Source organism: Zea mays, chromosome 1, assembly GCF_902167145.1.
Source record: "Zea mays cultivar B73 chromosome 1, Zm-B73-REFERENCE-NAM-5.0, whole genome shotgun sequence".
NCBI lineage: Eukaryota > Viridiplantae > Streptophyta > Magnoliopsida > Poales > Poaceae > Zea > Zea mays.
The window spans coordinates 76312354-76384442 of NC_050096.1; the positions used below are offsets into that span (position 1 = coordinate 76312354).

The 72089-nt window shown below is 42.6% G+C and overlaps 2 protein-coding genes and 3 long non-coding RNA genes across 6 annotated transcripts in view; all 5 read left to right on the forward strand.

The window, feature by feature from the left end:
- Window positions 1–16675: 16675 nt before the first annotated feature.
- On the forward strand, window positions 16676–17894 carry LOC109943648 (uncharacterized). 2 transcript variants are annotated; one of them, XR_004855270.1, is made up of 3 exons: window positions 16676–16912; window positions 17377–17610; window positions 17817–17894. It is a non-coding gene; the product is annotated as an uncharacterized lncRNA (long non-coding RNA). The 2 variants fall into 2 exon arrangements; XR_002266693.1 differs by lacking the exon at window positions 16676–16912 and adding an exon at window positions 16972–17281.
- A 57-nt stretch (window positions 17895–17951) lies between these two features.
- Window positions 17952–19093, forward strand: LOC103636653 (uncharacterized). The gene is made up of 3 exons (XR_002266694.1): window positions 17952–18129; window positions 18591–18656; window positions 18983–19093. It is a non-coding gene; the product is annotated as an uncharacterized lncRNA (long non-coding RNA).
- Window positions 19094–20579: 1486 nt separating this feature from the next.
- LOC109943649 (uncharacterized) lies at window positions 20580–21337 on the forward strand. Its single transcript, XR_002266695.2, has 3 exons — window positions 20580–20648; window positions 20798–20883; window positions 21275–21337. It is a non-coding gene; the product is annotated as an uncharacterized lncRNA (long non-coding RNA).
- Window positions 21338–22739: 1402 nt separating this feature from the next.
- Window positions 22740–26608, forward strand: LOC103644728 (protein transport protein SEC31 homolog B). Its single transcript, XM_020541864.1, has 3 exons — window positions 22740–23250; window positions 23347–23491; window positions 26445–26608. Exons 1-3 carry the CDS (start codon window positions 22774–22776, stop codon window positions 26606–26608), a joined length of 786 nt encoding a protein of 261 aa, XP_020397453.1. The 5' UTR covers window positions 22740–22773.
- Window positions 26609–68599: 41991 nt separating this feature from the next.
- Window positions 68600–72089, forward strand: part of LOC100283616 (uncharacterized) — a 6307-nt gene continuing 2817 nt past the window's right edge. Inside the window, exons 1-2 of the mRNA NM_001156517.2 lie at window positions 68600–68918; window positions 70144–70432. Coding sequence (NP_001149989.1) covers window positions 70178–70432 — 255 coding nt within the window. The 5' untranslated portion in view covers window positions 68600–68918; window positions 70144–70177. The remainder of the gene's footprint in view (window positions 68919–70143; window positions 70433–72089) is intronic.

Here is a 72089-nt window from a genome sequence, read left to right on the forward strand (position 1 = left end):
CAGAATAGATCACGCTTCATTAAAACACAATTGCTGATTTCCGATCTGATGAGCTACAATACATAGCAGTTTAGTTAGAACAAAATAATAACATATCTAATATGTGTCGTGGGTTTTAGATCCAGCAACTCAGGATGAAAGATTCCCCTTCGACGTGGCTGATTTTCTAAAGAGCTCGTGTGTTCTTTAAAAAACTGTCACCCGCTCTAGTTTAAAGACTCTTACAATGAAGTCCAAATATTTTTAAATTGAACCTTGAGCTTTTAGGAAATAGAATATGTAGTCTAGAGTTTTCTGAATTTTATAATTTAATTCTAAGAAAATGATTTCTAGTATAAAAATAATTCCTAAAGTTTAGTTAATTCCTAACTTGTACATTTTAGCTCCAAATTTAGTGGTCGTTGAACCTACGAACTCGTCTCAACGTGTAGAATATTATTGCGTAGTTTGTTTCTCTATTTGGTGTACTACAATTTTTAATTATGATTTGCCTACATGCTTGTACTACTACGTTTAGACGGGTAAGTGTACGTGGATCTATAGATCAAGACTTTTAAAGAGACCTGAGAAATAGGTTATTGCAAGTAAAAGACAAGTGTGTCCTTGATCACATTATTTGACCTAATAATATTAACTGTTATGTCCTCACTCATGCATGCAGTGTTAGGTTAAACTGTTGGAAAAACTAGTAGGTTACCTGGTTTTATTTAACCTATGCCTTGTGTTACATGGTTATCTGTTATTGAGTAGAATTGTTATTGCTCTACTTGGTTTCAGAATTAATGATACATATGAATTGCAATCATGCATTTTTATTGTTGGCTTTGTTGTTATGCATGATAAGATTATCTTGTTTAATTGGAATATGGAGAACCACCCAGGAATATAGTGCTACCACAAGACTATTATGGCTATGGTCTTGGCTAATTAATTAGAAAAACTAGTGTCTAAGGACTTTACCCGAAAGGGGAAAGCAGGGAGGAGTTGTGCAAGTATAGTGTTGGCTTGAATTGCTACAATGGCATTTCAGACTTTGGAAAAGACCTATACCCCCTCTGCCTAAAACCGTAGCAGATTTTCTCATGCTAGTGGAACTTTGTAAAGGCCTCGTAGTGGATCCCTAGTCATTAACCTCGGAAGTGTCTAAGAACCTTGCAAACCCAGACTAGAAAGGGATACATGACTTGTGGGTAAATATGTGCCACGTCTGCATAGTGTAAAACTAAAATATTAGTCATGCTCACGGTTAAGAGCGGTTCAGACACCCACATGAGTAAATTATGGAATTAAATTAAATTGCACATGCATTGCAATGTGGGTATTTCATTTATGATCTCTTATTTAATTGGGTTTACTTTTACCTAGTGTTGGAGACTTATTCTCAAATGCTATGAGTTAAGAACAAGGCAACACAAATGTTAATGGTTGAAGGTCCTTCGTCCTTCGAAGCATTATTTCCTTTAGGATATAATGATCTTCGGACGAAGGTTATGAAGGACATACCTTCATCATCATAACATGTGTTAAATGAAAGAAGAAGCATATGAAATATAAGAGACAACATGAATAATCATATGACATCATTAATATCTTTTCTTTCCTATTATTATGAATAAACAGAAACAATATTGAATTACATTTATACCTTCGGCTTGACAGAAAGTACAAGCGTGACGCACAAATGAATACCAGTCAGCGTGAACAGTACAAGGGCACTGTTCATCTATTTATAGATACAGGCGCAGCCTGTGTAAATTTACATTCATGCCCTTCATATTTACTATTGACTTATGGACAACCCAATGGGGACTAGATAGCCTTTTCCCCTTTAAGTCGGTTCCTTTTTCCGCCATTGAGTTGAAGCTCCCTTGCGCGTAACTTTGGAGCAACACCAGCCTTCGTCACGACCATGCTTTCCACATCGTATATGCTTTTAACCCGAGTCCGACGGTACCTGCTCATACGTTACACTTGGAAAACATTATTAAATCATGTTTTTGAGGACCTTCGGAAGACGAAGGCCCCCAACACCTAGTAAGCACTAATAAAATTTTGACCAACTTAATTAAAAGCGGATGCTTAGCCTGAATAATATCATTGGTAAGTCTTACGCTACACTTTTTACGCCATAGTTGCTGAGCAATGGCCATATGAGAGCTCACCCTTGCTATAATCACTACCTAGGTCAAGAGCAGGTACTGTCGGGGGAGCTCTACTACAATGAGTTTGATGAGATCTAGGTCGTCATCTCCCAGTCAAATGTGCCTATGGAGAAGTTAATTTTATCTATTCTATTTTATTTAGTTACTTTATGTAAAGACATTTCGTTATGTAATAAAGATTGTGACATTGGTTTCTATACACTTAGTTATCATATGTGTGAAACTTCATCCTTACACACATATGAGGTGAATCTAGATTTATCCTTAAATCCAGGTGTTACAGAAGTGGTATCAGAGCCATGTTGATTGTACATGACACTTGTCTAGATAGACCTGGTCAAACCTATGCTACTCTAATTATTTCTAAACTTCCCTTAATTCTTTCTTATATCTTGTTGCTTTTCTTTGAAATCATTTTGTCTTGGAAGAAAACGTTAGGGATTTCACACCTTGGAATCCTGCCTAAGGTTTTCCCTAAGGATTAGGAACTCCAACTTAAAAGAACTATTTTTATAGAAATTGGTGCACTTAAATGTTTGTTCTTATGCTAAATGCTTGATTTGCCTCTTTGTTTGAGTGTGATGTATTGTGGAGTTATACCCACAACATCTTTATTAATATATGCATAAATATATATAAATAGATTAGTTGGATAGTTGGGACTCTAACTCTAAATTAACCATGAAATAATCTAATGTCAGTATCATTTTCCAAATCTATCTGCCCACCTTAGAGGAACAACCAAGGTCCAATCTAGTCTAATCAAATATGATCTAATCTAATATGAATCTCATATAATTTGACCTAATCTAATCTAATCTAATCTAAACGAATCATGATCTCTTATCTTATTTGATTCATTTTCTCCCAGTTATCTGAAGGTTAGGACTAGTTAACCCTGATTAGTTAATACTAGTAAGATAGATTGGTTAGCCAATTTGGACTTTACTCCTAAAAAATCCTACATAATTTACTCTATCCTAAATTGGTACCCTAGCCCAACTTGGTCATGAACAACATGGCCTGATTTACATGATGGGTTGCATAACCTATCTAGCCCAACCTAAAATCAAAGCAACCAAACCAGATTTTGCCTTATCTAATTTAGCTTGTGCTACCTACTAAGCTATTTGTTCCACCTACTGAGCTATTTGTTTTACCTACAAATCTATCTTAACTATGTGTCCCTAACACTAGATGGTAATACCAAGACAGGAGGAGGAATTGATCAACCTGCACAAATACATCCAGGAAGGTCAAGGGTTAGTTCAGAACCACAAATGAATCACACAAATCTCCCATCCACTAGGATGGAAGCGTTCCTCACTTCCCAGACTTAGTTGCTTCAAAATATGGCCAATACAAGGGCTAATATGCAGGCTCAACTCAATAATAATCATCAGCACCCCACCAGCCACCTCCTAGGAACAAGTAAAGGGGATTCATGAGTCACAAGCCTCCAAGATTCACTAGTTCTCTAGATCCCCTATAGGCTAATGAATGGTTGAAATTTGTTCAAAAGATGCTCAATATCATCAATACAATGATTGGGAGAAAGTCCTATATGCATCAGGTCACCTCACTGGCTCCGCTGCTGATTGGTGGAACACCTACTGTGCTGCCCACGCTGTCGCTCACAACATCACATGCATTGAGTTGACTACAAGTTTTAGGAGCTACCACATTCCAACTAGACTAGTGAAGATAAAGAAGAAGAAGTTTATCTCCCTTAAGCAGGGAGGTAGGTCTATGAGTGAGTATAGAGACAAGTTCATTCGGTTGTTTAGATATGCTCCTAAGGAAGTTACTAATGACGAGAAGCGAGAGTTGTTCCTGGAGGGTCTTATTGGGTCTTATTGGGCCACTCCAATATTAGATGATGTCTCACACCTTTTCATCTTTTTAGAGACTTCTAGACAAGGCCATAGCTCTAGAACACAAGCGTGTTCAGTTAGGCGAGATGAAGAGGAAAGCTATCAACCAAGGACATGAAGGTAGTAGTACCCGCCCTTGTCATGCTTCATCACAAGCCACTCTAATTCGTGGCAATTCTGAGCAACAGTCTTCTCAAAACCCAATAGATCCAACCCACAAAATCAAAGATGTGGGTCCTCACCAGGCAAGCATTCTGGTGGGACCAGTTGTCCCTAACACATCAACGAGCAAAGCCTATTTTAAATCTGGACAGGTTGGCCATTATGCCAACAACTGCCCCCCAACAAGGACGCATACACCACTCCAGGTCCAATAAAAAGCAGGGCCAATCCTCGGAAAATAAAAGCCAAGCTCTATCAGTCAATCAAGGACAACAAAACGTTACGTGTGGTAAGATTAACCATGTTGAAGAAGAAGTTGCTCCTGAAGACCCATAAGTTATACCTGAGGATAAAGAAGAAAATTGAGAAGAAGAAAATGAGCAATAAATCAGAGTTCTCTTATCTTTGCACTAATGTCGAGGTCAAGATTATTTTTAAGGGGGCAAGATTTGTAAACCCCAAAAGTTAGTTTAGTCAAGTTTTTATTTAGAGAGAGAGAGAGGTTTAGTGAAGTTTTCATGCTATTTCTTTTATTTGAATGAACTTTTTTTCTCTCATGCATATGAGAAATAAATTGTATTTTTGCATCATGCTGGTGTTCTGTTTGCCCATTTATATTTGAATTGCTAAACTTAGACATGAATTCTAGTTTGAGTTTGAAATTGAAACTAGAAAATAGGAAAATAAAAAATAAAAAAAAAGACAATAGAAAAGATAAAGAAAAAGGGAAGTCGAGTTGTTTGAGCCCATGCTGCTTCCTCGCGCCCGCGGGTACCACCACCGCGGACTCGTCTCAACGTGTAGAATATTATTGTGTAGTTTGTTTCTTTATTTGATATACTGCAATTTTAATTACTATTTGTCTGCATGTTTGTATTACTACGTTTATATGGATGAGTGTACGTGGATGTGCAGGTCAAGACTTTTAAAGAGATCTGAGCAACATGTTATCACAATGCAAAAGAAAAGTGTGTGTTGGAGACTTGTTCTCAAATGCTATGAGTTAAGAACAAGGCAACATAGAAAATGTTAATCGTTAAAGCCCTTCGTCCTTCGAAGCATTATTTCCTTTTAGGATATAATGGTTTCTGGACGAAGGTTATAAATGATATATTTCCATAAATTCATCATACAGTGATGAAGGATGAAATGTAAAGAATATAAAAGACAACATAAACAATTATCTATTATTATTAGGTATAAACAGGAATATCATTGAATTACAAGTGTACCTTCAACTGGAAGGAGATGATAGTACAAGCGTGACGCAAAAAGCGAATGCCAAGTCAGCGTGAACAGTACGGGAGTACTGTTCACCTATTTATAGGCGCGGGACACAACCCATACAAAATTACATTCATGCCCTTTACAGTTGATAATAATTCTATAGTAATTTGTCGAGGTCTAAATAGCCTTTTCATCTTTAAGTCGGTTTCACTTTCTGCTGTCACGCCGAAGCTTTCCTGCTCACACCTTCGGCGCTGTATCAACCTTCGTATTATTCTGGTCTACTGTGGTGCCGACTTGAGTCCGAAGATACCTGTTCACACATTATACTCCAGAAATACTGTTAAATCCTGTTTTTGAGGACCTTCGGATGCCGAAGGTCCCCAACAGTAGCCCCTCGCAATATTAATTTGTTTAAAATAATAAATTTAGATTGCGACATGGACGAAGGCTTTACGCCGAAGGTCCGAAAAAACACCTTCCCTTTGCTAGAATAGCAACATTCACTGACAAGCGGGGTCTTTCAATTTTCAACGCACTTGGCGTATAAATACGGTCATACCGCAAACTCATTTGACACGCTCTCTGGCCAACTGCTCCCGCTCACTCAATTTTTAGCTCTTGTGCACTAAGATTTGTTAAGCCTTTAGTTTTGAAGCTTCGGCTTTGAAAATAGTTTTTAGTGTCTCCGAAGATGTCTGAGGATAAGAAGACTGCTGCTGAGATGAAGCTGAGCCTGGACGAAGAGAAAAACTTGGGGTTTCTTATAGCGATGTCAAAGACCAATACAGAAAAAATCACCAAGGAGATTCTGGAAGGTTTGTCTGAAGATACTGGTGACAGTGACAGCTATGATATGGACAGTGGTGGTGAAGACTCCGAAGATCGTCCCTGGCGACCAAGCCATTCAGTTTATGGTAAATCAACTATCAAAGAGAATCATCTTGTCAACATGAGAGGAAGGTATTTCCGGGATTTATCCATTGTGAGGGCCGACGAAGGGGAAAAAACGTGCCCACACCCTGAAGAGAATGAAGTCGTAGTGTACCGAAGCTTTTTGAAAGCTGGACTGCGATTTCCCTTGAGCAGCTTCGTCGTGGAGGTGTTGAAAATCTTCGAAGTCTATCTTCACCAACTTACCCCCGAAGCAATCATAAGGCTGAATATCTTTGTGTGGGCCGTGAGAAGCCAAGGTCTGAAGCCTGATGCAAAAAGCTTCTGCAATATACACGAATTATCATACGAAACAAAACCTTGGGGTAAGGAACAGTATCACAATAATTTTGGCTGCTATAGTTTCGTTTCTCGGTCCGGGTCAAGCTGCCCCGTGCCAACCTTTCGGAAGAGATGGCCCGGCGACTGGATGACAGAATGGTTTTATGTGAAGAATGATCTGACAATACGAGAAGATATCAAAGGTATAATTATGCGCCCTATCTGGCAAAGCTTCGGCCTTCGGAGGCCGAAGGTTGAAATGAATGAAGCTGCCGAAGAATGCCAGAGGGCCTTCGGCGCAGTCTGCTCTTTCATTGGAACGAGAGACTTAGTACAAGAACATATTGCCTTCAGGGTATGGCCGCTCGCGGAGAAATGGGAAATGCCACAAGAAACCGTAAAAGAGGCCGACGAAGGTGGACTTATCAGGTTGAAGTACACTTTTAAATTTGGAGATAAATTCGTTGAGCCAGATGATGACTGGTTAAAAAGTATTGAAAATTTAAGTGACGAACTGCTTGGGGCTTATTCGAAGGCCGAAGATACTGCAATGTCAGCAGCTTTCGGAGGCCGAAAGAAGAAGATGCTGAATCGGGTATTTGATGCAATCGGGTTTGTCTACCCTGACTATTGCTATCCCATTCGAAGGCAGAAAAGAAAAAACACAACCTCTGCAAAAGAAGAAGCTGCAACTGCTCCTAGCGAGCCAGAACCGAAAAGAAAGAAGATAAAGGTCCTTACACATCGGCCGCGCTATATTGAACCAGCTTCGGTGCCTGAGTTTACCGGAGAAACTACTTCGGCCACCGAAGCTGAAAAACCAGCCGAGCCAACCTTGCTGCCAGAAGTCGCAGAAACGACCGAAGTGCCAACAAAGATAGAATTGGAGCAATCAAAGATTTTATTATCAGAAACGAAAGAGAAGGCCGAAGCGCCGTCCACAGAAAAAATGGAAGAGGTAAAAGAAGCAACTGAGGGATCCAAAACATCAGAAGTTTTGAGTCCTGCAGCAAACATTGAGACAGTAAAAAATCAAAAAGTGCCAGCAGTGACTCCAAAAAGAAAGAGAATGGCTAATGTGCTAGATGTACTGGAAACGATCAAATCTTCAAGCACACCTCCGAAGAGGGCTACTGTCATTCCTGAAACAACAACTGAAATTTCTGATTCTAAAGCTCCAGGGCAAGAGACTGAAACCGAAGCTGGGCCCTCAGAGCCTGCAAAGATAAAATCCTTGGAAAGTGAGGCAGAAAAAATAACAAAGCCAACTTTTGTTGAAGAAACCGGTGTCATTGCCCCCGAAGCATCCCCCAAAGTTCGTGATTATATTGTTCGTCATGCTTCGGGGAAAAAATTATCAGAAAAAGAAGAGCAAGAGGCGCAGCACTACGCCCAGAAACTGAAATATCCAAAGGGGGCGTTAATATTCAATGGCAGTGGAGAAGAAGACTTCTTGTATTGTCTCCCTGACAACAAGGAAATTTCTGTCTGTCGGGAGATGAGCAGGAGCTTCGGATTCCCAACCTTAGAAGATGGGCTTTCGGTGCTGTCGAAGAATGATCTGGCCGACAGCCTAGCTTACAACAGCTTAAAGGTGCGACAAATGAAATCCTTGTATTTTTTGTTGATTCCAAAATTTTTCGTTTGTTTAAACCTATTGACGCAGACATATTTCTCTTTGCAGGGCCTGATACTTAGCAATGCCCTCAGGGCACAGAAAGATGCTGAAGACGAAGGGTGTTCTATAGCCCTGAGCAACCTTCGTTCCGAAGTTATTGAACTGAGGAACGAGGGTCTCGAAAAAGATAAAATTTTGCACTCATTGATAAATAAAATAAAGGAGGACGAAGCTGCTTTCAAAGGTCAAGCTGAAACTCAGAAGCGGGAAATTGAAGATCTTCGGAAACAACTGGCCAGAGCTAAGGAAGAACGCATACTTGAAGAAACAAAGCGAGAACTCAGCGACCAATGGGCCGATCACCTAGAAATAACTGTTGAAGAGCTTCGTTCGTCCAGAAAGAGATGCTATAACAAATCTATAGAGTGTGTTAAGAAGTTAAAAGCTAGCTTCGCCAGGGTTGGCGCCTTCTCAAGCGAAGAAAACTTTACGAGAGGCAATCCCGAAGGTCCCATCGAATGGATCGACCACGAAGCTGAGGCCTTCGAAGAAATTTTAAATAGCCGAGGAGATATATGTGCCTTCTCTGGTGCCAGAGGGATTGCCACCATCTTAGAGAAGAAGGGCTGCGAACATGTAAAAATTTTAGCACAGTCCGAAGCTGCTTTGTCCTTTGAAGATGCAAGAGATCCTTCGGCCGAAGCTAGTATAATTGGTGGAAAGTTTTTTACCGATATCTGGGATAATGGTGGCCGAGAAATGGCCGGAGAGATTATTCGAAGAAGTGAAAAGGGCATTCACGATGCTAGAGAAGTAGCTGAGGCTGCTGAAAAGAGCGCAGAGGCCGAAGGTCAATTAGGTATTAACTAATAGTTTTTATTGTGTTGTAATCTTTAGGCTTTAAGATTTGTTTGCGATTTGTAATAGCAATGTAGCCGTATCCTGTCTTACTTCAGATCCCGCTAAAACGTCTTCGGGCCCTCAGCCGAAAGGAGACGACGAAATTAAAAAGATGGCTGAAGATATTATGGACGAAGTCGTCAATCGGCTCCTGAACGAGGCTGCAGAAGTCGTTTTGAGAGAAGATTAAGTATTTTTGTGAAAACTTCTGAAATGTAATATACTGTAACATTTTGTAACCCCAAATGTAATATACCTATTTTTGTTAGTCAACTCTTTACGATGCATGAAACTTTACACGTACCGCTTTTGAGTCTTTGACGAAAAAACACCTTCCCTTTTTTTCATGCTTCGTGAAGAAAAATTTATCTTTGTCACAACAATATCCAATGTTCTGATGAATAATATCCAGGCTTCGTGAAAATTTTTTTCCGAAGCTACACTTCCGAAGATCAATAATGTATCTTTTTGTGACTATGATTTCTCCCTTTTTTGAAAGCGTTCTTCTGTAGATTGATAATGTGTCCACCTCTTGTGCCATGTGCAAAATGATGTATGATGCTTATGCTATGCGAAATGATGCGATGATGTTATGTTATGTGCGATGATGTTTATTCCGAAGATACATACGCATCCCTGCAATAAAACACAATCTTTTATAAGCCTCCCTTAGGAGCTTCTTCGCCTTTTACTTCAGCGGAATCAGCGTTTATTTTTCGCTGTAAGCCTCCCTTAGGAGCTTCTTCGCCTTTTACTTTCAGCGGTATTCGCGTTGACTTTTCGCGCTTCGCCTTTTACTTAGGCGGTATCAGCGTTGACTTTTCGCTGTATGCTCTGCATTCCCTTTGGAACGACTTTGGAGCAGAAAACTTACACTGCGCTCCCTTTGGAACGACTTTTTTGTGACTTCGGCAAGCTTACTCTGCGTTCCTTAGAACGACTTTTTGTTGCTTCGAAGAATTTTCGATAGTTCGAAGGTCCTTTTTGTTATCACAAGTCTTTGAACTTTAATCAATATAAGCCTGTGAAGAAAATATATTTTCCTTGTAGGAATCAACGAAACTAATTACATGAAACCTAAACAATGTCCTTTATTACAGAAAATAAAACTGAATGAAAAAGATTGCTATTAAGGTAGGATATTTGTCAATAGATGTGCTTTGACTCTGGCACAGTGCTATTGACTGTACGAGCTTCGGACTGCTCCCTGAAGTCCCTCTGGTGTGGAGCATACTGGCTCCCTTCTGGCTGCTGGCCTTGTTGCAACGGAGGTGGAGGCGGAGGCTGTTGCCAAGAAGCTTGAGGCTGACTCGCCGAAGCAACAGAAACTGCAGGATGATTGCCCACATATTCTGGAATGTAGGGCGAATGATACGAAGTTGTATGCATGACCTGCTTCGGCTGAGCTTGTTGTGCTGCTGCTTCAGCTATTTCCTTTTGCTTCTGAATAGTAACATGTCACATCCTGGTAGTATGGCCTTTGTTCTCACCGCAGAATAAGCAAAAGATTCTTCTTGGTTGATCGCCAAATCTTCCTCCAAAGCCCCTGGCGCCTCTGCCTCTTGGAGCTGGTGGTCTGAAGGAGCTTTGCTGTTGCCCCGAAGCCTGTGAGGAACATTGTGGCCTTTGCTGTTGGCTTCCTCTATCATCATTTTGTGTAGAGTTATGAATTGATCTCACGTGCCTCGGGTAGAACCTCCCTCCGAAGCCCCTGGTCATTTCAGAGAACCTGAAAGCCTCCTCCCTTCTTTGGCGAAAATCATTATCGGCCCGAATGTACTCGTCCATCTTCTGGAGCAGCTTCTCCAAAGTTTGAGGAGGCTTCCGAGCGAAGTACTGAGCTGCCGGTCCTGGCCGAAGCCCCTTGATCATGGCCTCAATGACAATTTCATTGGGCACCGTTGGTGCCTGTGCCCTCAAACGCAAGAACCTTCGGACATACGCCTGAAGGTATTCTTCGTGATCTTGGGTGCACTGGAACAGAGCCTGAGCAGTGACCGGCTTCGTCTGAAATCCTTGGAAGCTAGTTAACAGCAAATCCTTCAGCTTCTGCCATGAAGTGATCGTTCCTGGTCGAAGGGAGGAATACCAGGTTTGAGCCACACTCCTGACAGCCATAACGAAAGATTTGGCCATGACTGCAGCATTGCCACCATACGAAGATACTGTTGCTTCATAGCTCATCAAAAACTGCTTCGGGTCTGAGTGGCCATCAAATACGGGAAGCTGAGGCGGCTTGTAGGACGGAGGCCAAGGTGTAGCCTGCAGCTCAGCGGACAGAGGAGAAGCATCATCAAAAACAAAATTCCCATGATGGAAATTGTCATACCAGTCATCTTCATTGAGAAAACCCTCCTGATGAAGGTCTTGGTGCTGAGGCCTTCGGTGTTGTTCATCCTGAGCAAGATGACGAACTTCTTCAGAGGCTTCGTCTATCTGCCTCTGCAGTTCAGCTAGCCTGGCCATCTTTTCTTTCTTCCTCTGTACTTGTTGATGAAGCATTTCCATATCTCTGATTTCTTGATCTATCTCGTCCTCTGGTGGTGTCGGGCTGACAGCCTTCCTTTTCTGGCTTCGGGCCTCCCGAAGGGAGATTGTCTCCTGATTGTGATCCAGTGGTTGCAGAGCTGCAGCCCCAGTCGCTGAGGCTTTCTTCGGCGCCAAAACGAAGGTTTATGATCGCCGAAGGTGTTCAAAAAAAACTCGAAGAGTGGAAGTGGGTTCACCGGAGGTGGGCGCCAATGTTGGAGACTTGTTCTCAAATGCTATGAGTTAAGAACAAGGCAACATAGAAAATGTTAATCGTTAAAGCCCTTCGTCCTTCGAAGCATTATTTCCTTTTAGGATATAATGGTTTCTGGACGAAGGTTATAAATGATATATTTCCATAAATTCATCATACAGTGATGAAGGATGAAATGTAAGGAATATAAAAGACAACATAAACAATTATCTATTATTATTAGGTATAAACAGGAATATCATTGAATTACAAGTGTACCTTCAACTGGAAGGAGATGATAGTACAAGCGTGACGCAAAAAGCGAATGCCAAGTCAGCGTGAACAGTACGGGAGTACTGTTCACCTATTTATAGGCGCGAGACACAACCCATACAAAATTACATTCATGCCCTTTACAGTTGATAATAATTCTATAGTAATCTGTCGAGGTCTAAATAGCCTTTTCATCTTTAAGTCGGTTTCACTTTCTGCTGTCACGCCGAAGCTTTCCTGCTCACACCTTCGGCGCTGTATCAACCTTCGTATTATTCTGGTCTACTGTGGTGCCGACTTGAGTCCGAAGATACCTGTTCACACATTATACTCCAGAAATACTGTTAAATCCTGTTTTTGAGGACCTTCGGATGCCGAAGGTCCCCAACAGTGTGTTATTGTTCATGTTGTTTGACGTAATAATATGAATTGTTATGTTCTCACCTATACATGCATTGTTAGGTTAAACTATGGAGAAACCTAGTAGGTTACTTAACGACTGGTATGCTAGTTTTCACTATAAATATTGTTTTGCAGGATGCTAAATGGATTTTACCGTATTATATATATAATGAAAATTTTGACGCGATTTTATAGCGAACTTCTAGGGACCGTTGGGTCCGCGGCTAAATGCCCACGCTTTGCCTAGCCAGCTGGGTGTGCCCAGGGCGTCCCTTCTCCAACCTTCCGCCCTTGCGTTGCGTTGACATTGCTCTCCGGGGAAAACCCGAGAAGGATGGGCAGCGTTGACGTGGGAGCTTATATTTTACCAGTACACGCAACCGGGTTCGCGTACGCAGAAAGAAGTACACGCATCTTGCATGGTAAGGTTCGATCAGATTGCAGAATTCATGCATGCGAACCTGAAGGTTCATATCAAACCTGCTTGAAGCTAGCCCATGGACGGAAGAACTAGCTAGTGGTGTGCCAGTAGCTAGTAAAACTAGAATGCATGCCAGTTCTGTACCACCCCACTGTCACTGTGTATTACTACCCTTACGCTGGCGACGACCTGCTGGCCTGCACTGCAATTGCGACAGAAGGAAATTTACTGCAGTGGCCGCCCGATGCAACGATTCTGATTACACTGTTGTGTAAATTACTATTTTACACGGTGTGTTTAGATAGTGTAATTTAAAAATGAAGTAAGATAGAAATTCTGCTGGAGATAGTTTAGAGTAGCTTAGACGCGGAGGCAGCAGTCTGTGGTCGAGTCGAGCTTTAAGGCTACTCTCCAATCTCCATGCATTGGACCATTGCCACTTTGTTCACAGCCGAATCGATCACTCACAAGAATACTCGTACTCCTACAGTATGGATGCACCTGCACACGCATTGGGAAGACAATGCTACTACTAGTAGTAGCTAGCTAGCACTGGCTAATTAGACGGAGTTAGTGTTGGCCGGCCAGCTGAAGAACTGCACCTGCTGGTTACAGGGCCGGGCCGCCCGGAACAAAATCTTCATGCGCGCAGATGCAGATCCGCCCGGCTCTGGTTATACTGGACATTTCACTGTGCGCACACTGTGCAGGCGGCTTTGGTGCCTGGAAGACGAAGGGAGTTTCAATGAGCATCGGACATGGACAGGCTGCGAAGCAAGGAAGGAGGCGTAGCAATCTTTACTACTTATTAAGAACCTAATAGTAGTCTGCCTCTCCTCGTTCTGTCATCTGCGTGTTCTGCCTTGGGTCAATCTCTGCCGTTCGTGCCCCCACGCCCGCAATCTACGTCTCCACTCCCGACTTCGTGCGTCACCCCGTCCCCCCTCGGTGTGTGTCGTACACTCGTTCTCCTTCTCACCAACCGTCCCTCATTGCCCCCCACGCTCGCTTGCCCCAACCTCGCCGCCACTCTCCTCGCGCAATGCGACCGCGCCACCGCTCCCCCCGACGCACCTCGCACGATGTGCCCCCTGGCAATCAATGGCCCCGTCCGCGATCGCTGCTCAAATCTGCCTCACGCACGAGGGAGAAGACCGGATCCGCAGCACGATGGCGACCCGTAATAGGTTGTGTGCCATGGATCTGTACGAGGTCCTCCTCCTCACAACATGGCCGGCTCGCAGGGCGTCGACGTCCTCAATCTATCGCTGTGGATCCGGTGGCACATCTCTCTGCAGTGCCACACAGAGTAGCGAGGGCGGCGGGGTGAGAGGCGCACCCGACCGTCGCGGCGGACGCGGAAGGGGACATGGAAGAACACTAGAGAGGACGGGGTCAGCGTCGATGAGATGGGGAGTGAGGCGGCGTTGCTCGTCGCCGCCACCACCGAGCTCTTCCTGGGCAGCCTCACGGCAGGGGGCCACACAGCGACGACGCGGCAATTCCAGCACGCGGTCCGTGCCGTGCACGTCTGGAGCGCGGTCCGAAGAGGAGGCTCCCCGCGTCTGCAAGTTGTGGGATCAATCGGTGGTGCTGGGAGCGTCGGAGGAGAAACGAAGCCACTGCTGCGTGGGGCATGCCGCATCATTATCTTCTTCCACAAGGTCACATAGACTAGAGGTGTCTCTCCTCTCTCTCTCTCTCTCTCTCTCTCTCTGCGTATGCGGTTCCAAATTGTTGATCTAAATGTTTATGCTTATCAGTGTCTTCCTCCATGCTTGTGTTTGGCTATGCCACTAAGGAAGCGGATGAGGCAATGTTGTTTAGACACATGGTGCCATCAAAGCTATGGAAGGTCCTGTCGTGGCTCAATGTCGGGACAGAGAAGAAGCTTGCTAATGTTAAGGTTGTGGTCGATCAGTTCATCTACGAGGAGATTTACAAGCGGAAGGCATGGGGGAGCAACAAAAGCCAGGCAGATGTACTATCCATGTACACAAAATTGAGCTTGGATCCCAGTATGAGCGAGCAGCAAAAGACAGACTTCCTCCGTGAAATGGTTGTGGGGTTCATCATTGCTAGGAAGGACCTCATTGTCGTCAAGCTCACATGGTTCTTTTACATGATGTGCAAGCACCCAAAAGTTGAGGCGATGATACTCGAGGAGCTCAAAGACTTGCAGAGCTGTAGGTGGCCTGGGTTCTGGACACACAACAGGACCTCTCTAGGGTCATCCAAATTATTATGGAGGACATAATGGTGTTTCAGGTCTTGTGCCCACTACATGTACCATGATAGCTTAAGCGTTTACATACAAATTATGGAGACATTCGTTATAGCTGATGCGACATCATTAACACAGGCAAGTTCATTACTGACTTACTAACATTGTTTTCTTTAGAATGTCTTGGAAGAGAGCGTAAATGTTAGTAGAGATGTATCTGGAGAAGGTGTTCAACAAACATTGTCGAAAATCTTAGAAGGCACTTTAAGTTACTACAATTGCCTTTTTGTTTTGTGGCTGTAGAATTAGGATTTTAGAAGCTATCTTCGATTCAGTTTTTTATAAGGATCTTTGATTGACTTTAACTGTCTATCAAGAGAATACAATAATGATCCTCTCTATGTTGCCTACTTATTCTTAATGCAGGTTGTCAATATTTTTGAGAAAGGATTGAGCAAGAATTCTTGCAATGATAGTATACATGTTACATACTCTATATGGCCCTTAATGAATACATGCACTGTATATCATATGGGTTAAATTTGGATTCTATTGAATGGAAAGGATCTCTAAAATGTTCTTTCTTTAAAAGTGAGTTCACATTTTTTATATTTGGATAAAAATCTGATGCAGCAAAACAAACGAAGTTGATGTTATGGCAAGACTGCATGCAGCTCATAATTTCTACTTGGATAACTGAAATTTATATGGAAAAGCTAATTCAATCTGTTGAGAACCAAAGGTAGTATATAATACCTTCCCTGTTTTTAAGATTCATGTATGAACCAAGTCCTTTATGTGTATTTTGTCAATGTAAAAGCCTGGTTTACTTTTACCATTGATAGGTATCACTGTGATGTGGCTGAAGCAAGGTTAGCCACATGCGGCTTATATAGGTTATCGATGTTCTGAATTCACTCATTTGCTGGGCCACTCAGTTGGAATTTTTGCAACCTCTTGTAATGGAGCGTGTGCAGTACTGCATCTCTGTCGATGCTAATGATGTCGTCATGTTTGTACGGCCAAACACTAATGATCTTAACCTCATTAAGAAGCGTGTGTAGTACTGCATCTCTGTCTCTGCTATCCATATTTTGGACATGTCATTAAACTGCAATCTTTTCATTCTTGTAGCTACAATACTTTGAAATAAGTAGCAATTACAAAAATGGTTACTTACTGTGATTTTCACAGATAACATTTTCTTTCCAATCGTAGTATCTCTTTTGTTCTTGTCAAATCAGATTAGTTCACTCCCTGCCTCTGTGTTCGAGCGGGCGCGGCTTTCTCGGTTGCAGGTACACCGGACAGCAGTGTGGCTTGCTGAGCCTGCAGTGAGAATGCGCCTAATGGCTCTTCTGGTTGATGGATGCCGGGGACTGAGCGGTGGTGCTATGGCTGGTGTGATCCATGGGCAAGCACAACACGGAGATCCTATGTTTCAGGAGTTTGCGGGCCAATTACTGCGCTGGGTGTGCTCGTCGTTGTTTGAGATGGTCAGGAGCTGGGTGCTAGAAGGGGAATTGGAGGATGTATTTGCAGAGTTTTTTATCGTTGGGAAGCCAGTGAATTACCAGCCAGAACGAAGGTGATGAGATGGCGTCAAAGGTAGCTTTTGATCACCCAGAACGATTCTCCAAAAAGTTCGAGTTCAGTGCAGACAACATTGAGCCCCTGGTTCAGACATGCATGACAACTCTATCCTCAAAGAGGTAAGTCGTAACAAATTTTTGACATTCTGTTCCATCATTCAGCCTTTGTGATTCAGATCTTTTCATTTCATTTATGTTCTTTGGTAATTCCTACATCTATGGTTAATACTTAATATTTTTTCACAGAAGTGATGTGATTTTTTCTCTGTGAAGTGCTGTTGCACCACTTTTTTGTGTTGTTTTGGTAAAACAGGAAAAAACTTTGTTAGGGAAGTAGTAACTTTTCAGGGTTTTCTTTTCTTTATATGGGCCAACCAAACAGAAATAATTTTGGAGATTTAATCGGTTCTCACATGTCATTAATCCTTATACCAAACACACGAACTCATATCCAAGCAGGACTGTAACGAACTGTTTGGGAAAGACCAGGTAGGCTTTTATGTTTTATCGTCACATTGCAAAATACCCTTTATTCAGAAGTCCTAGCTCATCTTTCCATTCCCTTTAATGATAGCTGAAAGTAGAGCTGAAGAAGGGGCATCTGTTTGAAGGATGGACTGAAGGGGTCATCAACTTTTGGGTGCTATTAAAGTGTCCATATACCAAACATAGTTTTGCTTTATATGTTGTCACCTGACCTATGGAGAAAAGGAAGGAGATGAACTAAAAAGGAATGCTGATGTTCAAGAAATCCACCGAAGGACAATATTTAATCCAGTTTCGAGAGTCAACATGCCTAAAACGATATATGATCATGAGTGAGTAATAGATTATATATTGTTTCTGGTTACCTCTACTTTTTAGTGGTTCATTTGGTACTTATTTTAATAGTTGAAAGGAACAAAGCATTATCTTTAGCCATTCTTGAATATTGCAATGCTATTAGAACTTTTGCTTTCATAGTTTACCAGTTCAGTTCATGGTAGCTATATTTGGTGACGCATTGCAGTTCAGCTTGTTTTAGAAGGAATGTATGGCTAGGTGATCTCAACTATAGGATCAACTTACCATATGAGAAGACACACGAACTCATATCCAAGCATATAGCTGTACAAGGGAAAGGGAGTGGTGTTCTTCAATTTCTCATCCGAGTGTTCTTCAATTTCTCATCCGAGTGTTCTTCAATTTCTCATCCGAGTGTTCTTCAAGTCCCATGCATATATTAATAAGCACTTGCTAATGTGCTTCACAACTGGTTATGCATGCAGCCTCTTCATGCTTTGAAGGATACATCTTCAATCTTTCAAATATTATGATACTGACAATGACGTTAACAGGTATGATCAACTAACTTAAATGCGTGGCACCCCTTCCAGCTCGTTTACTGTTAAACAACGTAACTATTCATACTACATTGACACACATACAAAAAGTGGAGTTTGACGATCGAGTCTATTTGTACAAATACCGATATATGTACAAAAACCAAGGATTACTCATAATTTTTTAGTTGCTTACTTAAAGACTATGCATGCTAATAAACCAACAAACACATTTGTTGTATATTTATTTAAAAAGGCAACACCTTACATTTTTAATCTGGTCATACTACATTGACACAACATTATTTTTTTTGTTTTTCCCATGAATCCTCGGCAGAGATACAACAAATTTGATCTGTTCATTCCTGATATTGCAAGTCGCCTCAGTGCTTGGAACCATCGCAAACTCCTTTCCACAGCCTATCTGTCGCATAACTCTTTTTTAATGTCTAGCTTATATACCTCTGCTCGCGCAGACAATATATTGTTAAAGGAGGTGCTCGCACGGAGGAGGACCTCAACGTGGTGGGCATACTTTGCAGGTTGAATCGTTTCTAACCTTATTAAAGTCTCATTCTTGTAACATGAAAGTCATATATAGTTTTCTGAATGGGACATATTTTAACTAAACGAAACAATGTTTAACACACAAATTACTTGTTTAGAGCCTCCTCTCGTTCATAAAGATTGTCCACGTTTATGAGCAGACTACTGTAATTTCATATCTGAACACCGATTTAGTTAGATATAGATCTTCTGTTCTACGGTCGCGCTGTGTTTTTTAAGTCCTGCTCCAAATTGCAAATGCAATTCTGTTATTGGAAGGTTTTAATTAAGATACTCGTTTTCGAATCAAACTGCTGCTCAGGTCTCCTGTTCTTCAGCTGAAGATCATACTTGCTGTGGAGCCTTTGATCCCTTCAGAGGGACCAAGGATTGGAGAGCACATTTTCGGTTACACGGTCAGTACATAATCTATTTAAAGCTTCATTTGTCTCACTATCACCAGTATTTATAATCCGTCTAGGTGTCCTGATTTATATTCGTCAAACTGTGCGAACATAGTTTTTTTCATAAAGACAGTGTTTGTAGCGATTAATGGTGTTGTCTGAATGAACTCATACATGTGTTTTCTTCGATCGTACCAGGAATCGAATGTTGCTGGTTAGATTCATTTATGTTTAGTTCGTGCTCATGGTGTCTTGTAGAATAGAGAGTGTATGTCTGTGTTCTCTTCGAAAAGTGTATTTTGGTGCAACAACCCCTATTTTTTGAACTCAGGTTGATGCTCCTTTTTTTGAATGTTCGCTACATATAATGAATATGGGTTGGGTTTAGAAGGTGCTAGACAGAGACCGATTTTTTAAGGTTGACAGCCTAATTATGATGCATACAATTTTTAAGGTTAACTAACCAGTCTACAATTTTTCAAGTCAACGAATCTGACATTATATTTTCGCATAGTATTGAGTGCATACAACATTAGCATTCACTTCAAGTCCTTTAAATATGTACTCCCATGTAAATTCAAGCCCTCTTGCCCCAATCCAGAGAGGTGCCAGTCGGTGCAAAACTTAATCAGCAAAAGCCCAACCTGAAAACCCCAAAACAACCAGCTTTTGATGATAAGTAACAACAGAGTTATCATACACTGAGAAAGGACCTAAATCTCACATTTCTCCACTAATTTATGCAGAGAAACTATCAAAATAAGATCTTGTCAGATTTCAGATACCACTGACAGTAACCAGCAAGTCTAAGGGCCTACTCAGAACTCATTCTCAGAGTGAGATTCTGGATTCTAGACAGCGGATGTAGAATCTGGATAAGGGGTGTTCGGATCTTTCTCATAGTGATTATTGCCTTTGCATAGTTGGATTCTAGAATCTAATTCTAGGACCCAAGTGTTTGGATCACATTCTCATTTTTTAGGAGATCCAAACATGAGGCAAGGAATCAAACTACAGAATTTTGTTTCAATTGGGGATATGAAATGCCTCATGATGTTTTGGCACAATGGTAAAAAATGAGCTCAAGGAAATATATAGTATATCAGGACTTCAGACTGGCAGTGCCTATAATTGCTTGATGACATGAAAATAATTCTGTCTGTAACATTAGTTAAATCTCACTCATGTTCAGTGTCGTGTTGGATGTATGAGAGGACACTAAGATATCCTCTCGAAAGTATTTATCCTGATTTATGCATATATATTTTGTCTGTCTGTTGATCCTGCACATTAAGGTGAAGGAAAGAAATTAAGTGGGGCCTGTGAATTTCACACACTTGTACAGTACAGGGAGCGGTCGTCACAAACCAAAACTATCTTTATATTTACTATGTATAATATTTTTTTTCTTTCATCAATGACGATTTATATATAAACATGATATTTTTCAGTAACCTGGCATGTTTCTGTATTTAAACAGGGTTCTTCTGCATGTAACCAACTGCATATGCTTGTTTATTCACAGGATTGCAGACAGAGCACAGATCTGGACCGAGTATGTTTCCAAGAGACCTTCTGGAGTTGGTTAGTGCAATGAGACTTACATATTTGAGGGTGGTGTTCCTTCCCCACAACAAAATGGGAGTGGTGGAACCTATAGCCATGTTTTACTATTTTCTGTTATATATCTTAATGCTTAGAGCCTTAGACCGCCCTTATACTCTCCCACGCAGTTGCCATGATTTTGGGCATTGATGATGAGAAAGGAACTCCACAACTCTTTACATGTGATCCTGCTGGGTATTTCTTCGGTCACAAGGTAATTATTATTCAAGGAAATTTGATCTACTCACTGACTTCCTTGGTTAATCCAACTCGTAATGCAAGCTAACCGTTTCACTTTTGAATGATTTTCGCGTCTCCAAACAAGACAGTCTTTATTTATAAATTCCAAACAAGACACCCTTGTACTATGTTTGCATGTTCTTCAATTATAAACCATTGTGAGCATCTTTTCTGTTTTCCTTGGTTGTGCATTGCTGTTTTGGTTGAGAAATATTAGGGATGTGAAAACACACGGTACCAGAGATAGAATCATATTAATTTTTTCTTTCCTTTGCATTGCTCAACATCATACTCATTTACTGTACCATTTTTTTCAGCTTGCAGTCATACTAATCAGAATTGTTATTGTTCTTTTTCAGATTCAGATTGTAGATCAGCTCTGTCTGTGTTTGTCACCTTGGAACACAGAATCCCTACTACTCTCCCCCCCATAAGGTGTGTGGACTCCCTAACAACAATCCATATGTCTTCCCATACGATATCTGTTTGTGTGCGACTTATCAAGCAATTATTCAGTTGAACACATATTATTGCACACACGATATCTGTTAAACTTTTTCCTTGTTTTAAGATGTAATCTGTTATATATTTATACAATCGAGGAATTTCTTTGAAAATATTGGCATAGTGGTGCGTTAAAAAGTTGTCACAGGAAGCTAGAATTATACAAATAAAGAATATAATATATGAGAAGTGAAGGATTGATGTTCTTTATATTCCTTAATTAGGTTTTAGATTTTTACACATATACCTTTGTATTGGTTGGGTTGTAGGATGGGTCTTTAGTAAAAGGAGAGATATGGGAATCATTTGGATGATATACTGAACTGGGTTCCTGATCGCATGGGATGGAAGTAGAAGCCATCAACCATGTATAAATATGTTGAGTAATGCTTTGAAACAACCATGTATAAATATGTTGAGTAATGCTTTGAAAAACACATGATTCATTAAGTGAAAGAATAGTTAGAGATGACGCAAGCAATGATCGTATAGCCTAACTGACTGCAAGGAATAATGCTACTTTGTTAGTATCTATTAAGATACACACCTCCTAATTGTACAAAAGACTAAAGAGTGTAACTTTAAGCTATAACTCAAATGTTATTACGCATGTAACTGTGCTACAATTATGTACTTCATCTTGTACAAATGTCATTTGAGAAGAAGGAATATTGGTCTTGGTGTGTACAAAAGACTAAAGAGTGTAACTTTCATATATTCAGACTTTTTTTGGGTGGGTTCATGAACTCTGGAATCACAGTATTAGAATTTAAACGGTCATTGGTTCCCTGCTGTTCAGCTTCACTACTTTATTAATTGAAAAACATTCTATTAGATCCAACTGAAATAAAACGACAGGCGGTTAAAAGTGTTAATTCTCAAATTCGGTGTGTTGCTTCCTTACTCATACTTATATTATGGTGTGTAACTCTGTACAAGATTAAATGGTTGAAATGCCCCACCGGTGCATCTTTTGGTTTCGGTGGTAAACTTGTTTCTTTCCATCCGGTGGCACCCACCCAAGGTGCGCAAACATCTACATCTGAGGTAATTATTCTTTGTCAGTGTTCTATTTTCTGCTCCTCTTCAAGTTCCTGTGTTTATGTTATGTTTTTTATAGGTACATGTGCACAATTTGGTGATTGAGCAAAGTCTGGTGAGCCGATCAACTGAATTTGAAGCTGTTATTCAGAATGGCGACAAAAGTTCGCTACGTGCTGTGTGAAAAAAAATCACAAGAATCTTTGTAGGTACTTCTTTAGTAGAACTAATACTGATATTTGCATGGAGACTAACTTTATGTGATGCTTGTTTGATCAGATCTGACGAGGAGAGAGAAACCTGGGGCTTCTTAAGGGTTATGTTCGAGGACGGGGATTTTGCAAGGACAAAATTGCTTGCTCATCTTGGCTTCGAACCACCTCAGGCACCGCCTGCAAGTTCAACTGATGAATTGAGCCAAATATTGGCAGATACACTTAATATTGATCATGCTGCAGTAACCGATAATGCGGATGCCCAGTTTCTTATTGATAATGGGGATGATTTTTTCAACAATCCTCAACCTTCAGAGGCTAGCTTGGCTGAAGAATCAGTTTCTACAAATGGTCAACATATAGAACAGGAAGTTTCTGGAGATGCTGTGCCATCAGATCCATCAATTGACAAAAGCATTCAACATGCGTTGGTGGTTGGAGACTACAAAGGGGCAGTTAACCAGTGTCTTGCTTCTAATCGTATGGCTGATGCTTTGGTTATAGCCCATGCCGGTGGTTCTGCTCTCTGGGAAAGCACAAGAAATCATTATCTCAAGAACAGTATCTCACCCTACTTAAAGGTTTCATTTTATTTTCGGTTTTGAATATCTGTATTTATTTGTACATAGTAATTTTCATAATCACCATTGTTTATTGTTATACTGTTTCAATTATAGGTTGTCTCTGCTATGGTGGGCAATGATTTAATGAGTTTTGTGAGTACCTGGCCACTAAGTTCATGGAAAGAAACTCACGTCCACCTATGGACCTACCCCCTCGCCTCACAGCATGGCCGCCGGCTTGGTGTCGCCCCTGACCAAGGTTATTAAGGCGTTAAGGCGAGACATGGCGACCCACCCCCTTCCAAATGCCTAGGCGAGTTAGGCGTGCGGCGAGGCGACGCCATACGAGCATGGGCACTCGAGTCAAAGAGCTGGTACCTGTTGGCTTGAGAATTCCAGTGATGAGGTAGCAGAGAAGTAGGATGCCATAACATCTGGTGTTCTGAAGAAGCGGCAAAAGGACTTGCTGAGCGGTTTGAGTATTTGTAATGTGCCTAAACTTAAATCAGAGATAAGGCTGCTGTTATGAGGGATAAGTGAGCCATTCATATTTTAGTGATGTGGTATGGTATTCTTTGCAGAAATCTCATCTTTGTGTATAGATTATGAAACAGTTTTTTTATAACAATGTAACACACATTTTGTATATAAGTTATCATTGTATTATATGTTCCCGTTGCAACGCACGGGCACTTACCTAGTAGCATTGAAGGGTGGCCTGTGCTGCATGCATGATGTACATCAGTACATGACAAGGATTACTAAATCATTTTGTGAAAAAAAACCGCTATCCACTAGTAACAGTTTACCGTCGGTAAACCGGTGAAACCCGGTAAAACTGACCGGTTTGGCCAAACCAAATTTAAACAAATTCAAAACGGTTTTTTTTTCTGAAAATCGACTGTAAACCGCTCAATACCACTGATAAATCGCACATTTGAACTAGTTTTTTCGTTTTTACATAACTAAATATTAACAATACTAACATATATAACTAAATATTAACAATACTAACATATATAACTAAATATTAACAATACTAACATATATAACTACACATTAACAATACTAATATATAACTAGATATCAACAAGATGTCATCACATAAAAAATCTGAAACCCAAAAACCAAATCTAGACACTAAAATTACTAAATAATACAACTCAACATGGTTTCTCAGTAACAAATCACGGTTTACGACTGCTCGAGGCGGTTTACCGCCGCCGTTTGACGAGAAACCGATGGGTTAACGGTTTTACTAGCGGGTCAATAAGTTTTTCTATTTTTAATGGGCTAAACTAAATTAAATTTAGATATCATGTAACCAGATCACTCATTAGAACATGTAGTTTTTTATCATATTTTTTCATTCCTATAAAAAATTTCAAAAAAATAAATTTAGAGTGAATTTTGAAAAAAACGGTGGTTTACCGGTACCACTAGGCGGCTGTTTCGGTAAATCGCACGGTTTCTACCGGTTTTGTAAACCCTAAGACCGTCTTCAGCAACGTTCTCTATATACATCTGTCCTTTACAGTGTTCTCTAAAAGATTTCATCTCCTATATCTTCTTCCTCTTCAACAACGTCCTCTAAATCACGTTCTCTATACACAAATACCTATATTAGAGACATTTTTATTTTTTTATTTTTATACATATGTATTTGTCATACTTTCAAATGTATTGGATATATTTTAGTTTTATTAAACCAGTTGTTTAAATTATTAAAATGGATAGATGATCATTTAGAGAAACTCTATATATAAAGGATCCAGCAGCGTCCTTTAAATTTAGAGGGTTGTTTAGAGGACGATGCTGGAGGGAGTAGAGGGCAATTTCATCCTCTAAATTTAGGTTACAGAACCCTTCAGATCCTTGTTGTTGCTAGTCTAAGACTGGCCGCAGCGCTTGCAACACCGTGCCCCTCCCCTTGCGTAGAGGTCTCTAAGCCCGCAGCGGCTGACACTAAACAACCCCCTACGCGCTGCAGCGCAGGGGGAGGGCGCACACGTCCCCCAGATCAAGGGGAGCACGGTAGCGCCCACTTGCACAGTGCTCCCCTATTTAATAGTTGATAAAAAATAGTAATAAAAGATGAATAGAGTTAGATAATGATATTTTATAGTTCTAGTAGGGTATAGGAGATAATATAGAAGGAACCGCTGCGGGAGATGAAAAAATAGGGGATGAAATGTTGATGATGTGACGTAAAAAAAGTGATATAGTGAGAAAAATTTAGAAGAACCGCTGCGGATAGCCTAACATGCACACATGTACCGCTCGCTGTGTACACATGCCGTGATTCTTCATATCATACACGTACGTAGTCGTCTCTCTCTCGTGTGTGCAATCACGCCAGTGCTAGAATAGGAGTCGAGTTGTGGTAAACACGCGAGCATGCCTAGCCATATCCAGCAGGACACGCATCGCATATGCCCGCGCGCCAGGTCCTCGATCCTGTGTTTTGATTAGTTTGGCGCATGCATAATGCGTCCTGCACTGCATATATATCTATCGGCTGTTAGCACTTAGCAGCTTGTTGCAGGGGCCGCATGTGTAGTACGTGTACGATCTCGCTATCACAGCTCGTGAGCAGCCTGCCTGACTGACATGCTTTGCTTGCTTGCTTCCTGCCTTCATCAAGGCTGTGTCGTACGCTCGATATATGACCGACTCGGACTCCACATGCTGCGTGTTTTTTTTTCTCTCTCTGTGGCTTTGAGGCACGTTGTGTGGCATGGCATGCATGCATATGCACAAATTATTATTGGACCCATGCGTCCATCCATCATCATCCTTGCAGCTAGTCAGGCAGGCACGGCAGGCATATCATATTATCATCACGTCGCTCTTGTAATCTTGTGTGGTGTCGTGGTCGTGGGCATGCATGCATGCATTGCACTTCGATTTGATCTCCATCTCCTTGGCCACTCATCCTCCTTCCTTTCTGCACCCCCCTTGCTGCTGCTCGGGGCTCGGCTCCATCCATGCATGCAGCGACTGCGTGCGACTCCAATTCTTTCCTTGGTCATCACCTTCATGCATGCATTCCAAAAGGAAGTCTGCAGGTTGCAAAAGGCCATCCATCGACTTGAATTTTTTTTCTCAGAGTGGGCAGGGAGTCCAGGGACAGGGCAGAGAGAGAAAGAGAAAGAGAAAGAGAGAGACCACGTACGTACGTACAAAGCACAGTTGCACTTTGCTTGCTGCAGGGGGCAGGGTGCAGGAGACAGCGGGGAGGAGAGGGAGACAGAAAGGAGTTGAGGTGAGAGTGGCAGCACGGGAGACGAGCAAGATGTGTGGCGTGGGGACCCTGCCCTGCCCTGTCCTGCGCTGCATGCACTACAGCAGCGGCAGCGGCAGCCAGCAGCATTGAGTTGTCACAGAAAGCGGGCCCCTCCGGTGAGGCGAGTGAGAGGAAAGGATCAGAGACCAGAGGGGGCCTCTGGATCCTCCGTGGCGTGCACAGCTGCGGCACCCCTGCACCAGCGACGATTGGTTCTGGTTGGCTCTTGGCTGTACATGGCCGATGGGATCGGTCAAACAGTATAATCTATAATTCTATATCTTATTGTTTCTAAATCAGGTCAAACATAATCTATAATTCTATATCTTATTGTTTCAAACTCCACTATTTAAATCAGATCAAACAGTATAATCTATAATTCTATATCTTTCTATTCCACACGATCAACTTAAAACAGTCTAAGGCAATAAAGGCTAGTGAGATACCAGTGTTTACCGATTGAACTCCCAAACTCGAAATCGAACACCGACGGATATCTGTGATATTCTGGTCCCTGGGATGGTAATATTTTGGCCCAAGGCTGAATACAATTAATAGAGTATCCATACCAAAAGGTGTATCTTCTTTTTCGGAAGCATATCTCGAAAGAACCTCCAAATTAAGTGTGCTTGGCTTGGAGCAATCTGGGATGGGTGACCAACCGGGAAGTTTTTCTCGTGTGCGCATGAGTGAGAACAAAGTGTGCACAAAAGACTTGTGTTGGCCGTATAGTATATCTGTAACATCGTTTCCTGTACGTGTACGAGAGGAGTGGGGTGCTTCACCATTGATTTAGACATAATAGATGTGGAGGTTAGGCAGAACACGGATGACTCCCATTCCCCTCCACGTTGTGGCGAATGCTGTGATGACGAAAGCTGAGCGTGAGTGGTCAGCCTCGTTTGTTTGAACCTTGGCTCGCGCAGCCTATCAGTGCATGCATCTGGTTCGCCCGACCTCTCAGGCTAGGCGTGATTCACCTGACCCCTGGGTCGGCTTAGGGCTTGGCCGACCCTCTCCTGATTCGTGCGACCTCCAGGCATCCTTGCTCCGCACCCGGACTAGAAGTGGACGTTAGCGGTTCGCTTGCAGTCCAGAAGCAGGCTAGACATTTTTCGGAGTGGCTTTACTCATCATGACTTGTGAGTACTAGGAGGTTTTATCCTCGTCAAGATCTAAACAGGGTTTTCTTTTAGGTTCCTTAGAAGTTTTGATGTCTCTCAAAACTTTCGAAATATGTTGGAACTTTTGATATGTATACAAACCCCAAAAAACAACGAGTTTTTGAAAGTTATGATTGACAGAACTTTCGATATGTAGATAAACCCAAAAAGCACAAGTTTATCAAAGTTATGATTGTCAGAAATTTTGATATTGGAGCCTCTTCTCGAGTGTGTAATTTCACCATCCAGACAATTTTACAAATTGAACAATTTTGGTTGTCAATATATGCCTCCTATTTTTATGTATGTTTAGGAAAACCTAAAAATGAAAAATCACTAAAATAGTAACAATGTCCAATTCATAGGTTATTTAGCATATAAGGGTGATGTATACATCAACCATATTTGTTCTAAGGGTGATACATGTATTCACCATTGCTTGATGACTACTTAGACCTCTTACCAAAACTTAGTAAATAGTTTTTAGTATCTTTCGTTAATTGCTCTTGAAAGACAATCACCTTGCAACTTCTCTAACATATTTGACCTTTCAACTATTGTTTTGATTACATCATATGAATTTCCCAACTTGTTGCTTCTCATTTTTCTTGTGGTATGCTTAGGCAACATGAGCACACCCATTTTTACATTTTTGAGATATGTCCTTAATTTCCTTTTGGCAAACTTGATCAAGGTCTTGTCACTTGAAATATCTTAGCCATCGACTCTATTAGCACCCTTATCATCTCTTCATATGTATTCATGAACTTCTCCCATTGCAACATTTGCTTAAACAAAATTCAAGCACTTGAGCAACAACTCTTCATTAGTCCTTCAATATAGCTCATTACTATGCATGATAAATGAGAATGCACTCCACCGAATACTTCTACCAACTTTAGCATTTGGATCACATAGTCATTCGTATAGGAGTATCTAAATCATCCAAATTGGATTCAAGTTCATTGGAGTAAAAGTTGAGCCAATTTGGGCATTCTCCAAGAATACCGACATGACCCACCTCAGGAACTAGCTCCACCTTTTATGTAAACAATCCTACAAAGAAATAGAAAACCTATCTTGGACAATTTCATTAACCGACTTACCTAGGGATGGTAGTGGATACGGATATGGGTAGATAACCGCGGTTGTTTACCCGTTGGGTATGGATATGGTGGACTTTCATATCCGCGGGTACGGATATGGATACTATACGGTATCCACGGGTAATAATTTCGTGGGTATGGATATCTGCTATCCATATCCGTCACCCGATGGACATATGACATGTGGACCCAAACACCCAGTGGTCGCATCCCAGATTCCAGTGCCAGGCTGCCAGCCCCCAGCCTCCCAGGTCCTAGCGGCCAGCCTCCTAGTCCTAGGTCCCAGCCCTAGCCCCCAACAATCCAGTGGCCAGTGCGGCAGTGCCCTCTCAGTCTCTCACTCTCTCTTGTCATCCCAGAGCCCTAGTTTCTAACCCTAGTCGCCAAGCGCCCAACTGCCCAAGCCCCAAGCCCTCTAGGCAATAACCGCCGCAGTTCACGCGGTCACGCCAGCACCAGGCCTACAGGGGCACAGGGCGTCTAGGCCAGCCGCCAGCCACCAGCCACCAGGCCTGCAGGGGCATAGGGCATCAAGCAGCGAGCACCTAGGCAGGCCGGCCGAGCTGTGCGCCGAGCTGAGCGAAGAGTCTTCTCTCGTCTTCTCTGGTAAACAAAACTGGCTTGGATAAATTTGTGTGTCGATTTGGAGTTTTGGACATATTGCTTGTAAGGATTTGAAAAGATTACTTGTATGGATAAATGGATTTTGTTTGTGCAGATTGTGATGTCAACTCCCAATGAAAGTAGCAACCCTCAATTTCAACCTCCCTCATCTCAAGCATCTGTTGAGGGTGGAAGTGGGCTTCCGGAGAATGTGATTAATGTTGAACATGATGGTGATGAGGATGATGATGAAGTAGAAGTAGAAGGAAATGGGAGAAAAAGAAAATTGAAATCTGCAGTGTGGAATGAATTCAAGAGGGTAAAAGTTGGAGATGTTTGGAAGGCAAAATGTAATTATTGTTCAAAGAAGCTTTCAGGTGTAACAAAGAATGATACATCTCATTTGAAAGCCCATTGAAAGTGGCCTACAGGGGGTTGTGAAAGGGAAATAGGCTTACACCTTTTCCTAAATGATTTTGGTGGTTGAAATGCCCAACACAAATAATTGGACTAACTAGTTTGCTCTAGATTGTAAGTTCTACAGGTGCCAAAGGTTCAACACAAACCAATAAAAAGTCGAAGAAAGGGTTCAAATAAAAAGAGCAAAAGACAACCGAAGGCTGCCCTGGTCTGGCGCACCGGACTGTCCGGTGCACCACCGGATAGTGTCTGGTGCACCAGGGAGATCAACTCCAAACTTGCCAACTTCGGGAATTTGGGAAGCCACTCTGCTATAATTCATCGGACTGTCCGGTGTAGCACCGGACTGTCCGATGTGCCAAGCGGAGCAACGGTTGCCAACGCAACGGTCGAGTTCAACGGTCGGCTGACAATGCTACAGTACGCGGACTGCGCGCGCAGGAGTCAGAGCAGGCGCAGATGACGCACCGAACAGTGAACAGGACCTGTCCGGTGGCCCACATGTCAGAAGCTCCAACGGTCGAACCCTAACGGTTGGGTGATGTGGCTGGCGAACCGGATAGTGTCCTATGCGCCCGTCGACAGGAGAGTTCCCCAACGGCCATTTTGGTGGTTGGGGCTATAAATACCCCCAACCACCACTCTTCAAGCAACCCAAACATTCACTACTCCTCATTCAATACAAGAGCAATAAACAACACTCCAAGACACAAATCAAAGCCTCCGATCAAATCAAAGTCCACAATTCAACTCTAGTTTTTAGGACTTGTGAGAAGATCGGCTTGTGTTCTTTTGTTGTTCTTGTTGCTTGGTTGGCTTTCTTATTTCTCTCATTCTTACTCTCAAAGCCTTGTAAGCAAAGCAAGAGACACCAATTGTGTGGTGGTCCTTGCGAGGTCTAAGTGACCCGGAAAATCAAGGAAGGAAGCTCACTCGGTCTAGGTGACCGTTTGAGAGAGGGAAAGGGTTGAAAGAGACCCGGTCTTTGTGACCACCTCAACGGGGAGTAGGTTTGCAAGAACCGAACCTCGGTAAAACAAATCACCGTGTCATCCGCTCTTATTCGCTTGTGATTTGTTTTCGCCCTCTCTTTCGGACTCAATTATATTTCTAACGCTAACCCCGGCTTGTAGTTGTGCTTAAACTTTATAAATTTCAGATTTGCCTATTCACCCCCCTCTAGGCGACTTTTCAATTGGTATCAGAGCCCGGTACTTCATTAAGAGCCTAACCGCTCGAAGTGATGTCGGGAGCTCATGCCAAGATGGAAATGGTGACCGGCGAGAAGCCCGCCACAAGCCACGGGAAGGCTCCATCGGGGGAGTCCGGCAACAAGAGGGAGGAATCACCTCCCCGCGTCATGTCGCAACGGAGTGGCGACAAGAAGAAAATGAAGAAAGTGGTCTACTACGAGACCGATTCTTCATCGCCTTCCACCTCCGGCTCCGACGCACCGTCCGTCACTTCTAAGCGCCATGAGCGCAAGAAGTTTAGTAAGATCCCCTTACGCTATCCTCGCATTTTCAAACGCACTCCTTTACTTTCCGTCCCACTAGGCAAACCACCGGTTTTTGATGATGAAAATTATTGTATGTGGAGTGATAAAATGAGGCACCATCTAACCTCACTCCACGCTAGTATTTGGGACATTGTTGAATTTGGTGCGCAGGAACCATCCGTGGGGAATGAAGGCTATGACTCGGACGAGGTAGCCCAAATCCGGCATGTCAACTCCCAAGCCACCACTATACTCCTCGCCTCTCTAAGTCGAGAGGAGTATAATAAGGTGCAAGGGTTGAAGAGTGCCAAAGAGATTTGGGACGTACTAAAGACCGCACACAAAGGAGACGAGGTGACCAAAATCACCAAGAGGGAAACGATCGAGGGGGAGCTCGGTCGCTTCATGCTTCATCAAGGGGAGGAGCCACAAGCAATGTACAACCGGCTCAAGACCTTGGTGAACCAAGTGCGCAACCTCAGGAGCACCAAATGGGATGACCATGAAATGGTCAAGGTTATTCTTAGATCACTCGTTTTTCTTAACCCTACTCAAGTACAATTAATTCGTGGTGATCCTAGATATAAACTAATGTCTCCCGAGGAAGTGACAGGGAAATTTGTGAGCTTTGAGCTAATGATCAAAGGCTCCAAACAAATCACTGAGCGAGGCGCCACCTCCACACCCAAGGTGCAACCCGTTGCCTTCAAAGCAACGGAGGAGAAGAAAGAAGAGTCTACATCAAGTAGGCTCCCCATCGACGCCTCCAAGCTCGACAATGAGGAGATGGATTTAATCATCAAAAGCTTTCGCCAAATCCTCAAGCAAAGGAGGGGGAAGGACTACAAGCCCCGCTCCAAGAAAGTTTGCTACAAGTGTGGTAAGCCCGGTCATTTCATTGCTAAATATCCATTATCAAGTGACAGTGACAGGGGCGACGACAAGAAGGGGAGAAGAAAGGAGAAGAAGAAGTATTACAAGAAGAAGGGCGACGATGCCCATGTTTGTCGGGAGTGGGACTCTGATGAGAGCTCCACCGACTCCTCCTACGACGAGGACGCCGCAAACATCGCCGTCAACAAGGGTCTTCTCTTCCCCAACATCGGCCACAAGTGCCTCATGGCAAAGGACGGCAAAAACAAGAAGGTAAAATCTAGAGCTTCCACTAAATATGCAACATCTAGTGATGAGGCTAGCTCTAGTGATGATGTGGATGATTTGCTCACCCTTTTTGCCAACTTAAACATGCAACAAAAAGAAAAACTAAATGAATTGATTAGTGCCATTCATGAGAAGGATGAACTCTTGGATAGCCAAGAGGACTTCCTTATTAAAGAAAATAAGAAACATGTTAAAGTTAAAAATGCTTATGCTCAGGAGATAGAAAAATGTGAAAATTTGACTAGTGAGCTAAGCACTTGCCATGACACTATTTCCAACCGTAGATTTGAAAATGATAAATTGATTGCTAAGGTTGAGAAATTAAATGTTAGTGATGATTCTATTGTCAACCTTAGAAATGATAATGCTAATTCGATTTCTAAGATTGACAAATTGAATGCATCTCTCTCTAGCCTTAAAATTGAGAATGAAAAATTAATTGCTAAGGCTAAAGATTTAAATGTTTGCAATGATTCTATTTCCAATCTTAGAGATGAGAACGCTATTTTACATGCTAAGATTGTTGAATTAAATACTTGCAAACCCTCTACATCTACCATTGAGCATGTTACTATTTGCACTAGATGTAGAGATATTAATGTTGATGCTATTCATGATCACCTAGCCTTAATTAAACAACAAAATGATCACATAGCTCAACTTAGTGCAAAAATTAATGAGCATGACTTAGAAAATGAAAAATTTAAATTTGCTAGAAGCATGCTCTATAGTGGGAGACACCCTAGCATTAAGGATGGCATTGGCTTCCAACAGGTAGACAATGTCAAGCTTAATGCTCCTAAAAAATTATCTAACTTTGTTAAGGGCAAAGCTCCCATGGTTCAGGATAACGAGGGTTACATTTTATACCCTGTCGGTTATCCCGAACACAAAATTAGGAGAATTCATTCTAGGAAGTCTCACTCTGGCTCTCATCATTCTTTTATGTATAAGAGTGAGGCATCTAGCTCTAGGCAATCAACCCATATAAAATTGCCTAAAAAGAAATCTCCTATAGCATCAAATGAACCTAATATTTCATTTAAGACTTTTGATGCTTCTTATGTTTTAACTAACAAATCAGGCAAAGTAGTTGCCAAATATGTTGGGGGCAAACACAAGGGTTCAAAGACTTATGTTTGGGTACCCAAGGTGCTTGTTTCTAATGTCAAAGGACCCAAGACCGTTTGGGTACCTAAGAACAAGGCCTAAACTTGTTTTGTAGGTTTATGCATCCGGGGGCTTAAGTTGGATAATTGATAGCGGGTGCACAAACCACATGACTGGGGAGAAAATGATGTTCTCCTCCTACGAGAAAAACCATGATCCCCAAAGAGCTATCACATTCGAGGATGGAAATCAAGGTTTGGTCAAAGGACTTGGTAAAATGCTATATCACCTGACCATTCCATTTCAAATGTTTTTCTTGTAGATTCTTTAGACTATAACTTGCTTTCAGTTTCTCAATTATGTAAAATGGGCTACAATTGTCTTTTTACGGATATAGGTGTTACTGTCTTTAGAAGAAGTGATGATTCAGTAGCATTTAAAGGAGTGTTAGAGGGTCAGCTATACTTAGTTGATTTTAATAGACCTAAACTCGACACTTGCTTAATTGCTAAGACTAACATGGGTTGGCTCTGGCATCGCCGACTAGCCCACGTTGGGATAAAGAATCTTCATAAGCTTCTAAAGGGAGAACACATTTTGGGACTAACAAATGTTCATTTTGAAAAAGACAGGATTTATAGCGCATGTCAAGCAGGGAAGCAAGTTGGTGTTCATCATCCACACAAGAACATCATGACGACTAACAGGCCGCTTGAGCTACTCCACATGGATCTATTCGGCCCGATAGCTTAAATAAGCATCGGCGGGAGTAAGTATTGTCTAGTTATTGTGGATGATTATTCTCGCTTCACTTGGGTGTTCTTTTTGCAGGAAAAATCACAAACCCAAGAGACCTTAAAGGGCACTACAGGAAAACAGTTAATTCCCGTAGGCCAGAAACCGACAGGAATAAGCACTAAACCGACGGGAATAAGTAATTCCCGTCGGTTTAGGGCTTATTCCCGTCGATTGTCAGCCGGTTATCCCCGTCGGCCGCCGACGGGAATACTTAATCCCCGTCGGCCAATATCGAGCCGACGGGAATTACGGCTAATTCCCGTCGGCCACCACAACCAACGGGAGTTACTAATTAATCCCCGTCGGCTGACCTGGCCGACAGGAGTTACTAATTAATCCCCGTCCGCTGACCTGGCCGACGGGAGTTACTAATTAATCCCCGTCGGCCAGGTCAGCCGACGGGAATTAACTGGACCGACGGGAGTTAATAGTTAATTCCCGTCGGCTATGGTCAAACCGACGGGAATTAACTGGGCCGACGGGAGTTAACCTATAATTCTGCAACAACAACACAAAATTAGATATTTCTCCACAATTGCACACATAACATACACAAAACATATATATCACAAACATATGACAAAACATATCACATGAACATATAAATCACAAACGCATTGACATCACACATCACAAACACATTGATATAATTCACACATCACAAACATTTCAGATACGAGAGTGTTTACACAAACATAATGTCCACGAGTTAAAATACATAACGAGCATGAGTTCAAGTGTTTAGAGATAACCATCACTTGGGTGGTTAGAGCTTTGACCGCTGCCGCCACCACCACCAGGAGGAGGGAACATGAAGAGCGAGTCAACAAATCCAGTCCCTGCTATGGGATCAGAACCACTACCACCCGCTTCGGGCGTAACCTATGCAAGTTAGCAAATATCAACACGTTAAATGCAAATATCAAAAAGTATACAAGTGTATAAATTAATCGACAGTTATCAAACGTACCCTCTCTCCAGGTGCAGGTATATGTGTCGGAGGGGTGTTGAACTGTGGTGGCGGAGCTGGTGTGTTTGCAAACTGGCTCCATTGTGGTGGCGGTGGAAAATTTGTTGCCATGCCCTGTTGCTGCATTAACTGTTAAACATGTGTTAATATTAAAGATGTTGTATTGAAATATAATAATTTAGAGTTCGGATTATGTATACTCACTTGATACATCGCTTGGTTATGTGCATTGCATGCCTCCATAAATTCTCGTTGTTGTCTCATCTCCTCACGCATCCTCATAATCTCCAACTCCTGCTCGTTCGGTCGACGAGAGCATGAGCTACAGGAAGACGAACCCGTCCTCTGAAATCTCACCGACGATGAGTCAATGAATCCGTCGAAGAGTGCGTATCTATAAGTGATTCAAAAAATGTGATTACTGCATAATCAATTTAGTGTCAACCATATAATTTCATAAGTTAGAGCTTACCGTCCATGCGCTTTGCCACCACCACTTGCGTACACCACCGAGGGATCCACCGGTTCATGGCGCCAGTCGAAGTCAGGGCCATGGCGACAAACCATATCCTCCCCATATGCCGCCTATACATCATTCACAACCTTACAAATGCAGGAATTTCTATACTTTAAACGTTTGTACTTTTTGGCCAAAACTCACTAGCCGATCCGTGGCTGTCTGGCTGCAGAGCTGGTCAGGGTTGTTCGGGTCTGGTACTTTGTGGTCCTCCTGGTAGACCTCAATGTCACTAGGCTTTTGGCCACTCGTAGCTTCCTGTATAAACAAAATACATTCATAAGCAATCGTATTATTTGCTGATCGACATAGATAGATCAAACTTACCATTCTTTTAGCTTTTCGTATCATATCGTCACCGCCAAACTTCTGGTTAGGATTGGTTCCTCGACATTGTCTGTGATGCGCTGACGCTTTCTGGAAGCCTTCGGAAGCCCAATATCGACACAAAGCATAGTACGCATCAGACACGGGCGCCATCCATGGAACCATCACCTGCACACACAATGTTACATATTATATCAATCACAACAATCAATATAAAGGGTAAAACAAATTGAATACTAACCTCACGATATTGATCCTCAGTCAAATATATCTTTGAGGACCCTTCCTTTTTATTCAAGGGGCCTGCTTCTTCCGGATGATTTTGAAAATACAGGTTTGTAGCCTGAATTCTCGCATAGTATATGACATCCTTCACCAGCTTCTTTGCATTGTTTTGGAAGACACGTTCAGCGTGCCCCATGTAATCCTCTCCGTCAGGCAACCGATATCGAAGCTACAACATAAAGAATACAAATACAATGGTATAAGTCATAGATTTACAATATTAAGAAACATAACAAAAATAATAAAGAATTCATACCCAAAAGTCATTACGCACAAGTCCCTGTCTGTCGGTGTGGTTTCGTTCCTTTTTAAACTTGTACTCGTCCCAGGTACTGACGAGCACCTCATCCTCGGTATCACCGTTTGACACCTTCACTATACCAGTGTAGTGAAGGCGGCAAAGAGAACCCAACGTAAGGTTAACCTGAGTGTGGTGTCCCTTGCCGTCAAAGTACAGGTCCTCCCAATTCCTGCATTACACAAAAACATTAACAATACACATAATAGTTATATGAGATTAGTTAATATATTACACTCACCGATCTCCATGTGGCATGATTAAAGTCCTATCAGCCTCTCGCTCTATCGCGTGACGAGGCTTTACTGAGTGGCTTTTTCTTGAGCGACGTGTGCGTGTCGCTGAAGAGCCTCCCGAGCCATCATCCATCGGGTTGTCAGCCAGTTCGCCCTGTTGGCCCCACTGGTCCCACGCCTGTTGCTGCTCTCTCTGGTGGTCCCACTGGTCCCATGGTTGGTGATGCTGTGCGGCCTGGTCCCATGTCCCGTGCTCCACCTCCTCATTGTGCTCCACCTCCTCATTGTGCTGCTCAGCCTCATTGTGCTCCTCCTCCTCAATGTGCTGCTCCTCAGTGTGCTGCTCATCCTGGTACATACAACTCAAGATTTATTTGTAAATATGTAAACAAATTTATTTGTACAAGATATGTTACCTCATCTCCATGTACCGCGCTCAACAGCTCTCGACGTCTGCTGCTGCTCGAAGAACTGCCCTGAAAAAGGCCCAGGCCCTTGAACAGCCCCTTCACTGACTTCTTTGATTTTGGCGGCATCCTGCATAAAAAATAAGAATTATTCATTAGTGCATAAAAAATGACATAATACTTAAAAATATAAACATGAGAAATAACAAAACAACTTTACTTGTTAAATATCATCAAAATCAGGATCTATTTGTTCTCTTCTATGCAGAGGTCGCCATGTAACTTTTCTCCTAACAGGTTGTCTTCTCCGTCTCTCGGGAAAAGTTAAGTCGTTAACGTCTGCAACTAGTGAATCTAATGCCGGTGCAGGATCAATATGAAAACTAGTGGGCAACTCTTCTTCTTGAAACACCTCATCAACCTGCTCAAGGTGACCAATTTGATATTCGTCCTCACCAGGAGTGTATAGGCGTTCGCGGGGATTTACATTGTACACAACCCTCCATTTAGACAACTTTTTGCATGGATATATCGAGAAATAAACTTGGTCTGCTTGATGGGCAAGGATATACATGTCATGTCCTTGAAGCAATTTTTCAGGTTGGATCTGTGTCATCCCAAATTCGGTCCTATAATACTTCGGGTCATACCATTTACACTCAAAGAAAACTAGCGCTAAAGGCTTATTTCCAGCAAATGTAATCTCAATTATATTTTTGATTTTCCCGTAATAGCAGGCTTCGTGTCCTTCCATGTCGGTTGCCCTAGTAACGACTCCACTATTTTGAGTGGCGGCCATAGGATGACTTGATTCGAAAATGCTTGAACGAAAGCGATATCCATTGACGTCGTAACGTCCATAGCTTTTAGCAGTTACGCTTCCAATAGATAACTGACGTAAGTCATCATTCAAATTCATTTCCTCCCCAAACTGTCAATTATGCCACAAAGCATTAGCAAATTCTGTAATATTAGTTAACTGAAATTAGCTCTCGGAGCCACATAATTAAGACTTACACGGTCCCGAAGCCACATAATGAAATTAGGTCGCCCATGCATACCATCGCGTCGCAATTTGTCTACGTCTCTCGCTGTTGGCCTACCGAGACACCTCATGTTTTGTTCATCAAACTCGCTGTCAAATATTATTGTATGATATGAGATATTTGATAACATAAACTAATTCACATATGAACAGTTTAAGAAAATAAGTCTTACACAAAGTATTTCTCCACCTCAGGCATATTCGTGAACATGTACAATAAAGCAGACTTTTGTTCTTCCATACTGAGGTGATATGCCTTGGGTGGACCAATGGCTTTGCCGTTTGTATGAAAAATTGAAAGATCACTACACGGAGGCATCTCTCGTTCATCATCATGGTACCTTTTCTTTCGAGCAAATACATTATGTTCTTCTGCAAAGTAACAACTTGTGAAGTGTGCTACCTCTTTTAGTTTAAATTGTTCCGCAATACATCCTTCAACTCTTGCCTTATTGCCCACCATTGCTCTAAGCTTCTTTAATGCTCTTTCTATATGAAACACCACCTATACTGAACAGGACCACCGACCTTAGCCTCATATGGAAGATGTGTAAAGAGATGTTGCATAGGATTGAAGAAACCCAGTGGAAATATTTTTTCCAATTTGCACAAAAGCACCAGTGCCTCTTTCTCCAGCTGTTCCATCACATCTCTTCTGATTTCTTTAGCACACAACCGTCTGTAGAAATAGCTAACTTCAGCTAACGTTTTCCACACAGGTTCGGAAATGTACCCACGAAACATTACAGGCATGAGCCTCTCCATAATTATGTGGAAGTCATGGCTCTTCAGTCCATTCATCTTCATTGTCTTCAAGTTCACAGATCTTCTAAAACCAGCGACATAACCATCGGGGAATTTAATATCCTTCATCCCCTTCATCACTTCTTTCCGTTGCTTAGATTTCAGACAATAGTCAGCTTTTGGTTTGCCTCCGTTTTCTCTAAGCACTTGGGTTGGACGATCACATATCACTGCTAAGTCCATGCGTGCCTTGTCATTGTCTTTCGTTTTATCAGGGAAATCCATGCATGTATTTATGAGGGCTTGGCAAAAGTTACTCTCTTGATGCATGACGTCGATGTTGTGCATCAAAATCAATGACTTAGCATAAGGAAGCTCCCACAAGCCACATATGTGAGTCCAGTTATGCTCCTGACCAAAACCTTGATACCTTTTCCCACTCTCGTCTAGGACAAGTTTCATATGCTCTTCTGTAATTTCTATCCCACTACGTCGCTTGGGCGGTCCCTTCATGACGATGGTGCCCTTCCTAAACTCCTTTCTCTGCCTTCTGAAGGGGTGATTGAAGGGTAGAAAACATCTATGGCAATCAAAGTAACATATCTTGCCACCAGCACTAAGACGAAAACAATCTGTATCTTTAGCACAATAAGGACACGTCAATCTACCATGCACGCTCCATCCAGAGAAAATACCATACGCCATAAAATCATGAATCGAGAACAGATATGCAACACGAAGATTGAATTTCTGCTTCTTGAAGCAGTCATAGGATTCCACACCTTGCCATAGCTTCTTTAACTCTTCAATCAGTGGTTGAAGCATCACATTGAGGCGTACGCCAGGATGCTCAGGCCCAGGTATAACAAGACATAGGAACATAAACTCATATTTCATGCAAAGAGCAGGTGGAAGGTTGTATGGTATGGCAATGACATGCCAACATGAATACGACACAGCGATCATATTGAACGGCGTGAAACCATCAGTTGCCAAGCCGATACGAACGTTTCTTGCATCGCTGGCAAAATCTGGATCAAATTTGTCAAGAGCCTTCCATGCATCACCATCTGACGGGTGCACCATTAAACCATCTTGTCTGTCCGTACAATCTTTATGCCACCTCATGTGCATAGCGGTCTTCCTCGAGAGAAACAAACGTTTCACTCTAGGAGTGAGAGGCATGTACCGAAGCTGTTTATGTGCAACCTTTGTCACCACCTTCTCCCCATCTTCATTTACAAGCTCCACGTACCTCGACTTCCCACATTTTAAGCATTTCTGCTCTCTGCCATGTTCCTTCCAAAAAAGCATACAGTTGTCCTGGCAAACATCAATCTTCTCATACTCCATACCAAGACCTTCAAGCAATTTCTTGGACTGGTACATGTCTTTGGGCATCTTGTGACCCGTAGGAAGAACCTCGCTAATCAAATCCACAAGCTCCTTGTAACAATTAATTGAGAACACAAACTTGGACTTGATTGACATCAGCCGGGTCATGAATTCGAGTACGGTCACGTCAGTGTGCCCATGAAGAGGCTCTTCTGACGCTTTCAGGAGGTCGAAGAAATTCTGAACCTCCGGTGTAGGTGAATCATGATGATCTGGGGCCAATTCAGGCTGCAGATCCTCAAGCATCTGGTCCATCCTATCAACATCATCTTCACTGTCATCAACTTCTACTTCTGTTGCTCGTTCAACATCTTCACCGTGGAGATACCAGACCTTATAGCCTGGCACGAAACCATGTGAGCACAGGTGTAGTGTGACCTGCCTCTTGGTGTGGCTCGTCATACTTCTACATTTATTGCATGGACACCTAATATTATCTATTTGTGATAAAGCATCTGCATGATCCAGAAACATCTGTGTCTTGGCAAACCATTCACTTGTGTGACATCCACCCTTCTTGAAACCTTCATACATCCAATCACGTCTATCACCCATTATTGCGGCTGTGTGTACGAGTAAAGAGTGCGTGTGAGACAATCATGTTTCTACACGTCACACATACATCTATAGGTAAGTAGTAAAACTATATATATACATAAATAACTATATATACACATAAATAACATCAAATTAACATGATATCCATCAATTAACAATATTTGCAAACATCCAATCCATCAAATTAAATTATAATTGCAGAACATCAAATTCATTACCTATAACATCAAATCTATCAAATTGATTAATGCTTGCATAACATCAATTTCATTAAATAATAACATCAAATACATCATATCATATTTACAAAATCAAGTTACAAATAACAAATATCATACATCAAATAATATTAGGTCAAACCATACTAACAAATAACAATATTAAACAAATTATAATCGCATTACAGCTAACTCCCGTCGGCCATAAAAACCGACGAAAATTAAAACATAAACCATTTGTTAAATCAACTATAATAATAGAATTAATATTTACCTAACATCAAGCCACACATGATACTAAAACTAGCAAGTATAATGCATAAAGTCATATGAAAACTAAGAACACTATCAATTAACAATTTTAAACTACCTCTAATCATATGAAAGTTAACTCCCGTCGGCCACAAAAAAACCGACGAAAATAATCACATATTAATTCACATTTAGAAATAAGATTATACCTCGACGACTCGAACTCGAACGCAGACCGGATGGCGAGCCCTCGGTTGCGGTGGTTGACCGGTGCGTCGAGGCACTGGCGGACGACGGACGATGGTGGGCTGGGGACGGCGGCGACTTGTTGAGGGCGTACGACGGACGACGGGGGCTAGGGGGCGGCGCAGCTCAGGCGGGCCGGGGCGGTGTGGGGGCGCTCGAGGCGGGTGCGCGGGTCGGGGCGGCGTCGCGCGCTCGGCCGGGGGCGGGGCCGCGTGGGGCGCTCGGTGGGGGGCAGCGGCGGCGCAGCTCGGGCAGGGGCGGCAGCGCGGCTAGGCGCGCGGGCGAGGGCTTGGGCGGGCGCGGCTAGGGGCGACGGCGCTCGGGGCGGGCGCGGCTACGGGCGGCGGTGCTCGGCGGTCGCGGCTAGGGGCGGAGGCGGCGGCGAGGTAGAGGCCGGCGGCGGTTTGAAGGTAAACCAAGGTGAATGAGCCCGCACGTGGTCTCGGCCGGTCTCATAACTGGTTAATCCCCGTCGGCCTGTGATGTGGCCGACGGGAGTTAACGTAATCCCCGTCGGCCTGGGACGTGGCCGACGGCGTTAAAGTAATCTCCGTCGGCCTGGGATGTGGCCGACGGGAGTTAACATAACTCCTGTCGGCTGCTAGTGGGCCGACGAGAATTACTCTATGCCCGCCGGCTTTTGCTCTGGCCGACGGGAGTTAGTTTGACTGACGGGAATCTTTAGAATTCCTGTAGTGGGGATTCTTGAGACGGGCTCAAAATGATTTCGGCTTAAGGATCAAAAAAATTAGAAGCGACAACGGGATGGAGTTCAAGAACTCACAAATAGAAGGCTTTCTTGAGGATGAGGGCATTAAGCATGAGTTCTCTTCTCCCTACACGCCACAACAAAATGGTGTAGTGGAGAGGAAGAATAGAACTCTACTTGACATGGCGAGGACCATGCTTGATGAGTACAAGACTTCGGACCGGTTTTGGGCGAAAGCAATCAACACCGCTTGCTACGCCATCAACCGTCTCTACTTTCACCGAATCCTCAAGAAGACTTCATATGAACTCCTAACCGGTAAAAAGCCCAATGTTTCGTATTTTAGAGTCTTTGGTAGCAAATGCTTTATTCTTGTTAAAAGAGGTAGAAAATCTAAATTTGCTCCTAAGGCTATAGAAGGCTTTTTACTTGGTTATAACTCAAACACAAGGGCATATAGAGTCTTTAACAAGTCCACTGGACTAGTTGAAGTTTCTTGTGACATTGTGTTTGATGAGACTAACGCCTCTCAAGTAGAGCAAGTTGATCTTGATGAGCTAGATGATGAAGAGGCTCCGTGTGTCGCGCTAAGGAACATGACCATTAGGGATGTGTGTCCTAAGGAATCCGAAGAGCCTCCACATGCACAAGATCAACCATCATCTTCAAATCAAGCATCTCCACCAACTCAAGATGAGGACCAAGCTCAAGAGGATGAAAATGAAGATCAAGAAGATGAGCCACCTCAAGAGGAGGACAATGATCAAGGGGAGATGCCAATGATCAAGACAAGGAAGATGATGACGGTCCAAGGCCGCCACACCCAAGAGTCCACCAAGCAATACAACGAGATCACCCTGTGAACTCCATCCTCGGTGATATTCATAAGGGGGTAACTATTCGATCTCGTGTTGCTCATTTTTGTGAACATTACTCTTTTGTGTCTTCTATTGAGCCATACAGGGTGGAAGATGCATTAAGAGATTCGGATTGGGTGTTGGCGATGCAAGAGGAGCTCAACAACTTCACGAGGAATGAGGTTTGGCATCTTGTTCCATGTGCTAACCAAAATGTTGTAGGAACCAAGTGGGTTTTCCGCAACAAGCAAGATGAGCATGGTGTGGTGACAAGGAACAAAGCCTGACTTGTGGCCAAGGGATATTCACAAGTCGAAGGTTGGGATTTCGGTGAAACCTATGCACCTGTAGCTAGGCTTGAGTCAATTCGTATATTACTTGCCTATGCTACTTACCATGGCTTTAAGCTCTATCAAATGGACGTGAAGAGTGCCTTCCTCAATGGACCAATCAAGGAGGAGATCTATGTTGAGCAACCTCCCGGCTTTGAAGATAGTGAGTACCCTAACCATGTATATAAACTCTCTAAGGCGCTTTATGGGCTCAAGCAAGCCCCAAGAGCATGGTATGAATGCCTAAGAGATTTTCTTATTGCTAATGGCTTCAAAGTCGGAAAAGCCGATCCTACTCTCTTTACTAAAACTATTGCAAATGATTTGTTTGTATGCCAAATTTATGTTGATGGTATCATATTTGGGTCTACTAACAAATCTACTTGTGAAGAGTTTAGTAGGATTATGGTTCAAAAATTCGAGATGTCTATGATGGGGGAGTTGAAGTATTTCTTAGGATTTCAAGTGAAGCAACTCAAGAGGGCACCTTCATCAGCCAAATGAAGTATATTCAAGACATTCTTACCAAGTTTGGGATGAAGGATGCCAAGTCCATCAAGACACCCATGGGAACCAATGGGCATCTCGACCTCGACACGGGGGGTAAATCCGTAGATCAAAAGGTATACCGGTCGATGATAGGATCTTTACTCTATTTATGTGCATCTCGACCGGATATTATGCTTTCCGTATGCATGTGTGCAAGATTCCAAGCCGATCCTAAGGAAGTTCACCTTAGGGTCGTAAAACGAATCTTGAGATATTTAGTTTATACACCTAAGTTTGGCCTTTGGTACCCCAAGGGATCCACTTTTGATTTAATTGAATATTCAGATGCTGATTGGGTAGGGTGTAAGATTTATAGAAAGAGCACATCAGGGACTTGTCAGTTCTTGGGAAGATCCCTAGTGTCTTGGGCTTCAAAGAAACAAAATTCTGTAGCTCTTTCTACCGCCGAAGCCGGGTACATCGCCGCAGGCCATTGTTGCGCGCAATTGCTTTAGATGAGGCAAACCCTCAGGGACTATGATTACAAATTGACCAAAGTTCCTCTCCTATGTAATAATGAAAGTGCAATACGCATGGCGGATAATCCCGTTGAGCACAACCGCACTAAGCACATAGCCATTCGGTATCACTTTTTGAGGGATCACGAACAAAGGGGGGATATCGAGATTGCTTATGTTAGCACCAAAGAACAATTAGCCAATATCTTTACCAAGCCATTAGATGAGAAAACTTTTACCAAACTTAGACATGAGCTAAACATTCTTGATTCTAGGAATTTTGATTGATATTTTGCACACATAGCTCATTTATGTACCTTTGATCATATCTCTTTCATGTGCTATGACTAATGTGGTTTTCAAGTGTATTTCATGCTAAGTCATAGATTGAAAGGGAAATGGAGTCTTCGGCGAAGACAAGGCTTCCACTCCACTCCATCGAATTATTCATCATTCGCCGTCACTCCGCACCGCTCTCCAATTTGGTATAATCTTCACTCATATTTTGTTTGCCAAAGGGAGAGAAAGTAATAAAGGGCTTATATTTCACTCACAAGTATCCGTTTTTGGCGATTCATGCCAAAGGGGGAGAAAGTATTATCCCAAAGCAAAAGGACCGCACCACCACCAATTTCAAAAATGTAGTCTTTCAAATTTGTATTAAAAAGAAAGTTTTTTTAATTGGTATCTTATCTTTGACATAATTTCAAAATTGGAATAACCTCTTCAAAATTAATATCAAAAACCCTCTTGAACACTAAGAGGAGAATTTCATTGAGGGGGAGTTTTGTCTAGTCAAAGGAAAAAGCATTTGAAACAGGGGGAGAAAATTTCAAATCTTGAAAATGCTTCTCGAAATCTTATTCATTTGCCTTTGACTATTTGCAAAAAGAATTTGAAAAGAATTTCTAAAAGAGTTTGCAAAAACAAAACAAGTGGTGCAAGCGTGGTCCAAAATGTTAAATATGAAGAAAGCATTCATGCATATCTTATGAAATGTATATTGGTTTAATTCCAAGTAACCTTTGCACTTACATTATGCAAACTAGTTCAATTCTACACTTATATATTTGCTTTGGTTTGTGTTGGCATCAATCACCAAAAAGGGGGAGATTGAAAGGGAAATAGGCTTACACCTTTTCCTAAATGAGTTTGGTGGTTGAAATGTCCAACACAAATAATTGGACTAACTAGTTTGCTCTAGATTGTAAGTTCTACAGGTGCCAAAGGTTCAACACAAACCAATAAAAAGTCCAAGAAAGGGTTCAAATAAAAAGAGCAAAAGACAACCGAAGGCTGCCCTGGTCTAGCGCATCTGACTGTCCGGTGTGCCACCGGACAGTGTCCGGTGCACCAGGGAGATCAACTCCAAACTTGTCACCTTCGTGAATTTGGGAAGCCACTTCGCTATAATTCATCGGACTGTCCGGTGTAGCACCGGACTGTCCGGTGTGCCAAGCTGAGCAACGGTCGCCAGCGCAACGGTCGAGTTCAATGGTCGGCTGACAACGCTACAGTACGCGAACTGCACGCGCAGAAGTCAGAACAAGCGCAGATGGCGCACCGGACAGTGAACAGGACCTGTCCGGTGGCCCACATGTCAGAAGCTCCAACGGTCGAACCCTAACGGTTGGGTGACGTGGCTGGCGCACCGGACAGTGTCCGGTGCGCCCGTCGACAGCAGAGTTCCCCAACGGCCATTTTGGTGGTTGGGGCTATAAATACCCCCAACCACCACTCTTCAAGCAACCCAAGCATTCACTACTCCTCATTCAATACAAGAGCAATACACAACACTCAAAGACACAAATCAAAGCCTCCGATCAAATCAAAGTCCACAATTCAACTCTAGTTTTTAGGACTTATGAGAAGATCGGCTTGTGTTCTTTTGTTGTTCTTGTTGCTTGGTTGGCTTTCTTCTTTCTCTCATTCTTACTCTCAAAGCCTTGTAAGCAAAGCAAGATACACCAATTGTGTGGTGGTACTTGCAGGGTCTAAGTGACCCGAAAAATCAAGGAAGGAAGCTCACTCGGTCTAGGTGACCATTTGAGAGAGGGAAAGGGTTGAAAGAGACCCGGTCTTTGTGACCACCTCAACGGGGAGTAAGTTTGCAAGAACTGAACCTTGGTAAAACAAATCATCGTGTCATCCTCTCTTATTCGCTTGTGATTTGTTTTCGCCCTCTCTTTTGGAATCAATAATATTTCTAACGCTAACCCCGACTTGTAGTTGTGCTTAAACTTTATAAATTTCATATTTGCCTATTCACCCCCCTCTAGGCGACTTTCAGGGTGGATAGGCAGAAACTGAAATTTACAAACTTTAAACACAACTACAAGCCGGGGTTAGCGTTAGAAATAAAGTCAAGTCCAAAAGAGAGGGCGAAAACAAATCAACCAAAGAAATAGAGTGGATGACACGGTGATTTGTTTTACCGAGGTTCGGTTCTTGCAAACCTACTCCCCGTTGAGGTGGTCACAAAGACCGGGTCTCTTTCAACCCTTTCCCTCTCTCAAACGGTCACCTAGACCGAGTGAGCTTTTCTCCTCAATCAAATGGGTCACTTAGACCCCACAAGGACCACCACACAATTGGTATCTCTTGCTTTGATTACAAATGTCTTGGGAACAAGAATGGGGAAGAAGAAAAGCGATCCAAGCGACAAGAACTCAAATGAACACGAAAATCTCTCTCTCACTAGTCACTAGGTGTTTGGAGTGATTTTGGACTTGGGAGAGGATTTGATCCCTTGTTTGTGTCTTGGAGTGAAGTCTAGAGCTCTTGTATTGAATGCACTATTGCTGAAAACTTGGATGCCTTGAATGGTGGTGGTTGGGGGGTATTTATAGCCCCAACCACCAAAACAGCCGTTGGAAAGGGCTGCTGTCGATGGGCGCACCAGACAGTCCGGTGAGCCACCGGACACTGTTCGGTGCGCCAGCCACGTCACCCAACCGTTAGGGTTCTGACGGTTTCGATCGTTGGAGTTCTGACAGCCTGGGCCACCAGACAGTCTAGTGTCGCAACGGACAGTCACTGTTCACTGTCCGGTGCGCCTTCTGGCGATGCTCTGACTCTACGCGAACTGTCCGCGCACTGTTGACCTGTCAGTCGACCGTTGGAGTCGACCGTTGCGCTGGCAAGACGTTGCTCTGCTGGCACATCGGACAGTCCGATGCGCTAGACCAGGGTTCTCTTCAGTTTCTTTTGCTCCTTTCTTTTGAACCCTAACTTTAATCTTTCTATTGGTTTGTACTGAACCTTTGGCACCTGTAGAACATATAATCTAGAGCAAACTAGTTAGTCCAATTATTTGTGTTGGGCATTTCAACCATCAAAATCATTTAGGAAAAGGTTTGACCCTATTTCCCTTTCAATCTCCCCCTTTTTGGTGATTGATTCCAACACAAACCAAAGCAAATATATAAGTGCAGAATTGAACTAGTTTGCATAAGGTAAGTGCAGAGGTTACTTGGAATTAAACCAATTTATATTTTTATTAGATATGCATGGATTGCTTTCTTTCTTTTTAACATTTTGGACCATGCTTGCACCACTTGTTTTGTTTTTGCAAATTCTTTTGGAAAAATATTTTCAAAGTCTTTTGCAAATAGTCAAAGGTATATGAATAAGATTGCAAGAAGCATTTTCAAGATTTGAAATTTTCTCCTCCTGTTTCAAATGCTTTTCCTTTGACTTAAACAAAACACCCTTGGATGAAATTCTCCTCTTAGTGCTCAAGAGAGTTTTACCAATTGAAAGAATATTTAACTATACCAATTTTTGAAAAATGCTAACCAATTGAAAGCTTCTTCTTTTAAATATTTCATCATAGGATACCAATTAAAAACATCATTTTAAACTTTTTGAAATTGGTGGTGGTGCGGTCCTTTTGCTTTGGGCTAATACTCTCTCCCCCTTTGGCATTAATCGCCAAAAACGGAGTCTTTAGAGCCCTTTTTACTTTCTCCCCAATGGTACAAATGAATATGAGTGAAGATTATACCAAAGTGGAGAGCGGTGCGGAGTGACGGCGAAGGGTAAATAATACCGATAGAGTGGAGTGGAAGCCTTGTCTTCGCGGAAGACTCCATTTCCCTTTCAATTTACGACTTAGCATAGGAATATACTTGAAAACACATTAGTCGTGGACATAAAAGAGATATGACCAAAGGTACATGAATAAGCTATGTGTGCAAAGTATCAATCAAAGTTCCGAGAATCAAGAATGTTTAGCTCATTCCTAAGTATGGTAAAGGTCTTCTCATCTAGTGGTTTGGTAAAGATATCGGCTAATTGTTCTTTGGTGCTAACATAGGCAATCTCGATATCCCTCCTTTGTTGGTGATCTCTCAAAAAGTGATACCAAATGGCTATGTGTTTAGTGCGGCTATGCTCAACGGGATTATCCGCCATGTGGATTGCACTCTCATTATCACATAGGAGAGGGTTTGCCTTATCCAAAGCAATTGCGCGCAACAATGACCTGCGGCAATATACTCGGCTTCGATGGTAGAAAGAGCTACTGAATTTTGTTTCTTTGAAGCCCAAGACACCAGTGATCTTCCTAAGAACTGACAAGTCCCTGATGTGCTCTTTCTATCAATTTTACACCCTGCCCAATCAGCATCAGAATAACCTATTAAATCAAAAGTGGATCCCTTGGGGTACCAAAGACCAAATTTAGGTGTATGAACTAAATATCTTAAGATTCTTTTCACGGCCCTAAGGTGAACTTCCTTAGGATCGGCTTGGAATCTTGCACACATGCATACGGAAAGCATAATATCCGGTCGAGATGCACATAAATAGAGTAAAGATCCTATCATCGACCGGTATACCTTTTGATCTACGTATTTTTCCCATGGGTGTCTTGATTGGCTTGGCATCCTTCATTCCAAACTTGGTAAGAATATCTTGAATGTATTTCGTTTGGCTGATGAAGGTGCCCTCTTGGAGTTGCTTCACTTGAAATCCAAAGAAATACTTCAACTCCCCCATCATAGACATCTCAAATTTTTGAATCATGATCCTACTAAACTCTTCACAAGTAGATTTGTTAGTAGACCCAAATATGATATCATCAACATAAATTTAGCATACAAACAAATCATTCGCAATTGTTTTAGTAAAGAGAGTAGGATCGGCTTTACCGACTTTGAAGCCATTAGTGATAAGAAAATCTCTTAGGCATTCATACCATGCTCTTGGGGCTTGCTTGAGCCCATAAAGCGCCTTAGAGAGTTTATACACATGGTTAGGGTACTCACTATCTTCAAATCTGGGAGGTTGCTCAACATAGACCTCTTCCTTGATTGGTCCATTGAGGAAGGCACTCTTCACGTCCATTTGATAAAGCTTGAAGCCATGGTAAGTAGCATAGGCAAGTAATATGCGAATTGACTCAAGCCTAGCTACGGGTGCATAGGTTTCACCGAAATCCAAACCTTCGACTTGTGAATAGCCCTTGGCCACAAGTCGGGCTTTGTTCCTTGTCACCACGCCATGCTCATCTTGCTTGTTGCGGAAAACCTGCTTGGTTCCTACAACATTTTGGTTAGGACGTGGAACAAGATGACATACCTCATTCATCGTGAAGTTGTTGAGCTCCTCTTGCATTGCCAACACCTAATCTGAATCTCTTAATGCGTCTTCCACCCTGTATGGCTCAATAGAAGACACAAAAGAGTAATGCTCACAAAAATGTGCGACACGAGATCGAGTGGTTACCCCCTTATGAATATCGTCGAGGATGGAGTTCACGGGGTGATCTTGTTGTATCGCTTGGTGGACTCTTGGGTGTGGCGGTCTTTGACCCTGTTCTTCTTGATCATCTTCCTTGTCTTTGTAATGGTCATCTCCCCCTTGATCATTGCTCTCCTCTTGAGGTAGCTCATCCTCTTGATCTTCATTTTCATCATCTTGAGCTTGATCCTCATCTTGGGTTGGTGGGGATGCTTGTATGGAAGATGACAGTTGGTCTTGTGCATTAGTGGGCTCTTCGGGTTCCTTAGGACACACATCCCCAATGGACATGTTCCTTAGCGCGACGCATGGAGCCTCTTCATCATCTAGCTCATCAAGATCAACTTGCTCTACTTGAGAGCCGTTAGTCTCATCAAACACAATGTCACAAGAGACCTCAACTAATCCAGTGGATTTGTTGAAGAATCTATATGCCCTTGTGTTTGAGTCATAACCAAGTAAAAAGCCTTCTACAGCCTTAGGAGCAAATTTAGATTTTCTACCTCTTTTAACAAGAATAAAACATTTGCTACCAAAAACTCTAAAATATGAAACATTGGGCTTTTTACCGGTTAGGAGTTCATACGATGTTTTCTTGAGGATTCGGTGAAGGTAGAGCCGGTTGATGGAGTAGCAAGCAATGTTGATTGCTTTCGCCCAAAACCGATCCGAAGTCTTATACTCATCAAGCATGGTCCTCGCCATGTCCAATAGAGTTCTATTCTTTCTCTCCACTACACCATTTTGCTGAGGTGTGTAGGGAGAAGAGAACTCATGCTTGATGCCCTCATCCTCAAGAAAGCCTTCAATTTAAGAGTTCTTAAACTCTGTTCCGTTGTCGCTTCTTATCTTCTTGATCCTTAATCCGAACTCATTTTGAGCTCGTCTCAAGAATCTCTTTAAGGTCTCTTGGGTTTGAGATTTTTCCTGCAAAAAGAATACCCAAGTGAAGCGAGAATAATCATCCACAATTACAAGACAATACTTACTTCCGCCGATGCTTATGTAAGCTATCAGGTCGAATAGATCCATGTGGAGTAACTCCAATGGCATGTCTGTCGTCATGATGTTTTTGTGTGGATGATGGGTACCAACTTGCTTCCCTGCTTGACATGCGTTACAAACCCTGTCTTTCTCAAAATGAACATTGGTTAGTCCCAAAATGTGTTCTCCCTTTATAAGCTTGTGAAGATTCTTCATCCCAACATGGGCTAGTCGGCGATGCTAGAGCCAACCCATATTAGTCTTAGCAATAAAGCAAGTATCGAGTTCAGCTCTATTAAAATCAACTAAGTATAGCTGACCCTCTAATACTCCCTTAAATGCTACTGCATCATCACTTCTTCTAAAGACAATAATGAAAGGGAAATGTGCCCTTGGGCCATTTCTATAATGTTTTGGTGATTAAGTGTCCAACACATAGTGAGTGAGTTGCTATGTGCTAAACAAGCAAGAAGTGCAAATCATATAACAAGGTATGTTTCTAGACTTAGTAATTTGTTTTTGTATACTAATGTATTTGTCTAAGTGTTAGAAACAGAGCAGAGAAGAAAAGAAACAAATTGGAAAAGACTTGGCTATGTGCAGCCAAACAGCAACTCTAGTCAGGTGCACCGGACTGTCCGGTGGTGCACCCTGGATAGTGTCCGATGGTGCACGGGACAGTGTCCGGTGCGCCAGGCTAGTCTGCGGTGAACTGGCCGCTCTCGGGTTTCGACAGTGGCGTACAACTATAATTCACTGGACTGTCCAGTGAGCCAACGGTCGCCAGCGCAACGGTCGCCAACGCAATCCACGAGCGACGCGTGGCCCGCAGCAACGGTCGGTTGGGCACACCGGACTGTCCGGTGTGCACCGGACACTGTCCGGTGCGCCAACTGCCCCCGAGGACCAACGGTCGAATGTGCCAGAAAAGGAATGAGATCACGCACCGGACAACTACAGTGACTGTCCGGTGGTGCACCGGACTGTTAGGTGCACCATCCGACAGAAGGCAAGTTTGGCCTTCCAAGTTGGCCTCCAACGGCTCCTAGCTGCCTTGGGGATATAAAAGGGACCCCTAGGCGCATGGAGGAGTCATCCAAGCATTCACTAAGTATTCTAAGGCATCCAGACTCTGCTCCCACGCATTCGCTTTGTTGTGCTAGAGATTTGAGCTCCATTCGAGTCGCGAACTCCCTGTGTTGTCATTTGAGCTCGAGCCTTCACTTGTGTGCGTGGGTGCGCTGTGTATTTGAGTCTTGTGTGTGTTGCTCTTCTCAACCTTACTCTGTGCTTTCGTTGTGATCTCAATTGTAAGGGCGAGAGACTCCAAGTTGTGGAGATTCCTCGTAAACGGGAAAATATTCTAAGGAAAATATCGTGGTATTCAAGTTGATCATCGGATCACTTGAAAGGGGTTGAGTGCAACCCTCGTCCATTGGGACGCCACAACGTGGAAGTAGGCAAGTGTTACTTGGCCGAACCACGGGATAAAAATCACGTGTCTTGTGTTGATCTCTCTGCGATTGTTTGTGTTCACAAGAACTCGCTTCAAGCTACTTAGCCATACTAACACTCATAACTAAGTTTTGTGGCTATTAGTGTTTGATTTTTACAGGATCACCTATTCACCCCCCTCTAGGTGCTCTCAATTGGTATCGGAGCCGTATTCTTCATCTAAGGGACTAACCGCCCGAAGAGATGGATCCTAAGGGAAAGGGTATGGTGGTCAACGACAAGGAGAAGGAGTCCCTCTTCAACGAGCCAAGGGACGACAAGCCCACTGACTAAGGCTCGAGTCACAAGAAGAAGGACGGGAAGAAGAAGAGGCGCATCAAGAAGATCATCTACTACGACAGCGATGCATCTTCTTCTTCACCAAGAGACAATGACGACGACGACTCTTCGTCGAAAAAGAGAACGGTTAATCAAAACTACTCTTTTGACTATTCTCGCATACCGTACAATTCGAATGCACATTTACTCTCAATTCCTCTAGGAAAACCTCCACACTTTGATGGAGAGGACTACTCATTTTGGAGTCATAAAATGTGTAGTCATCTATTTTCTCTCCATCCTAGCATTTGGGAAATAGTGGAAAATGGAATGCGTTTCGATAGTACGGATAACCCTGTGATTATTAATGAGCAAATCCATAAGAATGCCCAAGCTACTACTGTGTTGTTAGCATCTCTTTGCAGGGACGAGTATAATAAAGTAAGTGGCTTGGATAACGCCAAGCAAATCTGGGACACCCTCAAGATCTCACATGAGGGAAATGATGCTACAATGATCACCAAAATGGAACTGGTGGAAGGCGAGCTAGGGAGATTTGCCATGATCAGGGAAGAAGAGCCAACACAAACCTACAACAGGCTCAAGACCCTGGTCAATAAGATTAGAAGCTATGGAAGCACAAGTTGGACGGATCATGACGTCGTCTGACTTATGCTCAGGTCATTTATAATTATTGACCCCCATCTTGTGAATCTTATCCGTGAAAACCCCAGGTACACAAAGATGATGCCCGAGGAGATACTCGGAAAATTCGTGAGTGGGCGCATGATGGTAAAGGAGGCACGATATGTGGATGACGCCTTGAACGGTCCACTACCCATCTACGAGCTGCAGCCCGTTGCCCTCAAGGCAACAAGCAGCAAGGAGGTGCTACCAAGCAAGGTAGCACAAGTAGAGGATGTCGGGCTCAACGAGAATGAAATGGCGCTTATCATCAAGCGCTTCAAGACCGCAGTCAAAGGACACAAAGAATATCCCTCCAAGAGTAAAACAAGGGGGAAGCGCTCCTGCTTCAAATGCGGTAAGACCGGTCACTTTATTGCAAATTGTCCCAATAATGATAGTGACCAGGGACAAGAAAAGAGCGGGAAGAAGGAGAAAAAGAAGAGCTACAGGAAGGAAAAGGGCGAGGCGCACCTTGGAAAGGAATGGGACTCGGACTGCTCTTCTTCCGACTCCGACGACGAAGGACTCGCTGCCTCGGCCTTCAACAAGTCTTCTCTCTTCCCCAACGAATGCCATACATGTCTTATGGCCAAGGAAAAGAAGGTACATGTTCGAGATATCCCTAAGTACACTACTTCTAGCGACGATGATTCTTCCGATGATGAAGTAGATTACTCTAGCTTATTTAAAGGTTTAGATAAAGCTAAAGTAGAGAAAATTAATGAATTAATTGATGCTCTAAATGAAAAAGATAGATTGCTAGAAAAGCAAGAAGATATTTTGTATGAAGAGCATGACAAATTTATTAGTGTTCAAAAATCTCTTGCTTTAGAAACTAAGAGGAATGAAATGCTATCTTCTGAGTTATCTGTGTGCCATGAAACTACATCTAGTTTAAAGAGTTTAAATGATGAATTAACTACTAAGCTAGAGGGAGTTAATAAATCTAGTTCATGTGTAGAGCATGTTGTTATTTGTAATAGATGCAAGGATTTTGATGTTGATGCTTGTGATGAACACCTTATTTCTATTACCAAATTAAATGATGAGGTGGCAAGTCTTAATGCTCAACTTAAGACTTGCAAAATTAATTTTGATAAATTAAAATTTGCTAGGGATGCCTACACCGTTGGTAGACACCCCTCAATTAAGGATGGACTTGGTTTTCGAAAGGAAGCCAAGAACTTAACAAGCCAAAGGGCTCCCATTCCCAACAAGGAGAAAGGGAAGGCACCTATGGTTTGTAATCCTCAAAGGAACCATGCCTTCATTTATGATAGGAAAATTGCTAATCATGCTCATTATAATAGGAGTTATGATCATGATGCTTTTAATTCACATGCTATGTATGCCTCTACTTCTACTTATGCTCATGGTAGAAGTAGGCCTAGGAGAAATCATGTTGTGCATCATGTACCTAGGAAAATGTGCAATGAATCTACTACTATTTTTCATGCTTGCAATACTTCTTTTGTTCTCTCATGTAAGAATGCAAAAGTAGTGGCTAGGAAATTGGGATCCAAATGCAAGGGAGACAAGACTTGCATATGGGTTCCAAAGACTGTTTTGACTAACCTTGTAGGACCCAACAAGAGTTGGGTACCTAAAACCCAAGCTTAAATTCCTTGCAGGTTTATGCATCTGGGGGCTCAAGCTGGATTATCGACAGCGGATGCACAAACCACATAACGGGGGAGAAGAAGATGTTCACCTCCTACGTCAAGAACAAGGATTCCTAGGATACGATTATCTTTGGAGATGGGAATCAAAGCAAGGTCAAGGGTTTGGGCAAGATAGCCATCACCAACGAGCACTCCATATCGAATGTATTTCTAGTAGAGTCGCTTGGTTACAACCTTCTGTCTGTAAGTCAATTATGTCACATGGGTTACAATTATCTTTTTACAAATGTTGATGTATCTGTCTTTAGAAGGAGTGATGGTTCATTAGCTTTTAAGGGTGTATTAGACGGCAAACTCTACTTAGTTGATTTTTCGAAAGAGTAGGCCGATCTAGATGCATGCTTAATAGCTAAAACTAGTATGGGCTGGTTGTGGCATCGCCGTCTAGCACATGTTGGGATGAAGAACCTTCATAAACTTCTAAAGGGAGAACATGTGTTAGGACTAACCAATGTTTGTTTCGAGAAAGATAGACCTTGTGCAGCTTGTCAGGCAGGGAAACAGGTGGGAAGCACTCATCACAACAAGAATGTGATGACAACATCAAGACCACTGGAGCTTCTTCACATGGACCTCTTCGGACCCGTTGCCTACCTTAGCATCGGGGGAAGTAAGTATTGTCTTGTAATTGTTGATGACTTTTCCCGCTTCACTTGGGTGTTCTTTTTGCAGGATAAATCAGAAACCCAAGGGACCCTAAAGCGCTTTCTAAGGAGGGCTCAAAACGAATATGAGATGAAGGTGAAAAAGATAAGAAGCGACAACAGGTCCGAGTTCAAGAAGGCGTCAAGCACGAGTTCTCCGCTCCCTACACACCACAACAAAACGGTGTGGTAGAGAGGAAGAACAGGACGCTTATCGACATGGCGAGAATGATGCTTGGAGAATTCAAGACGCCCAAGCGGTTTTGGTCGGAAGCTGTGAACACAGCTTGCCACGCCATAAACCGGTTCTACCTACATCGCCTTCTCAAGAAGACCTCGTATGAACTCCTTACCGGTAACAAACCCAACGTTTCTTACTTTCGTGTATTTGGGAGCAAATGTTACATTCTGGTGAAGAAAGGTAGACATTCTAAATTTGCTCCCAATGCAGTAGAAGGGTTTTTACTAGGGTATGACTCAAATACAAAGCGTATAGAGTCTTCAACAAATCATCGGGTTTGGTTGAAGTCTCTAGCGATGTTGTATTTGACGAGACTAATGGCTCTCCAAGAGAGCAAGTTGATCTTGATGACATAGATGAAGATGATGTTCTGATGGCCGCAATACACACGATGGCGATAGGTGATGTGCGACCACAGGAACAACAAGAGCAAGATCAGCCGTCTTCCTCCACAATGGTGCATCCTCCAACTCAAGATGGTGAACAGGTACCTCAAGAAGAGGGACAAGATCAAGGGGGAGCACAGGAAGAACAAGTGTTGGAGGAAGAAGCACCACGGGTCCCTCCAACTCAAGTCCGAGTGACGATCCAAAGAAATCACCCCGTCGATCAGATTTTAGGTGACATAAGCAAGGGAGTAACAACTCGCTCACGTTTAGCTAATTTTTGTGAGCATTACTCGTTTGTCGCTTCTATTGAGCCTTTCAGGGTAGAAGAGGCCCTGCAGGATCCGGACTGGGTGTTGGCCATGCAGGAAGAGCTCAACAACTTCAAGAGGAATGAAGTTTGGAGCCTGGTGCCACGTCCAAAGCAAAATGTTGTGGGAACCAAGTGGGTGTTCCGCAACAAGCAAGACGAGCATGGGGTGGTGACAAGAAATAAGGCTCCACTTGTGGCAAAAGGTTATGCCCAAGTCACAGGTTTGGATTTCGAGGAGACTTTTGCTCCTGTGGCTAGGCTAGAGTCTATTCGAATTTTATTATCCTATGCCGCTCACCACTCTTTTAGGTTGTTTCAAATGGACGTAAAGAGCGCCTTCCTCAATGGGCCAATCAAGGAGGAGGTATACATGGAACAACCCCCTGGTTTTGAGGATGACAGGTACCCCGACCATGTGTTCAAGCTCTCTAAGGCGCTCTATGGACTTAAGCAAGCCCCGAGAGCATGGTATGAATGCCTTAGAGATTTCTAATTGCCAATGCTTTCAAGGTTGGGAAAGCCGATCCCACTCTTTTTACTAAGACTTGTGATGGTGATCTTTTTGTGTGCCAAATTTATGTCGATGACATAATATTTGGTTCTACTAACCAAAAGTCTTGTGAGGAGTTTAGCAGGGTGATGACTCAAAAGTTTGAGATGTCGATGATGGGTGAGTTGAACTACTTCCTTGGGTTCCAAGTGAAGCAACTCAAAGACGACACCTTCATCTCCCAAACGAAGTACACACGATCTTCTCAAGCGGTTTGGGATGAAGGACGCCAAGCCCGCGAAGACACCTATGGGAACCGACAGGCATGTCGACCTCAACAAAGGAGGTAAGTCTGTTGATCAAAAGGCATACCGGTCTATGATAGGTTCCTTGCTTTATTTATGTGCTAGTAGACCGGACATTATGCTAAGTGTATGCATGTGTGCTAGATATCAATCCGACCCCAAGGAATGTCATCTTGTGGCCGTTAAGCGCATTCTTAGATATTTAGTTTCTACGCCTTGCTTCGGGATCTGGTATCCAAAGGGGTCTACCTTTGACTTGATTGGATACTCAGACTCCGATTATGCCGAGTACAAGGTTGATAGGAAGAGCACATCGGGGACGTGCCAATTTCTAGGAAGGTCCCTGGTGTCCTGGAGTTCAAAGAAACGAACATCCGTTGCCCTATCCACCGCTGAGGCCAAGTATGTTGCCGCCGGATAGTGTTGCGCGTAACTACTTTGGATGAGGCAAACCCTCCGGGACTTTGGCTACAATCTGAGCAAAGTCCCACTCCTATGTGACAATGAGAGTGCAATCCGCATGGCGGATAATCCTGTTGAACACAGCCGCACTAAGCACATAGACATCCGACATCACTTTCTGAGAGACCACCAGCAAAAGGGAGATATCGAGGTATACCATATTAGCACCGAGAACCAGCTAGCCGATATCTTTACCAAGCCGTTGGATGAGAAAACTTTTTGCAGGTTGTGTAGTGAGCTAAATGTCTTAGATTCACGTAACTTGGATTGATCTATAGCATACATGTGTTTTGTGCCTTTGATCATGTTACTTTATGCATTTAAATCCATTATTGTTTATTTGTGGTGCTCAAGTTGTACACATGATCCCCGGACCTCACAAGTCCATTTGCAATTGATGCACATATTAAGGGGGAGATGTGCTACAACTTGACCCTTTGAGACTAACCTATGTGTTTGAGTACTCTTGATGTAGTCTCAAAGGTGCATTGAAAGGGAAAATGGACTTGGACGTTGCAAAGACTTCCACTGCACTCTGGAATTGGTGTATTTAATTCCAAGTTCATACTTATGCTCTTATTGCCTTTTTGCTCTTAATTGACATTTTTTGGTGAGGCAATGGGGTTAAAGGGGTCAAAAATGATCCTGCTTTGGTGCTTAATGCCAAAGGGGGAGAAATTAAGGCCAAAGCAAATGGATCAGCTACCACTTGTGAATTTTGAAAACAATAGAGTTAGAACTTTTGATTTGTCCAAAATACTCTTATTGCAAAATTTGGTCTTGTGGGAGAGAATTTTGATTATGGGAAAAGGGGGAGTTTTGGCACTTGATCAATTTTTCTCTTGGAATATCTCTCTTTGTGCCCAAACAAGTATGTTTGACTTAGAGATAGGAAAAATAATTTGATTTGCAAAAACAAACCAAGTGGCGGCAAAGAGTGATCCAAATATGCCAAATCATAAGCAAAGAAAATTTGGTCTTCAATTGCATTGATGTTGCACTTCTTTTGTTGCTTTTTGTTGTGTTGGCATAAATCACCAAAAAGGGGGAGATTGAAAGGGAAATGTGCCCTTGGGCCATTTCTATAATGTTTTGGTGATTAAGTGTCCAACACATAGTGAGTGAGTTGCTATGTGCTAAACAAGCAAGAAGTGCAAATCATATAACAAGGTATGTTTCTAGACTTAGTAATTTGTTTTTGTATACTAATGTATTTGTCTAAGTGTTAGAAACAGAGCAGAGAAGAAAAGAAACAAATTAGAAAAGACTTGGCTGTGTGCAGCCAACGGTCGTCAGCGCAACGGTCGGCAGCGCAATCCGCGGGCGACGCGTGGCCCGCAGCAACGGTCGGTTGGGCACACCGGAGTGTCCGGTGTGCACCGGACAGTGTCCGGTGCGCCAACTGCCCCCGAGGACCAACGATCGGATGCGCTAGAAAAGGAAGGAGATCGCGCACCAGACAGCTACAGTGACTGTTCGGTGGTGCACCGGACTGTCCGGTGCACCATCCGACAGAAGGCAAGTTTGGCCTTCCAAGTTGGCCTCCAACGGCTCCTAGCTGCCTTGGGGCTATAAAAGGGACCCCTAGGCGCATGGAGGAGTCATCCAAGCATTCACTAAGTATTCTAAGGCATCCAGACTCTGCTCCCGCGCATTCACTTTGTTGTGCTAGATATTTGAGCTACATTTGAGTCGCGAACTCCCTGTGTTGTCATTTGAGCTCGAGTCTTCACTTGTGTGCGTGGGTGCGCTATGTATTTGAGTCTTGTGTGTGTTGCTCTTCCCAACCTTACTTTGTGCTTTCATTGTGATCTCAATTGTAAGGGCGAGAGACTCCAAGTTGTGGAGATTCCTCGCAAACGGGAAATACTCTAAGGAAAATACCGTGGTATTCAAGTTGATCATCTGATCACTTGAAAGGGGTTGAGTGCAACCCTCGTCCATTGGGACGCCACAACGTGGAAGTAGGCAAGTGTTACTTGGCCGAACCACATGATAAAAATCGCGTGTCTTGTGTTGATCTCTCTGTGATTGTTTGTGTTCACAAGAACTCGCTTCAAGCTACTTAGTCGTACTAACACTCATAACTAAGTTTTGTGGCTATTAGTGTTTGATTTTTACAGGATCACCTATTCACCCCCCCTCTAGGTGCTCTCAAGTAACACCTATATCCATAAAAAGACAGTTGTAGCCCATTTTGCATAATTGAGAAACTGAAAGCAAGTTATAATCTAAAGAATCAACAAGAAAAACATTGGAAATGGAATGGTCAGGTGATATAGCAATTTTATCAAGTCCTTTGACCAAACCTTGATTTCCATCCCCAAATGTGATAGCTCTTTGGGGATCATCATTTTTCTCGTAGGAGGAGAACATCCTTTTCTCCCTAGTCATGTGGTTTGTGCATCCGCTATCAATAATCCAACTTGAGCCCCCGGATGCATAAACCTACAAAACAATTTAGGCCTTATTCTTAGGTACCCAAACGGTCTTGGGTCCTTTGACATTAGAAACAAGCACCTTGGGTACCCAAACACAAGTCTTGGAGCCCTTGTGTTTGCCCCCAACATATTTGGCAACTACTTTGCCTGATTTGTTAGTAAGCACATAAGATGCATCAAAAGTCTTAAATGAAACATTAGGTTCATTTGATGCAGTAGGAGTTTTCTTTTTAGGCAATTTAACATGGGTTGATTGCCTAGAGCTAGAAGCCTCATTTTTATACATAAAAGTATGATGTGAAACATTATGAGGTTTCCTAGCATGAATTCTCCTAATCTTTTGCTCGGGATAACCAGCATGATATAAAATATAGCCCTCATTATCCTAAGCCATGTGAGCCTTACCCTTAACAAAATTGGACAATTTCTTAGGGGCATTAAGCTTGACATTATCTCCCTGTTGGAAGCCAATGCCATCCTTAATGCCAGAGCGTCTCCCATTATAAAGCATGCTACGAGCAAATTTAAATTTTTTATTTTCTAGTTCATGCTCGACAATTTTAGCATCTAGTTTAGCTATATGATCATTTTGTTGTTTAATCATAGCAATGTGATCATGGATAGCATCAACATTAATGTCTCTACATCTAGTACAAATAGTAACATGATCAACACTAGATGTAGAGGGTTTGCAAGCATTTAATTCATCAATCTTAGCATGTAACATTGCATTTTCATTTCTAAGATTGGAAATAGAAACATTGCAAATATTTAAATCTTTAGCCTTAGAAATTAATTTATCATTGTCAATCTTAAGGCTAGAAATTGATTCATTCAACTTGTCAATCTTAGCAATCAAACTAGCATTATCATTTTTAAGGTTGACAAGACAATCATCACAAACATTTGATTTCTCAACCTTAGCAATTAATTTGGCATTTTCAATTCTAAGGTTAGAGATAGTGTCATGGCAAATGCTAAGCTCACTAGTTAATTTTTCACATTTCTCTACTTCCTAAGCATAGGCATTTTTTTACTTTAACATGCTTTTTGTTTTCCTTAATAAGGAATTCCTCTTGGCTATCCAAGAGTTCATCCTTCTCATGAATAGCACCTATCAATTCATTTAATTTTTCCTTTTGTTGCATGTTTAGGTTTGCAAAAAGAGCAAGCAAATTATCTTCATCATCACTAGAACTATCCTCATCACTAGATGTTGTATATTTAGTGGAGGCTCTAGATTTTACCTTCTTCTTTTTGTCGTCCTTTGCCATGAGGCACTTATGGCCGACGTTGGGGAAGAGGAGGCCTTTGGTGATGACGATGTTGGCGGCGTCCTTGTCGGAGGAGGAGTCAGTGAAGCTCTCATCGGAGTCTCATTCCCGACACACGTGGGCATCGCCTCCCTTCTTCTTGTAGTACTTCTTCTTCTCCTTCCTTCTTCCCTTCTTGTCGTCGCCCCTGTCACTATCACTTGATAATGGACATTTAGCAATGAAATGACTGGGCTTACCACACTTATAGCAAACCTTCTTGGAACAGGGTTTATAGTCTCTCCCCTTCCTTTGTTTGAGGATTTGGCGAAAGCTTTTGATGATTAGCGCCATCTCCTCATTGTCGAGCTTGGAGGCGTCGATGGGGAGCCTACTTGATGTAGACTCTTCTTTCTTCTCCTCCGTCGCTTTGAATGCGACGGGTTGCACCTCAGGTGTGGAGGTGACGCCACACTCGATGATTTGTTTGGAGCCTTTGATCATCAATTCAAAGCTCACAAACTTTCCTATAACCTCCTCAGGAGACATTAGCTTGTATCTAGGATCACCACGAATTAATTGAACTTGTGTAGGATTAAGAAAAACAAGTGATCTTAGAATAACCTTGACCATTTCATGGCCATCCCATTTTGTGCTCACGAGGTTGCGCACTTGATTCACCAAGGTCTTGAGCCGGTTGTATATGGCTTGTGGCTCATCTCCTTGGTTGAGGACGAACCGACCGAGCTCCCCCTCGATCGTCTCCCCCTTGGTGATTTTTGTCACCTCTTCCCCTTCGTGCGTGGTCTTGAGCACATCCCAAATCTCTTTGGCACTCTTCAACCCTTGCACCTTATTATACTCCTCTCAACTTAGAGAGGCGAGGAGTATAGTAGTGGCTTGGGAGTTGAAGTGCCAGATTTGGGCAACTTCGTCCGAATCATATCCTTCATCCCCTACGGATGGTACCTGCGCTCCAAACTCAGTAATGTCCCAAATGCTAGAGTGGAGTGAGGTTAGGTGATGCCTCATTTTATCACTCCACATACAATAATCTTCACCGTCAAAAACCGGTGGTTTGCCTAATGGGACGGAAAGTAATGGAGTACATTTAGAAATGTGAGGGTAGTGTAAGGGGATCTTACTAAACTTCATGCGCTCATGGCGCTTAGAAGTGATGGACGGCGTGTCGGAGCCGGAGGTGGATGGCAACGAGGAATCGGTCTTGTAGTAGACCACCTTCTTCATCTTCTTTTTCTTGTCGCCACTTCGATGCGACTTGGTGTGTGAAGGGGCTCCCTTCATTTTGTTGCCGGCTCCCCCGATGGAGCCTTCCCGTGGCTTGTAGACTTGTCACCGCCGGTCACGATCTCCTTCTTGGCGTGTTCTCCTGACATCACTTCGAGTTGTTAGACTCTAATGAAGTACCGACTCTGATACCAATTGAAAGTCGCCTAGAGGGGGTGGATAGGTGGAAACTAAAATTTACAAACTTTAAACACAACTACAAGCCGGGGTTAGCATTAGAAATAAAGTCGAGTCCAAAAGAGAGGGCGAAAACAAATCAACCAAAGAAATAGAGCGGATGAAACAGTGATTTGTTTTACCGAGGTTCGGTTATTGCAAACCTACTCCCCGTTGAGGTGGTCACAAAGACCGGGTCTCTTTCAACCCTTTCCCTCTCTCAAACGGTCACCTAGATCGAGTGCACTTTTCTCCTCAATCAAATGGGTCACTTAGACCCCACAAGGACCACCACACAATTGGTGCCTCTTGCTTTGATTACAAATGTCTTGGGAACAAGAATGGGGAAGAAGAAAAGCGATCCAAGCGACAAGAACTCAAATGAACACGAAAATCTCTCTCTCACTAGTCACTAGGTGTTTGGAGTGATTTTGGACTTGGGAGAGGATTTGATCTCTTGTTTGTGTCTTGGAGTGAAGTCTAGAGCTCTTGTATTGAATGCACTATTGCTGAAAACTTGGATGCCTTGAATGGTGGTGGTTGGGGGGTATTTATAGCCCCAACCACCAAAACAGCTGTTGGGGAGGGCTGCTGTCGATGGGCACACTGGACAATCCGGTGCACCACCGGACACTGTCCGGTGCACCAGCCACGTCACCTAACCGTTAGGGTTCTGACGGTTTCGACCGTTGGAGCTCTGACAGCCTGGGCCACCAGACAGTCTGGTGTCGCACCGGATAGTCACTGTTCACTGTCCGGTGCGCCTTCTAGCGCTGCTCTGACTCTGCGCGAACTGTCCGCGCACTGTTCACCTGTCAGTCGACCGTTGCGCTGGCGAGCCGTTGCTCCGCTGGCACACCGGACAGTCCGATGAATTATAGCGGAGCGCGGCCTCAGAAACCTGAAGGTGAAGAGTTTGAAGTCGATCCACCCTGGTGCACCGGACACTGTCCGGTGGTGCACCGGACAGTCCGATGCGCCAGACCAGGGTTCTCTTTGGTTTCTTTTGCTCCTTTCTTTTGAACCCTAACTTTAATCTTTTTATTGGTTTGTGCTGAACCTTTGGCACCTATAGAACATATAATCTAGAGCAAACTAGTTAGTCCAATTATTTGTGTTGGGCATTTCAACCACCAAAATCATTTAGGAAAAGGTTTGACCCTATTTCCCTTTCACCCATCTAGAGACATGCATCTATCTAAAGAGGAATCCTAGAGATAAGGTGCAAAGCTCTATGAGGTTCACATATAGTAGCAAACAAGGACAAGTGTCAGTTGAGAAGTATGTTTTCGACCAAGATGTGGCGAGAAAGGCCCTTGCAGAAATGGTTGTTTTACATGAATATCCATTGTCCATTGTGGATCATGTTGGTTTTAGAAGGTACTCAAGTGCTGCTGGAATGTTGCTGTAATTTTAGTGGGTGGGCGGGTAACGGATACCCGGTGGGTACGGGTACGAATATAGATCCGTACCCATGAGTGTAAATGAGTATGGGTATGGATTGAGTTTTACCTCGCGGGTATTGATACGTGAAACATATATCCGCATTCTACCTGCCCGATTGCCATCCCTAGACTTACCCGAGTTTGGTAGACCAACAACAAATTGAGTTTTTTGCATGGACTTTTCTTAGCTAACATGCTAATCAATGTTCTAATGCCTTGGAATATGCCGAATTTAGAATTTAGCAAAAGAAGGGATGATATCAAGGCACATATCAACATAAATATTGAGTGATCCTTCCATGACATTGAAACATAATGGGAACTTGTTGCACCACCGATAAAGAATCACAAAATGCTTCAACATGTTTTATCTCTATGGATTGTAATATTTATAAGCTAAAAGGAGACATTTACATTTGACTTGAATGTTGGTGCAAGTGTAATTTAATCAGTTTGATGCTTGAAACAACATGTCTGCTAGAAATAATGATTATGCCCAATCATTGGCCTTCTTTGAAAGCAGATTAACCGAAGCAAGGCTTCCATAGGGTTTACATCAGGTAATTGATCTCATCTACTAAACCATTTCCATGCTCAACATTGAAATCAATGAGGATGTGACCTTTTAGTGATTTCAAAAGACAAATCACACCAAGTTAATGTGTATACCCATTCATGAATCCTTTTGCTAAAGATCGACCGATGTAACATATGCTTATTAGCATCAGCATAGCAAACCACCCATGTGTTAGCTAGATAGCAAGTAATGTCTTAACTTACTTGGCATGGTATGGTGTGGCGAATTAGTGGTCGCAGTGCAGCCTTGCTATGTTTTTCCACTCACATTAGATAGAAGCTGAACAAGCTATTGTTATGATGAGAGTTTCAGAATTTATTTAGAAGCTAAACAAATTGTTGTTACACTGAAAGTTTTTGAATTAATTTAGAGATATTCATTCAGAGATATACATAGGAGTTTTAGAAGTTTCAAAAGCTGCTCGGGTGAGGGAATGACCGTCAAATTTTTGGGTGTCATTGACGTAACTACTCAACCTCTTCCTCCATCGATCAAGACGGTTGCATCTCCTTTCTAGTGCACCACTCTATTATTCGGTACCACTAAGTTTCTGCACTGCATCGTTCAGAACAACTACATCAATCGATAGTATATCAGCTCTAATGTATGGTTCTTGTTTCCAATAGTTCTCAATTGTGTTCCTCTCTACTATTTTCATAGTAAACATGCTAAGTTCACACATGCACCTTTATATTGTCACCAATAAATGTATTTCATTTTTCTAGGTTAAAATACAACTTAAAATACCTAACTATTTAACTTAATGTATGTCTATATGTATTAAAAAAGTTTGCGTTTAACAAAATATAGAGTTTGACTCCAAGATATATTAAATTATATGTGTGATTTGAAATTATGAGCTATGCTTATATGACTTAGAACAACTTACATCTAGCAATAAAAAATAACGCTACTTCTTTAAAGCACGAGTTTTGTACGTCATATGTCATACGTTATGCGTGGAGCGCATAGTGTAGATTTGTTTTTCGTCCGCACGTTTGGTCTAACAACCAGACCCTTACGTCCTAGATGGGCCGTGAGAAAACACCAAAGCCCAATATAACATGAAGCCACACGTAGCGTAGCACTTCTAGATAGTACCATCTCACTAACTGAAGGAGGACGAACGACCAAGCGAGCTATAAAAAGAGGCATGTATCATTTTTAACTCATACCTTTCTCGATCTTTTGGTTAAGATAAAGTACAATATTTGTTGTTAAATATATGTTATGTACTATATGTTCACTTTAATTTTAAATTTATTTTCGGTAAGGAGGGTGCACTTTAACTTTAAATTTATTTTTTGTGGAAAGAGTCTATCATCAATATAATTGTTGTACCCAACACTTGAGCATTGTACTATTCTCTACTATACTTAAAGCACCAGTTTCAACGGTCGTCCTGCGTCATATTTTTACAAAAAAAGACCTATATTTTTTTCCAAATCAATTCAGCGTAAAATGTTAAAAATCGGTGAAGGAGGTGAGGTTTTAACCCACACACTGATGGAAAAGGGTGGGATACAATGGACAAAGCTGTCTAACCAGTAGAACACTATGCTCAAATATTTATAATATTGAATATAAATTGTATATATGTATATATGATTTTTTGTAAAACAAAAAAATAATTGTATCGGGCCGGGCTAGCACTACGGGCCGAGGTTACGGCCTAAGCACCGCACGACGCTCGTGACGGGTTGGCCCAGACACTATTAAATGGGTCGTACCTTGGGACGGCTCGCCAGACATGGCCCATTTGGCCATCTATACATCCGCACGATAATGACGATCCTCGCCTCAGTTGCCACCACCTGTTCGCCATTCTACTTCTTTTCTCTCTCCCCTCATGCCTTCACCTCCGCGCCACCCCATTCTCGGCAGAGGGCGTAGGAGCAGGTGTTTCCTCCCCGTATTCGTCCGACACCAGCCCCGACACTGACTTGCGCAGTGGCTATTGCATGTCCACGAGGATGTTTCACATCATACACACACCATCGTTTTCGCCGTCGTCGGACGTCCCGTTCGTCTTCCTGGCCTTCGTCCTGTTCTTCCTCCCCAACCTGCTGCCCCCGCCCACGGTCGCAGTCGCGAGCCGACCGATGATCATCGACGCGGGTACGGGGCGAGTTGGTCATGCTCCTAACCTTTTTCCGTGTGTGTCGTCGAGGAGGATATGGTGGCGCCTGCCACACTTAGGTTATCTTGGCGACGAGGAGTCCAGGTCTGAGATATTGGACAACTAAGTTCCGTAGCGTGGCAGCAATCGACATATGCTACAGAGTTGGTGGTGGTGTTGTGTCACTTCGGCGGATTCAGGGCTGACAAGATACTCGCATTCTCTCGCCCTTCTCGAACTGACGCCTGGTGCGGGTACCTCTCGGTTTGGAGCTGCTCCGGCTTGGCTTCTTTCTCCGCTTGCGTGCTCTCTCCCTATATATCTAGCAGTATACTACCTTTGTCGCCTCTAGATGCCCAGGTCTTTGTCGTGTCCTTCTCCGGCAATAAACAGGTATGCCCGCCTCTTCCTTTCCACTCGTGCTCTACGAAACCTTGGAAGTGGGGAAGGCGAGAGATATGGGGGTTTCTAATTTGCTGCCTATGGTACATGTGCGTTAATAAAAAACATTATGCGAAGAACGGAGACAATTAATAAAAAATCTTGAGATCTTTTTGGTGGATAATTTACATGATTATTTTGTGAGCCGTCGAAACGCATAGTTAACCAACTAGTATTTATTAATGGAGTTCTATTTAGCGAACGCATTTGCTAAGTATAGAATTCAATATTGTGTTGTATTTCATTCGTTATAGCCCACCAGTAGGAAAAAAAGGTCCTTAGGCCTGTTTGATTGTGCCTTCACTGGAGCTGCGTGGCCCAGATAACAATCCCAGGCGACAAATTTTGGGTTTCTGGGAGGCCACCCGACACCCTTCCTCTCGTCGCCCACGGCCCACCTCACAGTCACGGACGCCTTCGCGGTGAGCCGCGACGGCTCCCTAACGTAAACGCCGGCGGCGCGCGCGGAAAGCTGCACGGCAGCACGGGCGCGGCCTCGTCTCCGCGCCTGGGCTGCAAGGGCGGCGGCTCGGCGCGGTGGGAGGCGGGGGGCGGCCATCCGGTCAGGTCCAGCCCAGGACTCCAGGTGACCAGGTCGGCAGGTCCGCGCTCCGCAACGGTTCTGGCGTTCTGCGGCTGAGTACAGACGACAGAGGAATTGGGGATTTACATTAGCGATTTACAAGGTGCGTTGTTCACTTGTTCTGTTGTTTATGCAGATGCAATTTGCAACTAGAAGTTTAGAACCTATAGATTCGTTTTTTCCCCTTCTGTGGGAGTGGGAATACCCAAGGTTAAAATCCTGGCTCTGCACTGTGTGCTCTGTGCCCTTGTCTGTATGATAAATGAATTTGGAGACAAGGACAAGTGTTCAGTGCACGAGCTATGTGAGGAATGCGTTCAACTCGTAGACATTTGCTGTCTATTTAGGAAATTATAGTTGAACAATAGATTTGGACACTACTAAAGTGGAACGGATTTGGCTCTGACTGGTTCATTAAATATAATATAGTACGTGCATTCTGTTCTTCCCTTTATTACTTTATATAATTCGGTTCGTGTGTTCAGAGGTTTTGGAAACTATAATGCCTAAGTACATCAAGTTCTACTTATAATCTAGTGGCTAGATTTTTCATTACAGTTAATATGCCTTATACCATTGATCCAGTGAACTAGTCGAATGCTGTTTATTTCCCTTTTTGTGTACCTCGAATATATGATCTGTGTATTGGGCTGTTTCATAAACATGTAGCTGATAGCACTAATATTTGATTGATATCTGTGTTAAATTACTGTGTATCTAAAATCACTCATCATTCTAAAAATAAGGCCATGGCAGAATGAGTGTGGATGTACACTGGCTCCCTCTAATGATTTGATAGAAAACACTGGTTGGTTGGTTTTGCAATTAGTTTGTCTAGGCCAAAACCCAATCAGCTCCATGAGCTGAGGTTGAATGTGTGGAAGAATAGCCGTGGGCAGCATGGGCCTAACTTCTTTGATTGGTTCACAAAACAAGTAATGTTTCTGCATACTCTTAATTTCGCGTTAACTTAATGTAGCAATCTGAATACTCCTAAAGCAACCTGTCATTACTGCTATGAACTTTTCAGTGCTTGCAGATTTCTTGATAAAATGATGCTTCAAATATCATTTGGTTTTTGCAACATGGTGACCAGCTAACGGGGTTTTGATGTAAATGGGTATAGATTTTGTTCAGAGGAGCATTAGAGACTGAAATATAGGCTAACCATGGTTAATAGCGGTGTTTGTGTACTTTGTATTGATGAAAACGACATGAGTTTCCACTACAACCAGCTCCTCCCCACTGCCATAGCAACTTGAAGTCTGAAATCTGAATGTGTATATAAACACTAAAATTCATATCCATTATCATTTATTCATGTGCAGGCAACTTGGAAGACAAGCAGGGTTTCATCCCGCAATGTCAGCTCCCAACAGCGATAGCAACATGCAGCAGCTAGTCCCTATAGCACCACCAGGAAAGGCTTCTGGTGGTGACAGTGAGAAGGGGCTGGTTGTGGTGGATCTTGCAGGTAAGAGATCAGGAGGTGTAAAACTACGAGAGGATGAGGAAGACCTGGAGGTGAAGCTCAGGCGCATCATGGAGAATGTCCCTGTGCGTGTCAGTAACACATCAGGGTCCTCTGCTGGCTCTGGCTCTGGTGATTTCCACCAGGTACTCCCCTTCTCTCCGTTCATATGTGTGTGGATACACCAGTTTGGACTTCCTGTGAAGATCTTGGTTTGATGAAAAATTTGCTTGTTCCATTTGATTTTTTTTCGGTTGCAGTAATCATCCCTTGCTTTATAGAAGCTATGATGTGATTTATTTGTCAATTAACACCCGGATGAATTATATTGCTAGGAATGAAAAATGTTGATTTTATTTACCCTCACTTAAAATTAGCTGATTAAACTACTTAACCCTTTTGTTACAAAATTCAATCTCAGCAAATACCTAGGCAGTAAAGACTTACAATCATGTTGTTGGGATGTTGAAAAATACTGATGCTTTACATGCATGGCTATGCTCATATAACATGGCTTTACTTTTTCCCCTGATTCTAAAGATTGTAGGTCACTAGGTTGTCTAATTATAAGGGTATATATTCAGCATTACTATGAAAAATGAAGAGAATGTCGTATTTTGACTTCAATCATTGGACCAATCAGTTGGGCCTTATAATGCTGATAAAAATGTGTTTTTGTTCTGGGAGGAATAACCAAGGTTGATTGGGAAAATGATTAGATGAAAGGCAAGGTGGATACTTGTGGACACTCGGTTTGCCTTTTCAAGTTTTAATATGTCAAAATATCCACAAGACTAGAATTTCACCTGGAAAAGATTTAGTGTTTTCACGGTGCTTTGTGCTTACAGCTATTTCCTGTAAATTTTGAACCTGAATAGAATTAATTAATATTAGTGTCAAGGTAAACAGAAGACTACATCTATAATTCCTCCTGGAAATGATTTTGTAATTCCACATGTGCTATGAGCATTAAGGGCATTTCCTGTATATTTGGGTCATGAAATGAGTTAAGTTACAGTAATTGAATTAACCAACTAGTCGTTCATCTGGGCCTCAAGCTGCTATTTTCTCAGGAAAAAACATAGCAATCTCCCTTGGTTGTATATACTGTATGTCTGTAACATTGTGAGGACGATTGTGGTTACTATAATTTGCTAATTTCAGTAAGGTTTTGCTGTTTATAGCTCCAAAAATATATGCTTTGAACTCGCTTTTGTATGGAAAGGACTAAATGCTTCTGATCAATTAATGCTTAAATGTTCTATCATAACTGATGCTGTATTTAGCTTTACTTTGAGCAAAAACATCCTGTCAAAATGTTGAAGCCTTGCTGTTGACAACTAGCTCCACATGTTCTCTTTTCTTTTCCTGTGAAAACAGAGATTTGCGCTTTCGTTTCATAAGACGAGATAGCTGCATATGTTGGTCGTTAAAGTAGCACAGATTATCTGTTTGATATATGTCTTTCAAAAGAAGGGTCCTGATGATTCTTGAATGATTAACAGAGTTTTTTGTCTACAGTACCAAAATCTATTCAAAAATAATATTTTAGCTAATATTACAAGCAATGATGAATGATCCATGTAGAGTATGTGTCAATTCTTGGTTCACATGATTGTTGTAGTGTGACTGGACTGCTATCCATTGAATGCAAACCTGCTATTGTATGAGGTTTTGATTGAGCATCTGTTGTCAGCTTTATTCAACATAAAACCTTGGTACCTTCCATATATGAATGTACTCGTTGGTGGGTAGCTTCCAGTATTTTAAATAGGCACTCCCTCAAATTATAGTTCACATTGG

What these genes read in the sequence shown, in the direction of transcription:
- LOC103644728 (XM_020541864.1), top strand. Translation starts at nt 22,774, where the DNA reads ATGTTCGAGGACGGGGATTTTGCAAGGACAAAATTGCTTGCTCATCTT. An exon ending in GTATCTCACCCTACTTAAAG is followed by an intron (nt 23,251 to 23,346) that starts GTTTCATTTTAT and finishes TTTCAATTATAG; the next exon opens with GTTGTCTCTGCTATGGTGGG. An exon ending in TGGTGTCGCCCCTGACCAAG is followed by an intron (nt 23,492 to 26,444) that starts GTTATTAAGGCG and finishes TGCTTGCTGCAG; the next exon opens with GGGGCAGGGTGCAGGAGACA.